The sequence below is a fragment of the Pecten maximus genome, chromosome 5 (genome assembly GCF_902652985.1).
Source record: "Pecten maximus chromosome 5, xPecMax1.1, whole genome shotgun sequence".
NCBI classification, from domain to species: domain Eukaryota; kingdom Metazoa; phylum Mollusca; class Bivalvia; order Pectinida; family Pectinidae; genus Pecten; species Pecten maximus.
The window spans coordinates 18,546,397-18,618,485 of record NC_047019.1 but is presented as its reverse complement, the minus strand read 5'-3'; the positions used below and the strand labels follow the sequence as shown (position 1 = coordinate 18,618,485).

At 36.0% G+C, this 72,089-nt stretch overlaps 3 protein-coding genes across 3 annotated transcripts in view; all 3 read left to right on the top strand.

Annotated features, from left to right (window-relative positions):
* Nucleotides 1-12,414, top strand: part of LOC117327405 (ras-related and estrogen-regulated growth inhibitor-like) — a 16,365-nt gene extending 3,951 nt beyond the window's left edge. Inside the window, exons 2-5 of the mRNA XM_033884361.1 lie at nt 5,116-5,172; nt 7,077-7,150; nt 7,613-7,820; nt 11,892-12,414. Coding sequence (XP_033740252.1) covers nt 5,116-5,172; nt 7,077-7,150; nt 7,613-7,820; nt 11,892-12,073 — 521 coding nt within the window. The 3' untranslated portion in view covers nt 12,074-12,414. The remainder of the gene's footprint in view (nt 1-5,115; nt 5,173-7,076; nt 7,151-7,612; nt 7,821-11,891) is intronic.
* Nucleotides 12,415-30,570: 18,156 nt separating this feature from the next.
* LOC117327403 (ras-related and estrogen-regulated growth inhibitor-like) lies at nt 30,571-50,290 on the top strand. The gene is made up of 6 exons (XM_033884360.1): nt 30,571-30,676; nt 31,177-31,235; nt 33,519-33,643; nt 45,726-45,782; nt 46,953-47,026; nt 48,833-50,290. The coding sequence occupies exons 2-6, from the start codon at nt 31,207-31,209 to the stop codon at nt 49,331-49,333; spliced, it is 786 nt and encodes a 261-aa protein (XP_033740251.1). The 5' UTR covers nt 30,571-30,676; nt 31,177-31,206; the 3' UTR covers nt 49,334-50,290.
* Nucleotides 50,291-57,545: 7,255 nt separating this feature from the next.
* LOC117327402 (isobutyryl-CoA dehydrogenase, mitochondrial-like) lies at nt 57,546-68,699 on the top strand. Its single transcript, XM_033884359.1, has 11 exons — nt 57,546-57,674; nt 58,866-58,966; nt 61,963-62,132; nt 63,434-63,543; nt 64,067-64,143; nt 64,606-64,743; nt 65,287-65,422; nt 65,632-65,729; nt 66,444-66,596; nt 67,027-67,129; nt 67,512-68,699. Exons 1-11 carry the CDS (start codon nt 57,554-57,556, stop codon nt 67,580-67,582), a joined length of 1,278 nt encoding a protein of 425 aa, XP_033740250.1. The 5' UTR covers nt 57,546-57,553; the 3' UTR covers nt 67,583-68,699.
* Nucleotides 68,700-72,089: the final 3,390 nt, after the last annotated feature.

The window sequence follows — 72,089 nt, the reverse complement described above, 5'->3', positions numbered from 1 at the left end:
TGGCCTTTCTGTGTGGCATTCACCTCGTGATGATTGCTTTGGGTTCTGTCATCTACTCGATACAAACCAGTCTTTAACATTGGTAGTACATATACCTACCCTCTGTTTATTGGTCAGCCCTTCGTGAAACACCCATTGTCAGTTTATAATGTAACCGGTTTCGGTGTCCTGTAATTGAAGTGAGGTGTTACTGTATAGTCGGCATCAGGAAGGAACCTCAAACGAACCGAACATATCGCAGCCTACCAAGAACACACATTCGCGGAAAGGCCGTCCTAAATTGAACCTAGTTGTCGACAGGTCGCTAAGTAAAATAAAAGCAGTTGTATAAGCTATCAGTAAAATAAAAGCAGTTGTATTAGCTAACTTTTAAATGCCACTCAGATTACATGACTTTCCAATGCAATAATAATGAGCCACGGCAGAAATGAAAATGCCCGTAAAAGCATGGAGCTAAATACCTAAGTTAACATAAACTTCCATTAACGGAAAAGAAGAAAGTATTATTGATAGTATTTTAGCTAAACCGACATATTATGAATTACATTACAGAATGTTCCAAACGTACAGTTTGAACAACTCGACCACGTAAGAATGCTCGAGTAAAAATCATCCAGTATCAAGGTCCAGCGTAAGAAAGTGGTGTAGTTTACTGTGGATATTTTCATATAAATCTTCGATTCTTTAATTTTGTTTTCCTGAGAAACATCTCTAAAATACATCGTATTTTCGTTTGCAGTGCACCCAATACTTAAAACGGTTAAAGGAAGTGACGTAACTATGTAAACGTTTCATACAAATAGCTAATGACATATTCTGACCCTGCCCTTCATATCATTAATTTCGATATATCATACTCGTACATGGAAAATTAAAATACTTTAACTAACCTGACATGAAACGATTCTTCCGTACCCCGTTTTATGTTTTAAAAATGATTCACTGAATATGTCAGATGATGTATTTATGTCAGTGTTTAGCAAAGCGTCTAAAAAGGGATTCGCCATTCAAAACAAACATATTTTGTCTTATGCAAACTACCATGGAATGTACCTATGCTTGTATGGTGTCTAGTAGTGGTATTATAAAACCGGAAGTGGGAAGCTATAAAAAATTCCTTACGAAGAAAAACTGTTTGAAGTCTACACCATAACTTATTTAATAGAATATATATATATATATATTGTTGTTTTGAGCATGGTCTGATATACTTGATCGTTACATGCATTTATTACGGTATAAACTAAAACATATCATATGTAATCGATCACGCAACAAGTGGCTCTCTTTAAGAATACTGGTACCTGCTCTAATTTTCTCAGACAAAGCTTACGGCTGGAGTGGTATTCATTATGACGAAAAACAGATTATTGGTTGTACTTCAGTTTATTTGTATTATTAGGGTTTAAAGAGCTATTTTAGTATTGTCTGAGTGTATATTGAGTTCAACTTCTGCCAGGATCATCCACAGAGTTCACTGAAGTCCGGGCTATCAAAGGTTCTACCACAATAGCATTACAGGCAGGAATTCATTCTGTATTATGTAACGATCTCTGTATCATTTACCATAGGCCGGGTCTGGTGTCTATCAATTTGGACAGACCATTCTTCATCTAGATATTTAACTGGCAGACATAGACTATGGAATCGCGGTTTGCCTATAAAATGGTTGATGTATATATATATATGTTGATACCATAAACTATTCAGGTGGTATATTTCACAGATACGTAGTTCAATCATGAAACGCCACCATACAATATGAGAAAAATAATAAAAACAAATCAATTCTCAAACTTCTGAAGCAGCAATAAAAATTGAAGAGTCCTAGAAGAGCAAAATAGCTGCATGGTGCAGATTTATTTCATTTGATATAATTATATAACTTAATATTCAAACGTGATATCCACTCAAGTATCTGACCTTTAAATTACATGTATAAACTTTTATAACCGTACCTATTTTTTTTTTTTACTAAATTTTGACATAAGTGTTATAATTATTTTAAATCAATAATAAAGAAAATGGAGGAATACTTTATGAAAAGTGCGAGAAGAGGAAATTTTTCAATGAATTTGTGTGTACATTGTATATTCAAATGTTCACAGATAAGCATTTAATGCGAGGTTTGACAGAAACAGATGACGACTATCATACTAGCACAACTTAATCGAGCATTTTTAGGGGTAGAAAAAAAGGACTAAAATAACTTAAAATCCTTTAAGCTCTCAAATTGTTTGAACAAATCTTAATAATATTTCGTAATGTTAATAACAAACACATATCAGGATAAAAAATAAAGTAGAAAAACAAAACAAAACAAAAAAACAATTAAGACCGCAAATACCGAAATGGTATCTGATAGTCATTTAGACCGATCTATCTACATCCCCCAGTCTCAGTATTATCGACACGATAGAATTCGGCTCAGCCAAATGAACCATATACTTAAAACATTGATCAGTGTAGCGAATCATGTATCGTCCTTGACGAAAACCACTCCATCCCTCCGCAGGATGTTTACATTCCGGGATGTTTATAGTACATAAACAGCATCTTGGATATTTACACCACCACTTTCTGAGGTCATGACCTCTCCATGTTTGAAAGGTCACGCCGTTCTGACGCTACTAGCTGTTCCTTGACCGTTCTGGCATACTTTCTGAATATGTGTGGATGGAATGTGTTTATCTAAACAATAACTATTTTTGTGATTAGTTTTCTCTATAGCTTGGGACACATTTAACTGACTGTATACAGTTTTTGATGTATGCTATTTCAGTTCCTATAAAATCATTTTGAAGATTAGTTCAAATGTTTTTTGTAACAGTTTTTCGCCATGACGCAACAGTCGTTTCATTACAAATAAACTTGATTTCATTTACAACATTAAAACAGGTCGTAAATATTCCTAGCAAAAACAATGTAATTATTTCCAGGTCAGCATTCTTGTTATTGAAAAGCATGCATTTCTATAAACATAAAGAAAAATTGTTGAAAGTGGCCGAAAGATTATCGCTGCATTTCGGTTTATTATAAGTATATATAAAATGAGGTTTCGTTGCTACAAACTATTCTGTAAATGAACATCGCATTTTTAATGAGGAAACTATGTATCGCACTTACACGGAATATTATATAAAACCATGCAAACAAAGGGATTCTTTTGTTGGGCGTTAATTCCAATAACTGTACTTTAGATATTCAATCTATTCTTATTTTGTGTATAATGATCGAATTCGTTACGTACGTTGTATTTGAGCTTCTTTGTCTATCTATTTTATATGGGTTTCTAAGTGCATAGCATCTTTATTGGATTTGTTGCATCATGTAAGCTGTACTTTTGAGATTTTATTATTATTCAACTTACCGGGTTCTGGTATAGATCTATAGATGCATTTTGGGTTGTACAATTTAAGTACATGAGGCAAATGTCCTAAATTTAAAAAAGAAAAGAAAAAAGAGAATTGATTGAAGGAGAAAAATAGTAATTATACCTTGCTGAAACACGTTGACGAAAACATGACCACGGATATGATCATACTAACTATATTAGCTGACTGAGGTCAAAGCCATTGTCTGTGTGTTCCTGCGACAAACATCAGCATACGGTACCGAACCCCCTGGAATTCTACTGACGTCGCCATCTTGTCTGCCTATGTATTCTGTTAATATTTTGCGTATTTTGTCTGAACACCTCCGCTCAATCACAGTCGTATAGACAATTCATTCATACACACCGCACGTGTATTTCGTGCTGTTTGATCATACATTCGCGGTGGTTTGGTTGTTAGTAGTTGACTTTAGGTACATTGTAGGTATCGTGGTACTTGATGACGCATGATTGTTTGTATACACATGCTAAAGAAAATAGATTATGTGTGTTTATGTAATGTAAAACAAGTAAACAGAACTTATTTCCATGAACAAATACAAAACACTAGGAATGATATGACCAATTAATGACAATTACATGTATATGGTATTTCGCTCCTTTGGAGTGCTCTGAAGATTCCTAAGAGGCTACTGAATTAAGGATATTTCTCTCTTCTCTTTTCTCTCTTAACTTATATTTTGTTTCTTCCGTCTAATGTCTCCCTCTACACGGTCACACCTTGGTATTGAACGTTTGCCTGTATGAATAACTCTATTCCCAAGCCGTTACGTATACCAAAGACAACCTAGAGGTTGTTTTTATATTTCCTGCTTTACACCCATTTAATGAAATAGATTAATTGATAAACACAATCATGGTATGACGTCGATGTGTCCGCTACATGATATTTCAGTGAAATCGCACTATAACCTGACCACATATTTGACAGGCAACGTCCTTAACTGACACTTATATCTAAACATGACTTTAAACAGTAGTACCTAACCAACGTTTCATCTTGACCAAAAGAAGTATTACCTGTGATCTCGGGGAAAACTATGTCATTTCCCTCAAGATTGTCTTCCGTCTCCCGATAACGTTCTATGATAATGATAATATGGAGGTTCTCATTGAATCATGACCAGCTATTTGATTTTTGGTTATATGAGTATGCCCTCCATTAAGCATTGGGGTGTAGGCTTAAATTTACCATTCCGTCCTATCATAGGTTATTTTTCCAACTCTTATAACGTCATTTTCCTTTGCGATTTGACCAAAAAGCACACAATGGTCTTGTCCTAAATAAGGTCACCTTTTGGGATACAAAACCATGGCCACCTTACAATTGATAGGTAAGCGTGCTTGTTAAACATCTATACTAATTTGCATAGGAACATGGCCTTCCGTGTCTTCAAACAAACTCAAGTTCATGTATTCAGCTAAACCGATGAAATACCGATATTCTTATATGTAGGTTTGCTGAAGATCAATATTTATGTCTTCTATATGAATGGCCTTTGATACCCGTATCTTAAAAGCCCCAGTTAGCTTGACATTATGTTTTAATAACCATCCCTTCATAAACAATGTTTATATAACATTTAGAGTCAGATTATAATAATGCTGAATAGCTACTTACACTAATGCGGTAACTATAACGACAAACTAATAATTTAAAGTCATTATGACGTAAATATATCTTTTGAGATTTATTTAAGATTTTTTGTTTTGTTTTGCAGCGTTGTCTGTGCGGTTTCTGACAAAGCGTTTTATTGGAGAATATGACCAGACAATAGGTATGTAATGTATATAACGCCCGAACTTTTGGGTACAACCTTAATTTCTAGTATGCATGGCTTAACTGTATGAGTAAATATTACGTACTGACGGGACTTGATAGAGAACTCCCACAGCTTCATCAGGGTGTAAAATGTTGTTAGGCACCGGGTAACGTATCCAAATCAAAGACGGTTCTTACGGCTCCATAGTAATTGATCCAGTCTGCAACATACACGATATAAAATGTACTCATTGCCAAGGACGTAAGTACAATTAAAATAATTCCTTGTCTGTAAAACACAGTCTCAAGGTAAATCACTGCCATTTATCTGTAAATGATAAGCGTATGAATATCATATGTACACATTAATTTTAAACATTATTCGAGAGGGGAGTGGGTCTAATGAACACAGAATACTTAGCGATGGAATTTTAGAAATATGAAGAGACGTTTAAAGTTAATGAATTCATTTTTATTGCTCATTATCAATGTACAACAAATAGTAGCAGGTTGTTTAAATAGAAATTCTAAAATGGTTCATTTTGGAATTTTGACTTTGATAACATTCTATGATGAGCTTCGTACATCAAAATGTTTTATTTGAGAAATGCTTGTTTAATTAATATGTAATTTCTTGAAAAATGAATATCGACAATTAAATTTGAAGGTTTACTTCTTACCATGTAGACATTTCACGAGTTGATAAGTGTGGCATGCGTACAGGAGAGTGAAGCGAGGTGTGATGAGGGGCTACAATATGCCGTACTTGACTTCACGTGCGTTTCATGTTTACCATCTGTCAGTAAGTGTAGGCGGTATGTACATGCTCGCGCACCTCAATCTGGGGCATCGTTATTCATGTAACACTGTTACAAGTCTGAACACCTCTCTCTTTGATCACGTAACATGCACAATTTGTACATGTATTATAGACCTTAAACAGGACAAATGGTTCCTATCAATCATTACATTTTTGCTACTTTTAAATATGTGTCAAAACCGAGGTCGTTCAAATCTTCAGCAAATCATATCACACGTATATAGGTATATGTACATGTATTAGTCAATGTCAGAAACGTCAAGAAAGGATCATCGCAGTGTTTGAAAATACCCTTTGATGTTATAATGCTAGCAAATCGTTAAAACCTATTCAGAATACGCCAACAATGTATTGTACATGCTGCCAAAGTCGTTTACACTATGCGAACGCGAAACAAATGTACATATTAGAATCGGCAGCCTTAGAACGAACATGAAGTATTGTACAATAGACACACGGGTGATTTTTTTTTAATATGAACTTAATAATCAATATAATATATGTCAAATAAGGAATATATTTCAGGTCCCGTCAGTGATGCTTGGGGACAAAAATGCGGACATCCTGAATTGAATAGATGTCAGGAAAATCAATATGGCCCTAAACAAACTTAAAATTAGGAACAGTGCAATAACTCCTAAACATAATCAATTTCCTAAAAGATATTTGATAATTATTGAAAGCCCAAGAAGATGATGAGGATAATCTGGACCTATCCCAACATTCATCACAAACGTATTTTACCTTCAACTATTTTTTTTCGCGTTTGTGTTGGTTAGTACCAGTGGTTTTGAACACATTTAATATTAGGTTAGATTCGTTCCATGCATGTTGATATGCCTGATGGTTCCATTGTCCGCATTCTAGCTATCACATCTAGAATATGGCTTAGCTCGGCGTTTACCTAGATTTGTAAGACGCTTTCTCCTTCGGAGCGCCTGGCCATATTGTCCTGGCACATTTTTCAAGCTCTGTGCAAAAATATGTTTTTGTTAATATTTTGCCATCCGCTTATCGAATTTGAATTTTAATGATTGATTCTTTATGATGTCGGTATTTTTTGTTGTTTAATACTTTACTGCATTCCTATTATCTTGCAGAATCCAAATATAAATATACAACAGTGGTCGACACAGAATCCATCACATTCGAAATCCTCGACACCATTTCAAACGTGAGTGACTCTGTTATAATCCTATATGTCTATTGATTGTCAGCACAACAACTAGTTTAATATAATCCGTGCCATTATCGATATTGATATTTGTTTGTTTCCCGCTCAACGGTCCAGCAACAATAATCACATAATGGGGCGAAAATCTCTTACATAACTATGCATATACATAGCTAAAACAATGTGGTTAACTACATGTTGTGTCATGCCAGAAGAATAGTATATTTCTTCGCTAGAATGATCATACTTATAACAACGACAACAGGCATTTAAGTTGTCAATTTTAATTTCTAAATCTTTTTTTCAATGTTTGATGAAATTGAAAAAAAAAATAATTCGACTCTTAAGTTTCCCGAGATTCTTATTCGGTAAAGCGTGCATCATTTTCAAAACAAATGTTGTCTCTTCACTACCATTACATTATATGACATCACGCATTTAACACCGTCGTCATGGTTACAGAGAGAGGATTGCGGTGCTCGTGATGACGTATTACGATGGGGTGATGGATTCATGTTGGTGTATTCTGTCGTCAGCCGGAAGTCGTTTGACGCCTTACAAGAGGTGAAACGGAAAATAGAGGACGCCAAAAAAGGCTCCCCTGCTCCAATCCTTATGGTTGGCAATAAATGTGATCTGGCACATATGCGTCAAGTTACTAAAGATGAAGGTATGGGACATATTTGTTTTCAAAATAAATATGAAAAATGCGTTTTTGGCCATTTTAATGTTGCAACAAAAAGCTAAATGTCACAACTTCGTTGTAGGCCTGATTATGATACGATATTCTAACAACAGGCTAATACATTTTGTAAGCTATTTGAGGACACTTATAAATGCAAATTAGTACACTTATAACTTGTTCATCACAGCCTGAAACACAATTACATTCAAACATACTTCGCATCAATTATAGTGCAGTACCGCATTCTATACTATTTTAATGTTTTAATCCTTTAAAATACAATATATATTTCACGTTCTAATTAATTTATTTTTCCACCTCCATATAAATCAGTAGACTGAAGGAAGCACATCTCTGTGATATTCGTCTGTGTCGATGACCGACAGTTGTATATGCGTGTTTCCCCGTTTACCATGTAGTGCATGTGAAGGACTGGCACGTTCAGACGTGCCCAGCAGGTGACCATCGTAAAACCATCAGGAATGATGAACTGTAACAAACGTTTCTTTAACTGTCAGCACCAACATAACCCAACACCCGTAACTTGTAACTGATTATTTGCTTTGTAATCAGTACAAATCGCCCCACTGTTCTTCGGTGGTTTAAATCACATCATTGTGTTTTTCTATAGCCGTGATGTAAATTATCATGAAGTAATATATGAATACATGGCGATATTGCTCTATGCTATACATGGCAGAGGAGGTCATAATTTAGAACGTATTTCAATAATGTGTTCAATAAACAAAATACAGCTAAGAACCATGATGTTATATCGCAACAACAGAGCATCCCAACATCAAGAGCAAGATATCATCCAATGATAGCATACAACAACATAACACTATCACGTCAAATACACCACACCATAACACCATTACATCAAACACACCTCAACATAACACCATTACGTCAAACACAACATAACACTATCACGTCAAATACACCACACCATAACACCATTACATCAAACACACCTCAACATAACACCATTACGTCAAACACAACATAACACCATTACGTCAAACACACCACACCATAACACCATTACGTCAAACACACCACAACATAACACCATTACGTCAAATACACCACACCATAACACCATTACGTCAAACACACCACAACATAACACCATTACGTCAAACACACCACAACATAACACCATTACGTCAAATACACCACAACATAACACCATTACGTCAAACACACCACAACATAACACCATTACGTCAAACACACCACAACATAATACTATAAAGTCAAACACACCACAACATAACACCATTACATCAAACACACCACAACATCACATCATAACATCAAACACACCTCAACATAACACCATAACGTCAAACACACCACAACATAATACCATAACATCAAACACACCTCAACATAACATCATTACGTCAAACACACCTCAACATAACATCATAACATCAGACACACAACAACATAATACCATAACATCAAACACACCTCAACATAACATCGTAACGTCAAACACACCACAACATAATACCATAACGTCAAACACACCACAGCATAACACCATTACGTCAAACACACCTCAACATAACACCATTACGTAAAACACCACAACACAACACCATTACATCAAACACACCTCAACATAACACCGTTACGTCAAACACACCTCAACATAACACCATTACGTAAAACACCACAACATAACACCATTACGTCAAACACACCTCAACATAACACCATTACGTAAAACACCACAACACAACACCATTACGTAAAACACCACAACATAACACCATAACGTCAAACACACCACAACATAATACCATAACATCAAACACACCTAAACATAACATCATAACGTCAAACACACCACAGCATAACACCATTACGTCAAACACACCTCAACATAACACCATTACGTAAAACACCACAACATAACACCATTACATCAAACACACCATAACATCACATCATGACATCAAACACACCACAACATAACACCATTACGTCAAACACACCACAACATAACACTATAACGTCAAACACAACATAACATAACACCATTACATCAAACACACCACAGCATAACACCATTACATCAAACACACCACAAGATAATACCATTACGTCAAACACACCACAACATAACACCATTACATCAAACACACCACAACATAACACCATTACATCAAACACACCACAGCATAACACCATTACGTCAAACACACCACAACATAATACCATAACGTCAAACACACCACAACATAACACCATTATATCAAACACACCACAACATCACATCATAACATCAAACACACCACAACATTACACCATTACGTCAAACACATCACAACATAACATCATAACACCATTACGTCAAACACACCACAACATTTCACCATCACGTCATCAATTCAAACACATCGCAATAGAGCGTCATAAAGTCAAACACATTGCAATGAAGAGTCATAAGTTTAAATTTTTGTCACTGTCGAACTAAATGTCTTTGTAGATTACTTTGATATGCCCGGGTAGGGTATGTTTTCTTCATCTTCATAATATTTTCTAGCTTTGCTATCATTGTGACAAGAGAGGAAACGAAGTTTTCCCATAGTCTTGAACCGTAACTTTGATCTTAACTTCTCGTCTACATTTGCATCGATGTCTTCCCCTGTTTTTCTTTCTCTACTTGAAACTGAACTGACTATGTACCTGTATGACCAAACATGTATTTGGCGAATGCTTTCGGAAAGACCGACGAGAGGTTTCTTCTCACAGACAGTTTCTCCACATGCAGTTTCCGTCGAAATAAAATAATTGCAATGGAAATATGAGCAGTTTGGACAGTATACACATCTATAGAGACAACTATCTATGACTAGATCTTCTCCCAGTGATTGCTGACAGATGATGTATAACTGCACACATCTACATTTCCAGTGTTTGTCTCGCTGGAGTTTGAAACTGTTCAGCAAACACGTGCTTGTTGTTGATATTCCATTTTATTCCACAATTTTATTAATAGGTACCTGTATATAATGCTACCTCTCTTGAAAACATCTTTCTGTAATTATTTCACATAGTGTCTTGATTGGAAAAACTAAGTAACAATTTCGTCGCGATTTAATCTACAGCTTCTTACGTTTCTATTGTTTAACCGTTCTGAGCTTTTGCCAATTTAAATGTTTTCAAACTATAGCCTTAAAGTGGAATGCATGTATTCATATCGGACTATGGAAGTTGCTTCTTAATTATTGGTACTGTTTAGCGTTTGTCGTTTTCGTTACATTTATTAATTAAGGGTTGGTGTCTGTTTTTTCTAACAATATTGATACATTTCAACAGGACATCACTTTAATTATACGTGACCGTGGGGTCTCTAGCTAGAGTCTCGGCACAAGATACTGTACTCTGCTGTGATTCAGTTGTCCAGTTGTAAAGGAATACGTACTAGGGTAGTGTAAGAAATGTCGTTTGTAAGCTGTTAGCGTTGAAATGACAGCTCCGGCTGTATGATCCTCAGTGAGTTGAGAAAGCTGGTCGCTAAAGATCCAATAACCTCGGATAATGATTCGTGAAAAGCTTTGAGATTGATATGTTGCTGTGATAAAGTGGTATATAAAACTCCAAATTAATTATCATTGTTATACAGGTTAGTCTATGACATCAATATTTGGACAATCTACAAACATAAATCTGTCCTTTTTTCCCTCACTGATCTGTTTATCTGTGTTGTGGTTTCTTAATTTAGGCGTCTCCTTGACACCTGTTCAGATAATAATGACCCTGACTGTTGGTTTCTCTTTGACACCTGTCCACATATGACCCTGGCTGTTGGTGTCTCCTTGACACCTGTCCTCACATGACCCAGACTGTTGGCGTCTCCTTGACACCTGTTCATATATGACCCTGGCTGTTGCGAGAACGTTAAAACCCCTAATGATTTAAAAATAAAACAACATACTGTACAAATATATTTAGTATACATAGTAATCCCAGATAAGAAATTACAGGGTATTTACGTTGTCCCACTCATTATAACCTCTCTTGTCTATCACACAGGTGAGAAGCTGGCTCTGGAGTTTGGATGTACGTTTGTGGAGGTTTCTGCTTCGGAGGATGTCAGTCAAGTAACAGAGGCATTCCATGCCCTCTGTCGGGAAGTTATAGAATTCAAGCGAAGATCAAGGACATTTTTAGATCGTGTATTTGGTGCCTTCGGGAGAGAAAAAGCGTCTTCCTGACACAAATAAATCATGTTTAAAAGTTAAATAGGACAAAATATATTATATCGCTCTTCTGTACACGTTTAAAGATTACGTTCTGAGGAGTAAAATGTTTATGGGATGATAGCAACAGTGCTTGATACAAACAATGCTTCGACTCCCGTGGAGTTCGTCATTGCGTCTGCATCTCGAGTTATGAGGAGCGGCGTGTGCTTTACAAACACATTCGTGATTAAGACAAAGCGGCGTCTACTACAGCATTAGTCGGGATATCACACATTACAGGTTACAGTTTACTATTGTTTTGTTGAGAGAATACGTATGTATTTAAATGTATCATTAAATGTATTTCATTATGTTCTGGTGGTTTATTTTGTATACGAAATATATGTCATTATTAACCATGTTTATTGTGACTATCTGACTGATCACGTGATATGACCTGAGATCATACTGCACGATAGGCCTACCGTATATATATACAGACGAAATAATACTTCCGTAAGACAATCGTTGTAGTTGTAGGAGTTACGATCACAAACGTTCAGCATGAAACATCCCCAGTACTCATGGGGTTACGACCACTTATGTTTAGCATAAAACACCTCCGTTACTCCAGGGGTTACGATCACAACCGCTCAACATAAAATATCCCCGGTACTCCAGGGGTTTCGATCACAAACGCTCAACATAAAATATCCCCGGTAATCCAGGGGTTACGATCACAAACGCTAAACATTAAATATCCCAGGTACGGAAGGGGTTACGATCACAAACGCTCAACATTAAATATCCCCGGTACTCCAGGAATTACGATCACAAACGCTCCACATTAAACATCCCCGGTACTGAAGGGGTTACGATCATAGACGCTCAACATTAAATAGCCCCGGTAATCCAGGGGTTACGATCACAAACGCTAAACATTAAACATCCCCGGTACTCCAGGGGTTACGATCACAAACGCTAAACATTAAACATCCCCGGTACTCCAGGGGTTACGATCACAAACGCTCAACATTAAACATCCCCTGTAATCCAGGGGTTACGATCACAAACTCTCAACATTAACATCCCCGGTACTCCAGGGGTTACGATCACAAACTCTCAATATAAAATATCCCCGGTACTCCAGGAATTACGATCACAAACACTCAATATAAATATCCCCGGTACTCCAGGGGTTACGATCACAAACTCTCAATATAAATATCCCCGGTACTCCAGGGGTTACGATCACAAACTCTCAACATTAACATCCCCGGTACTCCAGGGGTTACGATCACAAACTCTCAACATTAAATATCCCCGGTACTCCAGGGGTTACGATCACAAACCCTCAACATAAAATATCCCCTGTACTCCAGGAATTACGATCACATACACACTCTTCACACCAGGAAGAGAGGGGACGAAGAGAGTCACCTCGTGAAGAGAGGGTGTGTGATCGTTACCCCTAGAGTATCGAATATGAGTATACATTTTTTTAACTGATACACGATCCTTTTGACTTATTTACGACAAAATTCAAACATCAATTATAAACAGTATTTAAAACTAACCAAACATTTATATCCCAGCAAGGCGCGCAGAAAAGGTATAAATATTGTTTTAATGTGAATTGTTTTAGAATTCCCCTTCACTGATTGTTATTGTAGATTTGCAAAAATCATGGCGATAAACATTAAATGATTAAAAAATAATGAAATATTTCATTTATAATCTACCAAATAATGCTTAGAAAAAGTGGTTTAACATTATTAATCGCAGGAGCTGTAGACCTTTTGAAAAGTAAGTGGTATAAGAATGTGGTCTGTACGAACATGCATTTGATATATATTGGAGGAAAAGCACGAAATAACCTGTATATATGTAACAATATAGCCTGGATATATATAACAATAGAGTTCTTATTCATACGAGGTCGTATCATCAATTGAGTACATTTCTCTGATTCGCCTACACACATTAAATACACAAGGTTCCCCACCTAGACCGAACTTCCGCCTTAAGGTCGAGATAATTGGAGCACTAATAATGGATAGATTAATTCGGACGGAGAGAAATATCCTTCCCTTGCCGTCATATACGTAATTAACTCCGTCTTGTACCTCTGTTAGGTATCTACAATCCCTGGAGCATGCACACATTTCCTAGGTTCATTAGCATTCAAACGATATGCTGCATTTCTATTTTGAAAGCCTTGCAGATGTTAAAACATGGAGGACACCCTTAGGTCTCATACTTGATAAACACCCAACCTGAAAACGATTAGACTTGTTTTGGAGAATTCAAACGGCTCCTTTCTGTTGGATAATCCCTGGAATTTTCTTTGATATGGAATCAAAACATTTGAGTGTGAGTTTCTAGAACAACATGGATCTAACACACGATAGTGCTTATACTTTTGCGTATCACATCAGAACACGAGTAATACTTCTCTATTGATAAACATCTCTACATATAAATAACTACAATCGTATGTCTTAAAACAACAAGAGGAGCAAGAGCATGCAAATAAAACCGTAATTCTAACTCAAAACCGACGGGAAGCATGAACATGACACAGATTTGTATGTAAACCCTTGAAAATGTACCAGGAGAGTAAGACCACGTGTTCCAAATGAATAAACGTCTTCAGACTCATCGAAGATCCCTCATTGAAAATCTAGGTCATATCCGGTTTAAGTAAAATCCTCAAAATAAGAATTATATAGTATGAAGCATTGAATACTCCTAACGTTATATCGCAAAAGGAAATAAAATACTTACCACTGAAACTAATTCGTTATTGACAAGTAATTCTAAATTCGAAAAAAAAAAAAAAAAAAAAATCAATACTGAATTCTGATTTTCTCATCACCTTCAATTCTTCAACATTTAACAACGAATGCATTTCTTTGCTTTTAGAAACAATTTGCAAGCTAAACGATGAATCTCAATCCGTTTTTGGTTACAATGTAACTACACAGTGCGGCAGACTGGCGTACATCCAACTGTCTCTATAATGATGATAAGAAAACCAAAATTTAGCAAAGTTTGCATTTACATCTAATTGTTCTACAATAAAACATGGAACATTAAATAATTGTTCTCTGAAGCAATCTGTTTCAATTGAGCCGCTATAATTGCTAGCCGTTTGCAGTATGGCGTGTTACCTGTGAGTGATGTTTCCTCTTCGAGAATGTATACACTTAGCTGCCATGATGCCAAGCTACTTTAACCTAGTAAATGCTTTTCAAAATAAAAACAGCTTATTGCATTCTCATGTAGAGATATAACAAATTCGCCACACTAAGAAGATAGGTAGAGTTATTCTTCTTTTTCCGATGCTTTCTCGGTAAAGGTATTTTCAACTCATTGTATTATATAGTATTTGCTCTTTATGAGGTTTTAATAATAAAAACAAAAAGACATGTGCTTGCGATTCATTTCCGAAATGTGAGAGAATAAGTGTTTCTCTAGGAAAAGATAACGTGAATGATTGATATACATGTATATTTTAATTAATGCATTGCCAATAATATTAAATATAGAACAAAGCAGGTAGTCGTGTGTTTAAGAATATAATACCTGAGAGGTCTTATCGTCCACTCCAGATCTTCATTCGGTCTATATTTGTTTGATTGTTTTTCTTTATTCCTCTTAATTATCTGTTAAATTCGTAATCAAGTCAATAAAAACTAAATCATGTGACCAAATGTCCATCCTGCTCCATGTACCTATGTGTACCGTTGTTTTTATTAATGAAGTAGTTCCTCCACATTTTGTGAAGTGGGCGTGTGGCATTTCTTATTTCTGATATTCAGCCTTTTTGTTCAGTCTCAAATTGAAACATATTAACCAATTGAACATGAAGAGACGACGACTTGCGACTTGCGAAGAATCCAGGATGGGATCCTGACACATATTGTGTTCGTGTGACCGTTCACTCGCAATAGTTAACATGTTCACTGTGGGACAAACAGGAACTTCACTTATGAAGTGACTATCATACACAACTAAGAATCAATAGAATCTTTGATTGGTAAAAAAAAAAAAAAACTGCATTTCTCCAAAATGTCGACAAACGGCTATACATATTAGATCCTAAGACGTCGATTTGGTTATCATTTTGTAAGTATGATAAGTTCCAAATGTAATATGGCCAGCTAAAGTTTATGTGTAAACCCATATATAACATTTCGAAAACAGCCAAGTTACCTGCTTCTTGCAAATAACATGGCTACTTTCAGGACAGGCCATGAATCACGAACAAAATACAGCTTGTGCTTTAACAACACATCCTCCGGCCTCCGAGAGGTTTGAGGTTTGAGCTATTTGCGATATATTTCTAGATTAATTTTTTTTAAATAACGCTATAAATTGGATATCTAACGCATGACTAAACGTCTGTTATACGAAATGTACTGTCCCGTGCAAACGAAACGTCTCCGATACAACGTAGTGTGTTGGAGTTACGTCCCTTACATTAACATGAAAACGGGGATCATCTTCACAGCCATTCAGGTCTACAAGATTTTTGTTTACCAGATATCACTTTACCAACATTTCAACTCCTCAAACTACATCGCATAGTGGCGTCGCAAAATCGCTATCTATATCATATCATATACTTACAAGTAAACACACGTGCCGGGGAAAAAATAAGGCTTTTACCTTTAGTCAAAATAAATCAATACTGCTGAGTTTGGCAGTTATAAGTTGTGTATTTTGCTCACTTCAGATGCGATATTTAAATTGGATGTCTAGTGTTCGATACATCCTATCATCCAGCATTTGTTGAGGGGTTTAAAGTAAGTCTATCCGGCTTTGAATATCGTAATGTGTACATTTCTCGTGAGTCCTGTTCGCTAAGTTACCTGATATAGCCACATGCTCCACAATATGTCTAAATCCAGAGTTCAATCATTACTCACTACCGGGGCAGCATATCTATTGTGGTTACATTGTGAAGAGAACATGGGAATGGAATGTTCATTATTTGTGACTCTGGGTTAAAATGCATCAGAAACACCCACTATATTATGTCAAATTTGTAGTGACAGCTATAGATAATGATTACTCATGTTGTAAGATATAGACTGACTAACGTGATAACAGTCCCATAGTCTACGGTGGCCGAGTGTATAAGGGTTAGGGTCACTCAGCGTTAATTCCAACGTGGTATACCCGTCCTTTTGGAGAAGGGGCATTTGTCTCCTTTTGTTTGATTTTGTTTTGTTTGATTATCATGTACTTATATGATCTCCCCGTTAAAGACCTGATTTTGTATCAATGTGGTATTAGTTGTTTCATGGTTATTTTTGTCGATACTGCTGCGTAATTCATATCCAAATTTAATCATAAATGATTTTCTCGTACTAATATTTCTTTGTATCGTATACTAAGTTGTTATTATGGTAAACTGCTATAATATGCTAATCTAACTATGCGTTTCAAAATGTATAATTTATAGACAATACATAAACACTTTGGATCTTAAAGTTTGTTCTCCACACACGTTGGAAGGGAAACAACTCGAACAGTCATGAACAATTCTCGGCCAAATGTACTTTTCATGGCAGTACTTCTTAAACTTTTAAAATTTCACTTACATTGTAATTGAACAAAAAGAATTGCTCTCAAAATAACACAAGAAAGTGTATTCAAGAGTTCGCTGTGAAAACAAAAAAAAAACAAAAAAAAACGACAACAACAAAAACAAACAACTACATAGAAAGTCCATTATGTGTTTTAATGTCGCGTCATATAATGTAACCAGGCCATTAGCCTCACTTCCCCTGATGTTTTTTTTTATTTAATACCTTTCACCAGACGATGACGTCATATCGATACCAGGGATGATACACTATACCCATGGCCTCCAGTTACCTACTCAGGTGGTGCACTTGAAAAACCCAGGTGTTGTAATTATAAGGACTCGTGAGAGGTAATTAACAATTAAAATCGCATTTGGCATTGATCTGATTCCTTCAACTGTACGATCATTATAGGGTACCTTCCTGTTGTTGGGACGTATCAGGTCTGACACCATCTTGTACCTCCTTGCCTAGGTCGTGACCCCAGTATTTGGAAGTTTACAGAATGATCTACTGACAGTTCAGAATGACAGTGTCGTTGAAATATGCCCGGCTGTTAAGACAATTTGCACTCTGCTGACTTACTTTAGACTCGGCTTCCCCTGAAAATGCATTTCTTTTATCTTACGGCAGCTATTGTTGTCAAAATCAATTTATTGTTATGCATGTTTATTTGATATAACTACAATATGAAACTGATCTTAAATAAAGTATTGACATTCACAAGTATTATTCTGATTTTCTAATGAAAAAAAAATGATAAAAATAAAATTAAAACAAACGACGACGTACAATATACATTTTAGTAAGTAGTGCATTTTATGTAACGTAGTACACTGTAGCCATTCTTGCATTTCACAAAATAGTACAATTTGTTGCTTAAACGCAATTAAAACATATAGGCTAACGTATGACGAATATGTCTAGATTTGTATTAATGAATTAACATTCGTATATCATCTGTTACATAGATTATATATCTACTTATTGATGGTTTCTAACGAAGATCAAGCATTTTGAAACTCCGAAGAATATTGCCTTGTTATGTACGTGATTCGCACAAATTATTTATAAGGAGATAGTTTGTACTCATCCACAACGGATTGATCTCACCGGAAACCGGAAGTAGTTTTAGAAAAAATACTGGAGAGAAAATACCAACACCTAGTAAGTATTTATAGACACCCTCACAATGATATCTTTTTTTAGCTACTTATTAACATAATCCTTTATTTCGGTTGATAAAAACTAATTCTTGCTTCATTATTTCTCCTTTTTTTATTTGTTCTTTGTAGGATAAATCATTATTGTTACAATGTACATTTCTAAATACTGGTAAGTCTCACATACAGTAATATATATTAACATAATCCTGTCGTAATTGTTTTATTGTTGAACGCTCGTTTCAGTTAGATAATATGCTTAATGTTTTAATATACACATGCCATTACACGTAGAACCATGACAAACACTTTTCCCAAACTTTCAGAATTACAGATACTTAATGATTTAACTAATTGATTTGTACCCAGAGTGGTACAATACCATCACAGTACAGAGTTATACAATGTTGATAATATTTACAAACATACCATTGATACCAGCCGGCATTGCCTTACTTTTATAGAACGTTAATAAGATTACGGTATTTAGTACAATAATAAATGTTAACTAAGGTGCGTTATTACGTATGTCAAAACGAACGCCAGTACATAAACACTAAAAAGGTTATCTTAGCTATAAAAAAACCCCTGAAAGTCCGACGTTAGCACTGAAATAAAAAACAAAAAACAAAAAACAAAAAACAAAAAAAAAAACGAATTAGTTAAGAGAGAAACATTTATGCAAGTCTGCTTATGCAGTAAAACAGATGTGAATTTATTGAAATTAGAAAAATCACAAGAAAATCGACCTCGTTTTCAAATTGACCACAAACTACTGCCCAGTCGCGTTAAGGCGCTCCTGTAAAGGTCCGGAACCAAATTCTTTTTTTATTAATTAAGTTCGATAAATTCGTAATTTATTGTCGTTCTTTTCTTCAGTATATTTATTTAATCAAAGTTTTGTAAAGCACAGGGACTCGTCGTATCTATACAGGGACGATTCGACATATTTCCAACTTATCAGCAATACTGTCTGTAATGATAAGTTTTACTGGCAGACGTTTTTTTTATTCCAGCTTCTCAAGAGTTCCCTGTCTGGACGACCAATGATGAATCTTACACAGAAGCCATCCTGTGTCAACGGTCTATAACCGAATACTGAGAAAAACTTCCATCCTCTGTTTCGTTATCACCGAAATCCGTCCTATACTACTAATACTACACTGTACTTTACTCAGACGTACGTCTTCAACGAGTACCGACACCCACAAAAACTTCATGACACGCTTTTAAATATTGTTCTTTTTGCGCTGTTCAATTTGTCCCCAGATTTTAGTTCTCGGGCCAATGCAGACGTGAATTAAATCGCTCCACTAAGCCGTATGACTCCAGACATATTTTCTAATCACCATTTAGTCATTCACTCCAAGAACTACGGTCACCTTATTTAAAAAAAAAACAATGTATGATTTGGAGTCACTTCTATATGTACATACATTTGTATATCGTTCGATCGTGATATAATTGCCGTACATGTACATAATGTGTCGGACGGGTTCAGAAGTCAATCATTCAAAATGTCTAACGTGCGGTGGTGGGGTCAGCGGACACTTGGATTATAGTAATACAGTATAAATAGTGTTTAATATGTAAACATAAAGAACTCAAACTGTCAATTGTAGGTGATTATCGGTAATGTTTTCAAGCCATGTATCGGCTATCGTCAGAAGATTACTTTAACGTCTGAGTGTTAAATAATCAGGAGCAACATTGCGCCTTTAAACATACAATGTATTAAATGATATAACTATTTAATACTCTCGACCATAACTTTTACTGGCAATTAAACACTCGGTCATTACATGTACCATTATATGTTCATTTGATATGTCATTCTGAGTAGTTTGTTTTTAAGATCTTTGGCCAATTAAATGGTTGCACGTGGAACTGTTGACACGGACTTGCGGGGTGTTACACAGATGTGTTGGTATACTTTTTTACCAGACTAACCCATTGAAACCAAGCAGGACTACGGGACACCTTAAGTGAGATTCAGGCGGGTTGTATCCGGTTTGAGGCGAGATTTGTTCAGGATTTGTGATAATGTTGAAGTATACTGTATAAATCAATGCGCATACTTTTGGCATTCTATGTCCAGTTTCGGACAGGGCGACCAGTACTATACGTCAGAACAGAGGAATGTCCAGTCCACAAGGATGTAGAGTTTGTTTGTTGTTATTTCTAAAAATACCACCAGTATCAGAGTACTTCTAAATAACAAATCTCCTGGCTGGCACACGGGCTAATTACTCGGTGGGTACGGCAGCCCGATGAGGCAAAAACGTCCTCACATCTGCCTGAAACAGTGTACTATATGTATATGCACTATAGACTGCACTGCACGATCACGGTGTTTCTTAATAAAGCAATTTTCAACAAATCTTTTAGCAAGATTTATGTAGCTTGTTTATCAGTATTATATGATAAACAATAAAAATAGATAAATAGATAAATAAAAAACGGCATTAAATTTTGAAAAAAAGGGTTGATTATGTGTTTACAGATGCTGAGTTCTGACGTCAGAAGAGGTTTCGATAGATAATCTGTTAAAATGGTTATCAATCCAAACTGTCAGATGCATAAGTGTCTATTCAAACTGGAATTAAACACCGCGCCATTAAATCATTAGATGATGTACAAAACGAACCAACATTAATGTTAAATGTAAGACCTTTGAAACTAAAGTCATTAAAATGTAAAAGCATACATTAAGAAATCCAAAAAGCAGAACATTTAGGATCTTTTGAAACTAAAAAAAATAGAATGTGAATGCATACATAAATAAACAATGAACAAAACATTCAAACATGTCAATATGTCACAAAAACAGTTGTTCCGGATGTGTAAGCGTCTTTCGTTAATCGGCGACACCACCATGTGGATCTAGGGAATGCCTCGTTCTCAAAGTGATAAACGAATCACTAACGAAACTCAAATGTTTGTCATGATTTTCGACAACCGGTATCTCTCGTATAACAATCTAAGATCAAGTTTCAATTATAATTGTCGTATAACAAGGTTTTCCTTTTTAATATAGATCTTCAGAGCAGCTCTCTTTAGATCTGGCAATGGAGGTTTCGGGTTCGATTCCAGGTCAATTCAAATCAATAAATTATCATTATCTAGAGTCGGTATAGTTGTAACAGATCAGACCATGCCGACAGTAGAACTGGATGAATAGAGGATATCTAACAGTGTCTTCAGTAATACCAAATATATTTCACGAGTGGGGCTAATATTTTGATATTTTTCACGAGTGCGCAGCACGAGTGAAAAATATCAAAATATTAGCCACACGAGTGAAATATATTTGGTATTACTGAAGACACTGTTAGATATTCTGTTTATTACATTTTTTATCAACGAAAATCCAACCCCGTATGCTAACTAAGACTACAGCGATAATTTGTAAACAAAAACAGTAGTTTCCCCTGTCCAGGTGCTGACATATATGTCAGGCTTTCTGATTGGTCAATTATTTTGGTATTTTCTAATCTTGAATTTGATTGGTCAAATCAGCAAAAGTGATATTTCACTAGTGAAAAATATGATATTCTTCACCAGTGAAAAATATCACTTTTATAGAATGAATAATTTTGATATTTCACTAGTAAAAATGTAATAAAGAACATTATTCACTTTTCTGGTACGTTATAAATACCCGGATGAACTTATGAAATGCTTGGTAAGGTATTTTAGCGGTTCATGCTATATGATATATATGATAAGTGAGTCAAGCCAACAAGATACTTCACAGGTGCTCCAGGCAACAGATGATCTCGGGTCCACTTGTATATCAGTGACAGGTCAGTTGGGCCGTAAGTACTTCCTCGTAAACAGTTCATACTCTACCCGGTGACCTATCATTTGACAAAGGAAATACAGCTGTACATTGAATCGTAAACTTCCACTTAGCGTTCTGTTACTAAAGTATCATTTAAAATAGTAAAAAAGGAAAAGGTGTAAACTATCCAATGAAAGATTTCTGTAGTGACAACCCATGCATATAACTACAATATAAGTTTCCATTTATTATGAAATCGTTTTCGACGAAAATGAAATTTACAAATCTGTATGTTTCACGCTGTGTACATTTTGAAATAGAGCATTAATCTCGGGAGATTATCATAATCTGAAAGTAAAAACCATAACAATAATTTGAATCCCTAAACTGACGACATGACGTGGTATGACCACAGTGAGGTCCCCGACCTGATTCCATTGTTAACAACTTCCTCTGCGTGACGTAGACATTTACATTGTAGAGAGCTACCAATACAAATGAGTTATGGATATATGACGATTTATATATAGAAAAAAAAAAAAAAAATAGAAAAAAAAAAAAAAAAAAATGAAAAATAAAAAAATTCCCCAAAAACTGGAAGTATTCTGTCTAATAGATGTTTAAGAATGCTGGCAATGTTCGCTATATACCACCAGACAATAGATTTCTATATCTAATTTAAAATTGAAATGCAATACAAATATTGGTCAATATTCCCCAGCCGAGACAAATTGATCCCCCCCCCCCCCCCCCCAACCTTTTGTAATGTATGGCAATTATATCGACGAGAAACATATTAACTAACGATCGAATTAATCAACTGTGTATTTTGTATTCCAATATTTTAGGTTAAGCCTGCTACGTATGGAAGATCGCACATATGCGACCTTGTGCTCATTCGACCTCTAACGGGTTCTTCTAACGGGTTCCAAATGTTACAGTCGTTGGATCGGAATGCTAACAGTTTGCCGAACAGCAGCCATGGGAGATATGTACATAATCAGCAATCAGTATCGGTTGGACTTCAGTCCACACCATTTGATTCAGTGTTGACGAAAACGAGAAACCTATTGGGTATTTTAATCAAAGTGCTTGGTAATGTAAGAAGTTATATGCTTACAGGAAACTTATCAAGTAATGTTTACGTTTAATGCAGTGTATCTGAAGAATTTGGGTATTTTATGCAACAACGATACACTGAATCTTAAATGAAAGTAACCAACAATTAAGTTCAACACAAAGTGTTATTCTTTCTTTAAAAGGGGATGTTTTTTTTTATAATAGGTCATGTGTCTGCAACGATCCTCCTATCTTCTTTGAAAAAACCCAAACTCCAAATATCGCCAGAAAGACTGACTAGAGATACCCAGGTATTTGGTTCTAGGTATAGAAAAACTGTTTAGAGAGACCCAGGAATAGAGCTCTAGGTTCATAATATGGTTCTAGGTACCGAGAGACTGATTAGAAGACCCCGTCATGTGGCTCTAAGTACAGAACGACTGACTAGAGCGACCCAGATATAGATCAAACTCTGAAGCAGTTCAACTTGTCTGTAGGTACAGGGATGCTCCTATATAAACCCAGTCTCAGTTCAGTACAAGGTGCTTCTTGCTTACCTGTAGAGGAAGTGACATTACGGACATATTCCACTCTTCAACGAATTAGTTCTCGTTAAAGATACCAATCGACAAGGCCCCCTATCTCGCGCTGTAACCCAGAGAACAAACACGTGTGTATGTTGGTGAAGGCTCGGCGACACGCTCTGAGATCGGAGAGATCGATGGTATGTCGACCATGCTGGATTCCGACAGGTGGTACCCACCTTTCGGCTGGAACATCTTTCTGGAATGTAGAATATCCATGGACTATCAATATATTGGTTTATGATTTAACACATCAGGTAACACAAACCGGCTACTGGTCATACCGAAAGTTGGTCTTACTGAACGGGGTGTTGAGATACTAGTTAGACCGTGTAGATATGCAACAGTTCAACCACCAGTTGATGTTTTCAAACTTAAATTGGTTTTCAAATTTGAATCACATGATAGATTATTAGATAGTTTTCAACGATATTCAGCAAGTTTTAATCTGGATAGGATATTCGAGACTGCGTTGAACTTTTCGCGTGTCATTACAAATCGGTCCCAGCCATGAAAAGCTAAAATATACGGGATTACATTAGAATGGGAATCATGATTGCACTATAGATTTGTTTCTACGAAGGGCTCGAGCACACAACAAAAAATATGAGCAGATGCCAAATTGTTCGTACATGAAAAGCACATGTTACGATCGCATGAGGTTTTATTGCATACACCATTTACAGTGTTTTGAATTGATGAGGATGTTTAAGCTACCACAGCTTGCAAAGATATCAATATAAATTTGCGAAAAAGATTTTACTGCAGGAAAGTCGAGCTTCATCTGTGATAATTACCGCACAGGCGCGATGTATCGCTACATATAACATGCTATCTAGTGTCAGATGTGCGCGCATGTCCGCGCGTTCAGACAGAGTGACAGACACACCACACATGCCCATTCATGCATGCAACATCAACATGCACCTGACATATCATGTTTTACACGTGCCTTTATCAGACACGACATTCAAGATCTCGTGCATGTCCATCTCAACAGGCTCGTTTTACAGACAATACAGCTTATCTACGTCAAATACAACACATGCGTTATTCCTTAAAATCTGACGCCGACCACTATAACCTTCCAGATGTCCAGCTTTTATTTTTCTGATTTTTTGTTTTGTTTCGCTCTGTTTAAAAAAAATATATGAATATATCAAAAACATTGAGGTTTTGATTAACGTTGTTCAAGGAACTCTAATGGCGGTTTTTGCAAGATTACGCAAAATGTTTCGTAGCATCGCTTGGTAGTTTTAAAACTTACAGCATTAACATGATCAAAAACATAGAAAATAAAATAGGAAGTAAACATATCACGAATGTAACGGAAGAAAGTTTAGTATAGTAAAATAAATCCATTTTCAGATCACATTTGATATTTTCACACGCCATAACATTCTTATGTAAATAGTTTACGTCAGATCTGATCAGATGCACTAAGACGTATCTGTGTTGTACGGACTATGACACGTCTGACTGATGTGGTGTGATGCCGTGGATGTTGACTCCCGAGTATACCTACTGACACTCGGGTACTTTACGTACCATGACACAGCGTATGAATACACTGGGCGGACAGTATACTCAGCTCGGGTACAATACATCTATCTTGAAGACAAATATTTGATTGTAATACCAATTCAGATATCGGTTATCCTTATAATTTAGTGGTTTTGATCCTAGATCACACCTTCAATATATTATTTAATTATATATATTACAGTTTTAGCAAGTACATAAATGGTTCAATGTTTGCCCCAGTGTTCATTAAAAGTTTGTTGCCTTCGTGTAATACAACAATGCCCAGCAATGCGTGACAGTTATGTTGTTATGACGGATTTAGAGAATGAATTTGTAAGGACAACCCTACATGTCAGCAGAGGACACAATGACTGACCCTCGGACGATACACAATTAGTAGACGGTCGCTCTCGCCCAACCCCTCCTGATGTGTAGGTGACACGGAGTGCTGACATACTGATACTATCAATCAGTACCGAACTCAATAGTGAGCCAGTCAAGGAGAAAACAGCCACCCGAGGTACTGCGGTGTTGGGTGTCTTTAGCTCTCTTCTCTATAATGCCTTTGTTTTCCTTCCTACAAAATGCACTTTAATTTCATACACGTGATTGGTAACGAAAATTCCACGGAGTTTTACGATTCTTTCGATCCCCATGCATATAGTCTCAGGACTAATGATCGGCAGGATGTAATAAACTATCCAGAAATCTTGCATGTTCCCTTGTATATGAGGGGTGCTATTTGATACCGGGGTACTCTTTAGGTCTTATCTTGTTTACAGTCCGCGTGAAACTTCGCTAAAAAAAACTCGATGACTTGACTTAATATAACACACTCAAAATAAAATTCAATGTAACGAATCATTTGTTTCAATATAGCTCTATAAATATGTGTACAGATCATTCACAAAAAGAGTATACCCCAAAAATTCTATGATATTTTGTTAGAGCTGGGAAATGGGGAAACACATTGGACACAATAGTTAACACAGTATTTATTACACATCCAGATACCACACATTTCACACATAAATTCCTGATGTATTCAAATACCACAACGGAACACTCTGAAACAACATATGCATAAACATCAGTCGCTCACTATGGGCTTCCCTAACATACCATCTCAAGCTTGACTCTCAACAAATTAAAGCACATGTATACAACATTTGAGTTGGACACAACAACTTCAAATTCTAGTCTTAAATATGGAATGTACACAAACGGCAACCAAATCTATAAGTAAATGTACGGAACTGATCTACATGATAAACCAATACACCATCCTAGTTCCGGTCATCACTAGAAGGAATGCATAAAGAAACATTATAGCGAGCCTGTTCCGTTGTAAATATACGTATAATGGTCAAAAAGGGATGTCATACCAATGTCTGTGACAAGCCATTATAGTGAAATGGCACCGCGAAGTGACCCTGAAGTTGGCAAACACCACGTGAGCATCGCCCTTACAAAAATACTGATATACTGATATGTCGTTAAACATTAACAACCTACACTTTTTAGTTACAGGTATTACACTAGTCTAGTGTTTCCCATTAAAACACCTCACACAACAAGACCAATACTATTACGTATCACAGACCGGGCCCTTGTCTCTAGAATATTAAAATTACAAATGCTACTGAGCTTTAAAAATTTGGTCTCTGGACAAAGTTAGGTAGTCTAGTATGATAAGTTAGTTGCCCAGTTCTTTACATACAGATTTGGAGGTGGTGACCAGTCTAGGTATCATATTCCAACACCAGGACGCACTAAATGTACCTACATTTTCTTCTTCCTAGCTGCGAAGGGATGATAACCTTGAACGACAAAACACCAGTTATAATAAACACTGCCAAACTCTCCTAATATTAAAAAAACGCGTACACTGCCAATATACAGTTTTTCATTCTTCTTCGGCTCTAGATATAAATGTGTAGTTTTTGTGAAAATGCAGTAACGAAATGCAACTTCCTCCCTAGAGAATTCTAGATAACTGTTTTAAGCATCATACTTGCACACTTAAATAAGACAACAGTCATTGTCATCGTCTTCATATCGTGCGTCAATGTGCAAGTTCAGGTCGCCAAACGATCGCAATTCAAATCTAATGTTCCCTCGCCCTAACAATCAGAATGGATATCGCAGCACTTTGCAACTGCAATTGTTAATATGGGCAAGAAATAATGAACAACGAAAGTATCTTATATACTATATATATATGCATGTCCTTCTTCTCAAATAATTTAAAGTTATTATTGTTTAACGAATACCATAATCATGTTTCCTCACTCATGATTATGATACTTCAGAACCCAAGCCTGTGCTAATCCAACGTATTAAAATATTGACATATCTCTCGGTATTTGATTTAAAAGGGCCCCTGGTTATACAATACAACTTATTGCCTGTTGACATCTTTTATATCGACTGGAATAAAAAACAATATTGTCAATGCCAACGCATTGTTGTTGATCTATACTAACCAACTTTCTCTATCTATGGTTCAAAAAATACTAACAACCCGCCATTGTTTGCCTTTGTTTTGTTGATATTAAAATTACACATTTTGTTTGTGTTTCATTTTTAAAATGTAAAATTTGATTGACAACAGGCAGACATGTGCTATTGTATTACATCAACAATGAAAATAAACGTCATGTTATGATGTACAATATGCGATGTGCATTGTACATCTGCCATGTGATTATATGTACATATATATATATGAACAGGCGTGTTAGCAACATACTGGTCAAGCAGCATATCTATACCACCCACACACCTGACACGAAATGACCCATCTGTGCATGTTTTATTATCAGGGTGGACACACACATACATATCTATCATCACCCTATGTAACTCCAGGTAAACGCGGTATCAAGCACCTTTCGACTGTAAATCAAAACCTTCGAACGCGTCAATTATATGGCTCACATGTAGTAAAAGAATGTCCGCTATTCAATTAATTCGATTTGTCATGCAACATTGTATTTTATCCATTGTCAACATAGTCCATTCTATTCCAGAGTTATTTCCACTTTTCTGTAGAGATCACTAAATGCTCCGTGAATTGGGGTAAGTACTGAAGAATAATCCACGATATACTAACTGTATATGATACATAGATAGTGCTTTGTTGTTATCAATATAATGTGGGATCACATTGGAAAACAAAACTTATGGTGTACAACCCATGTACTTATGTATATGTACCATGTGTATGTAAAGGACGTTTGTGACCTAACCGTTCGCGAAAGCAGTACTGTTTTTAGCCAACATGAATGATTACCTGTTAGATAAGATAACCTTGATCGTGTCTGTTTGGCGAACTGAGGATGACGTTATACTGGAGTAGTCTCACTATCTCATTAACAGGCAACGTCACTCGTTTTAGGTAACTGTTACTAAATCGGTACAATTATACTTGGGCCTAGCGAATACGTACTCCGATACTACTAACCCGTCATACTAATCAAATGGGTAAAGGGCAACGTCAAAGAGGAGGGAGCGTATCGGACCTTATTGATATGTTCATCTTTATGGTTCTTTAATTCGACAACAGCAAACAGACCGACCTTGTTCTTAGTATGTGTCCGCAGGTATGTAGGCAACACTGGGGGACGTCTATACGCGGTTTTCAAGCATTGTCAGTCGAACGGTTCTATAATATCTCATTTTCCCCAATCTCGAAAACAATATAAACATTCTTTTGCTCAGAAAAGCAAAGAGTTTTTGATAGCAAAGGTATGTCTTACTAAAAAAAAAAAAAAAATTTAATATATGATGAAAATCGAAGAACACTTTTCTTATGTTAAACTGACCTTAGTTGAATATATGTATTTGATCAAACACAGCGCTTGAATAGATACAGTGGTTATTATTGACTTCAATCACGTTTTCAGAAAGAAAGTGCGTATTACGTGTTGAAATATTGAGTGTAAGTATATGGTATAATTTACACAGTAAACGGAAGGAACACTAAGGTTAATTAAAATCTTGGACAGGAAATTAGTTTTCTTATAAATAAACATACCGTTTGATTGGTATGTTTACCTACATTGTACCTTGTTAATGTACAGATACATGTAGGTATGAATGATAAGGCCCGGGGGCGTTTAAAGGACAAGGAGCGAGGCAGTTCCCTGTAATCTGTAGCAGGTCTTTTAGTTATACCGCATCTCTATGGAATCAACATGACCTGTCGTTGGACATCAAATATGGATATTGCGACCAGATTATAAGTTTCAAAAGCGATATTTTAGAATTAGCTACCGGTATCATTGATAATTAAAAAGTGAATGGTGGTCAGAAATGTCTAGAATGTTTTAGTTCTGTTTGTTTATAGGGTTGACAAGTAGTAATTCACCAATGTTGTTTACGCACGAAGCAGGTACAGCATCTTTCGAATCTTTAACCCCACAGCAGGGGTCAAATTTACTTGATTTTGCACGACGAAGCGCATGGCCGCCTAAATTAAATTAAGAATCTCTCAGAGTAATTAATACAAAAAGCAAAAGGGTCACTGCGAAGCCGAAGTCTAGATATCGAGATTTTATCAGAGGTAACATGTGAGCTACGTGTTTATCTTGCCATGTTTACGTGCCACCAAGGGCGAACACCTTACCTGTAGTTTTTACCTGAGAAACAGGTATACCTCCCAACCCTCCAGGATGTGTAATTTTACCTTAATTTCTTATCAAACCTCTTACATTCTTTTACAGTTGATAAACCACACAATAGCACTACTGTAAGAGTATTGGAGAGTATATAAGGGATTAACATTAGGTTGTGAGGTTAGTTGGCTGCCTATAGTCAGTAGGATATTAACATTTAACTTAAAGGATATCATATATATTCCAGGAACTGTGAAGACATTAAATATAAGAAAACTAAAAAATTATCATTGATTATAATATAGTGTAAGTATCAGATAATTTTAAACATTTGTACAACCGGTTTACATTATCATGTATTTTCAAAATGTGTAGCATGTTCCAAAAATATAAATATTTATGTACATGATATTTCATTATAAAGAGCACATATTAGCTTAGTTTTAACTTTGTAATTGCCATCCGTCTTCACAGAAAAATCAAACTGTTTATACTACATGTATGTGGGACGGACAGAAAGATAACCTGATTTATTTTGAGAAAAAGTTACACCCTTTTTCATTGGTGTGGTGTGAAAAATAACGTGTGAAAGACGGACATTGATAACAAATGCATTTTACAAATCGTGGCGTCCTTTCAAGACCTATTTATAAGAGATAAATTTTGTGTGAATCTTAAAAAAAGAAAGAAAGAAAAAAAACATAAAAAGACATGATTATTTGGAATGTTTGTTGCATGTTTTTTTTTTTATCTTGCTGCGAGGGAAAAGAGTGTAGATTTGATAAAGGTTTTTTTGTTGATTGCAGGTGTACACAGTGCTATGCGAATTCGCCATCATGAGGAACGACGGTTTGAGGTATCAACTGTAAGTATATTTAAGCAAACGTATAAAAGATAAGCATATTATATCATAGCAGGAAAAGGAAGAACACACGCAGTCTGACTAAACCTCAATGTATTAATGTCTGATAACTCTGGAATTATTTTTCATCACAGTTGGTTCATTTGTTAACACTTAAGATTTGAAGATAAGCCTTAAGATATAAATGAAGATATTGGATTCCTGTTTTTTTTTTGTCTTCATTTTTAATCAATATTACGGAAGCTTTAACGGGCACCTGGGAATATTTCACCGTCTCGTTAATATTTTATATACCATTGTGCAATTTATCGTTAATATGAAATATAGCATTGTACAAGTACTCGTTGATTTCTTGTTCTTAACACAATCTAACCGTCTATGAAAACTGAGTTTTGGGCTACCAGTGTATTATCTCTTAAGGATACCTGCAAATTAAAGTAAAATGGTGGATTACTTTGATTCTTACCATTGAAAAAACCTACATCATGTATATTGACAAACAGAGATGTAACTGTACAAATAATCCATAGCTATATTTAACGTACAAAAATAAACTTCTATGAACACACTTACTCTGATAAAATGTGCTAGATGTATTAAGATAGTAATGTTTTAGAAAAAAAGTTTGTGTATTGTAAAATAATTAGAGTATACGTATTAAAAATCAGTACGATCAGAGAAGATAAACTTCAGATTACTGCTAAGGCAACGAGCTTGGAATCTCTAACACAAAAACTGGAAGTACTGACAACCTAAACGCACCCTGTGACCTATTACTGTGGTTTTAAGTTTGTGTCAGTATCGTCAAACTTTGAATTGGCACTGCGGGAAGCCTTTTTCATTTTACTGCGAGTTAACGAACATATGTGTATCACAGGTACCGCATGTGGTGCCGTTAATTATATTAATACAGAAGGTGGTGAGGTGGCACTAGTTAATAATTAAGTGTAAAGTCGGAAGGCGTTTTCATGTCTAGCGTTTTTATTACCATTATAAATCAGGTTGTCCTAACTACTTTGTGGCTTTTTATTGACAATAAATATTGCTACTTCCGGTTATGATATACCTCTGCGACAATTTCCTGTTTGTTATGGTGGTTGGCTAATTTAAATGTTCATTCGTAATTACTTTAGCACTCGAAAGTCTTTACCACATTATATCAGTAAGTATATAAGTTATTATGACAGACTGTATTGATCGTCAACAGTTTCACTTAACATTATCAGTATTCCATGGAACAATGGACAGAAAACATTGTTTTCGCTATTCCCGTTATGAACACTTCACACGTCGCGCAATGTTTTTCGCACTCCCATGATAAGTTGGTGAGCACAATTCAATGTACAATACAATATATGAAATATAATAATCGGCTTGTGACAGGATTGACCTTACGCGGTTGGGCTACACGACCTGACTTTGTGACGCTAAGTATTTATGAATTAAGTTGTCGACAATGTAACCGCCCTTCCGAAGCCTGCACCTGTTCGGTAGCGCTGTCACTATTTCATGGTGAACAAGTGGACCACAGCAGTCCCTATCAAACTGCATTACAGCTACTTACTCCTGAGGCATATGCCCTGCTACCAATATAACTCAGTGTTGCAGTAAGGCTTGTGTCTTTTAGCTAATACAGACCACCTTTATTACAAGCTTATCATTGTAATACATGTACAAGCGGAGGGGAAAATGAGTATGTTCGGGATTTCTTCATAAAACGCTGTTTTCTTTATTGTGGATATTTCTGATAGAAAACACGGATTAAGTTTTGTTTACATTTCAAGAGAATTTCCCATCCAGGCAAGCGATTACTTCATTTGAATGACTGATAGACGGTTGAATTGATGGTCAAGCACTGGCCCCGTCAATTACATCTCTTGACGAGTACTGGAGTAATCCCCCTATCACTGTACTGTACGTCAGTATATGTATATATACGTACGCAGAGCTTACAGAGTGAGAGTGGAGTAGGGAGACCTTCAGTTGTGTGTCAGTTGCTATCTAAGTCACACTCGTCTGGAAACCCATATAACTGTGGGAACTCCGATACTCTTGGCATCATCCAGAACCGCAGAAACATGTTTGTGTAATGCAATGTGCCCTGATACATTGGGGATGGTTATTGTTGTGAAAAACATTCCACATTGAACAATTTATACAAAACAGAAAAATGTGCCATTGAGGCTTGAAAACAACTGTGTTGCCCGTAGTTGTATAAGTTGTGCAGCCAATCTGTATAACTTGTGTCACAGTTCGTATCATGACAGATATTGCCTCTATACACAGGGAAAAGCTCAAAGAGAACATGAGAAACATGTCATCCCCCAACCTTCTCCGCAAGATATCCATGTCGTCAAAGCAACGCCCATTCCGTGTGGTTATCCTTGGACAAAACGGAGTTGGAAAATCAGGTAAGGTTTTAATAATGCAATACATATTAATATACATGTATTAATGTTTTTGATAATGCAATACATATTAACATATTATTAATAATTTTGGGTGTTTCGAAAGAAATGATTTTCGCATGATATAATACTACTATAGCTGTGTATGTTAGTACTCGTAATCAGCTGTATATTGGAATAGTATTGTGTAATATCATTGCTAAGAATTTGAACAAGCTTAAGTAAACATATAGTTAATTAGTATGTCTTAGTTTGAATGTTTTATTTGAGATGATGTTTTGCTGATATTTTAGTACTTTTTCTTTCAATAGATCTTGTTTTATCACTCAAGTTTTAGTTCAAATTCATTGTTTTGCTTACACCCACTGGAATACCTAGTAATTTTCTCCCCACGTCTTCTAAAATCACCGTTAATGTGTCTTCTGTCACTATATCATATTGCATCAGGATTTTAAACACCGCTAACAACTATTATCTGCTCTCTTTTATCACTGTTATGTGATAAAATTGAAAAATGTCTTTTTTCTTTATAAAATACAACATAATTTGATATATACACACACCTACAAGTCAACACCCAATAATGTACGTCAATGTTGGATATATATTTATGTATATACTCTCACGAGTCTTCAATGTAACTTTCATTTGGCTTCGTTGTGAACTTTGTTAGCTGCTGCCGATTTGACATTTGTGACACCATACCACATATTCTATGGAGCCAGAAATGTTATGAGAATGCGACATCTAGTACAATGTGATACAGGAACCGTTAATAATTGAACAATATAAAGGAAAAGTCGAAACGTTTGATTAACTCCCCAGACAAACGTGTATATCACACGGATGGTGGAGCAAATATTGAATCTGTTTGTGGAAATAACAATACAAACATCACGTGCAATAAATCATTGGCCTTTGGCCTCTCTGACATTTCACGCTTAATTTCTATATAACTTAGTTTTAATGCGGTATGTGAGATAGAATCAACATAGTAAAACATTTTATTTATAACGCTTAGCACGATTAAACTACTTAATTCAGCTCATAAAATGTCCAAAAATGTTGTAACCATCTACGAAGTTTCTGATAACAACACTATAGATGTTCAGTAGGTGGCCGTTGTTCCACTATCGCCATCTTACTTCTCTAGTGACCTTTGCACATTGCCGTTATGAAATGTTACTGAAGAATATAGGGATGTATGCATGCGTCGGTAAATGTCAACATATGCCATCTGCTGGAAATATCGTGCTCGGCGAGTGCAAAATGCTCAATTCAAAGCAACACTGCTTCAGGCCCCCAGTTGAAGTATAATGTATTAAGATAGCTTCAGTATATTGTGTTCCCTTAAGTAAAATTTAAGAGAATGTATACTAGGTTTGTGGTACTGTTTCTTTCCATGTGTGCTTAGATTCTTGATACAGCTTAGTCTGACTATCTACCTTTGTTCATACAATACTCAGTTTAGCTGTAACACACACATGTACAGAAATATTCAAGCCGGAGAGGGTTTTGAGACATTATGAAAATAGTATTAAACAAGGTTTACAATGATTCTTAGCGATCAAAACGTGGTAGTTTCAAATTCTCATAACTTATATCATTTCTATTCAGATTAAGAAGACTGATAAAGCAAATGAATGATTATACAATGTTTAATGTTGACATGCCTTTTCGGCAACAAGATGAACCGATATGATTTATTCATGGACATTCTACTCGACATAGATAATTAATCTCGAATCATCGGATTTCAGGAAATGAAAGAACTTCACGTAATGCATAGAATTTACAGGAAATATATATATATATATATATATATTCACTATTTATGACATTAGGGTTGCTTCAGAGAGGTTGAGACAGGTTGAACACACTGTGGAATGTTGAAATGTACGTGTGTAGCTTGATAGCTATGTCCTGGGACATAGTAGCCAATGCCAGAACATGTGTTGTGTAATTAACACTTCCTTTATCGACTAAAACATCTCAAGCAACTTACCACCAACCTGTTGACTGAAGGTTCGTAAGCGTGAAGTTGTGATGTAATCTGAGGTGACGTTAAATTACACTTATCAAAAAAGATCTATTCAAATTTCACTGTCCAAGAAAATATGCTGTAATATAATCGACAGATTAAGAGCGAATGTTTTCCTTCCTAGAGACATCTAATGTAATCAACAATCATCATATGGTTGTTTATGAGGACGTTTTAGGCAATCGCTATGTAATAAGAAACTGGAACAATTTACATATCTTATTCTGTATCATATTACAATTCAATTCATGTATCAGGAGTAGAATAGTAAATTTGCCGACCAATAATATTAATGAATTACAAGTTGTCCGCGTGGGTATGTGACCGCTTCATCTCATCCGTCTATGAACTTCACCATAATAAACATTAATTTACCATAAAGGGACTAGACCGAATGAATATTTTATCTCGATGTTAAAGGGAAACACTTTAACAATATACAATCGCACGCCCCATGGACGTAATTTCACGCCACGTTTGTAAACTAGTTTCCTCGGACCATTTCGTTACAGTGCCTGTATCGTACACTACTTAATTTCAAAAGAACTGTCAACTTACCTTTTCATTCAATACCTTTCATTTCGATAAGGCATCAAAAGATGTTGAGAAAGAAATTTGACTATTTTTTTTAATCTTTTCGGAAAACAACATTGGATACTACTACATGTGTTTCATAGTACTTCTGATCATTTGATAATGACTGCTGACAACCTGGCAAACTGTTTGACGAATACCTGTATGCAAGACATTCTTTGAGCAAATAAGTACATATGTAAAGCTCCAGGTGAGAAGATCGTGTAATGGCCGGAAATTAATTTAAGCTTTTTGTGATATGGAGTTCAGTGACATGTGGATGTTGATTTGTGGTCAGTCATAGCAAAAACATGTCTTGTACATAGACATTAAGGTTTTCTACACTCCTATCAAACGACTGTTTAACCTAAGGAGGACGTATCCTTGGTCTTTGAGGGTTCAATTACATACGTTAAATCTTTCAAGGCTGCGATCCACCTTTTCTATGTGAAGTTCCCGTGTTTGATAGGTACATGGAAATGTAAATAGAACGACCTTCACCTGTGTTAATGGCTGACCTTTAGCGTACGAAGTCTGTCAGAGAGAAATTTGCTGATTGTGCTTAACATGTGTCCTGGCATCAAAGTACGTCACACCGTTTATGTCAGCGAGATATATTCAACCTGTGTGTATCAAAGGGAAAATGCTAACTACATAATACTTTCATGTAGCTTGATGTTTTCTTTGTTTGGTTGAATAATCTCATGTGAATGCATTGTGTCAGTTTGTCGATTTTTTTTCAAATAGATCTGTTCGATCATCTCACTTAAACAATCACGTGCATTAGAAACATGCATTGACCACTAAAACAGATATATATATATATACATATATGTTATCAGATTAGATTTGAGATGATACAATATCAAAGCGAAAAGTGGAATAGATCACTCTAATACCTAACATACTTACAAATGCGGTTAATACGGCTTATTCTAAAACGAAAGCAGGACACAGACATTCAAAATTGGCCACCGCACTATATACACAGAATCCCCTGCAGGTAGGGCGTTAGAATTGTACCTGCTGTCCCCATTGCATGATCGTAAGAGGCGACTAAATTTGGTATCTTATCTTTTCTCTTCTTTCTTAACAACTTTCTTCTTCCTAACGTCTCCCTTGACAATGCCTCACTTTTGGCCTATAGTTGAGCGTTCGCCCCTGTGAGGAAGGCTTTGGGTTCTGTCCCCTGGCCGAGACATACCAGAGTCTTTAAAAATGGTAGTTGCTACTCCTGCTTAGCGCTCAGCATACAAGGAGTGGGACGACTGGTTCGCCGTTGTCAGTATAATGTGACCGGGTGAGGTGTCCTGCTGGGTGTCTTCGGCAGTATGCTTCAGTGAGGTAGCACTTTAAATCGACAAAAGTTCCGGCCTATCACAAGGAGACTTAACACGAACATACCGCAGCCTCCCAAAACACACATACGCACTCACCACACGCATGCATGTCGCACGCACGGGAGGCCGTCCATAAATGACCTTAGCTGTTAATAGGACGTTAAACAAAATAAATCAAATCAAACCAAACCAATATACACAGAATATTATCGACGGTTGTTGTATTGGTAGAAATAAACATTTCACAATTTAAGAAACAACACGGTATCGGATGTTTGTGGTGATCACAATAACATAATATTCTCCAGTCCATTCTCATGTCTAGCTGGTAAGTCCTAATCTTCTTCGAATTTATTGGTCAACAAGTTGTCGTATTATCGACAATCTAGGTAATTCAATTCTAATCTGCTGAACCATTCTGACAACAACAGGTAATACTCTCTAATCTTGGTTAATAATCGCTCCCCGCTGTAATAGTTATTGACTGCCTATTGTGTGTTAGGAGGGAGCGGTCATTATCTATGATGTAATCTCTCTTTTTATCGGAGTATTACAGGTGAAATTCGTAGTCGATTGAACTTAATTAGTAATCCTTTCCAGATGGGAGTACGTGTACACATGCTATTTTTGACATATAATCCGTTTTCGATTCATGGTCTTCGGTCTTTCTTCAGGTACTTATAATTGTTGTTGTGTTGTTAATACTAGTGAACTAGGCCATGCTTTAAATGATTAGTATTTTAAAGAATGAAAATATTTTGATAAAGGCGACAAAAGAACTAGGGTTATGATTAACTCGAGGTATATGGATATAATTCCGCGCGCCGGTTACTGAAGGATTATACAAATATTTGAAGCAGCCATGCTTTAAATAGACATTATACTTCTGAAGGTACCTATGTTTTACAAGACACTACTATAATTATGATTTATCACACCTGTTTGTAGACATAGACCCTAAACTCTTGTCTGTTGAGAGCATAACAAATATCGTCATTCAGAAAAGGCATCGTAGCATACTGTAACATTGTATATACGATAGTATACTAAGTTTATGATGTTTACTATATCACGTCTATAAATCCTATCTAAAACCTAATGTATCCCAGCAAATATTTTCAAGAGCAGGAGAGATTTGAGATTTTTTGACAAGTTTATGTGATCACTGCCAATACTTGTCCATTACATGGATAGGCAGACATTATGCTATTATATCATGATGCTGTATGCATACGGGAAAAATAGTCAAAGAAGAACTAATGGAAATACATGCAAAATATGGCCAAAACTACCAAATGTAATATCGGCCACGGAGAAAAAGAATTAACGCATTCACTAATACATCCATTGTACTATACTCCAGTTTGATATTATTTAGATTTGGATATTGGTACTGCGATTTCATAACCACGTTAACTGTTATAGCAGTTGGGGCAATGTAGTATCCATTGTTGGAGTAGTAAGCGACCTACTTTCGTTTACTTATTCCTTCATGTGTAAATCGTTTAGGAGAAAAAGAATTATCGGAGACAGCGATACAAAAGTCTAGAAGCATACAGGGTTTGTTGCACAGTCATATTATATTAACGTGATTTAAATCATTATAAAAATAGTTTGTTAAGACCTTTGTGGGTGTAAATTGTTTGTCAATTATATTGTTAAGAATGGGAGGGAGGCAGCAGTGCATGATAATGGTCCAACACTGATCATCAGTAAGGAGAACAGTTACTTGGGCGGTCTAGTCAACATTTTACAGGATATCTATCTCGCTGACATGTTTCTGATTTTATCGATATTGAGCGTTATTATCACATAGCTGATTGACTGTCGACACTTGTAATCTTTGACACAGGCTTTCTTCAAGTCTTTAAATTGCTGTTGAAGACATAGAAATATCAGAAATATTTGACATGTTAAATATATAACGACAGGTCTTATATCGTGACTGATCATCAATGATATCTTATTTACCTTTATAATACAGGTGTCACTTCAACAGGTATAGTAAAATGCCAAAAGAAGCCATTCCATCAGAATTGATTATTTAATTGACTTTTGAAAAGTGCAAAATATGTATTCTTTATTCCAAGTTTTCTAAGGCAATAATCCTGTCGTTCTATATTTAAGAAATTAAATTGTTGTGTTGAATATGCTGAATTCACAAGGAATTGCCACAGATACCACTATCACAGAATAAATTGGCATCAGCAGACACGATACACCATAAAACCACAATAGCCGGCTCGAATGGCCCGTTAACCGGTAGTGTTTTGATTAGCTATAGTAACATTACTTGTAGGAATAGTAACGGAGGTGTGGGCCTAGTTAGTGAAGTCCGACGTTGATCCCACAAATAGCGTGTGCTAGGTTAGCATGTACTTTTGTTACTTCTCTCGGTATGCAACGATCATTTACTGATTATTTAGCTAATTGAACGTGATAGAGGGTAAATTGGTACAGTATTAGGAAGTCACAGGTGTATGTCAGTTAATTTTCATTCGGAATACCTTAAGGCTTTATATATCATTCGGGATACATCGGTGTTCTTCTATCAATTCAAAAATATCAATAAGATTTTCTTCCTTATTTACAGTCCCTCGGAAGTTTCATAAATTATTAATGATAGGCACATGTCGGTTGATTCCCTTACAAAAATATGAAGTGTGTCTTAAAAGTGTTCCGTATGCTGATAATGCACTAGATCCGTCGAGTTTGTTGATAATGTACTTCGTTACGTAACCTTACGACAAGGTCACGAGCTAAACAACAGGACATGACTAGACAAAACACGATCCGTGAAACAGGAAATTGTCATAAGCTCAAGACATATTGATCAAATTCCAAGAGGTGCTTTCGGGTTACTTCGATTATTACTGGTAGAAGCTGCATGCTACTCCTCCGGAAACAACCTCTCACGATATTTAATACAATGCTAGCACGAGATGTGCGTTGACACGTAGGAATCAGTGGGAAAATTCATAGCCAGGCATAATATATTGCGATGTTCTGAACTCATTACTTTTGTGGTCTAGGATTTTTTATAAGAGCAATTTCATCATCTATCAACGCTACTAGAGCCCTCATGTGACATTTCTTAAATGGCTAGTATCCGCTTCGAATGAAAAATGATTAACAATATAGGAAAATCTGGATTGTTCTGTAATGATTTAGAACTAGGAAATGTCATTTTAGACTGATATCGCATCTTCATTTTTTATGTCATTATAGACAAACGAAGAACTATTTGTAAACAGTATTAATAATATATTCACGAACGTGTATGTATATACGTAAGTTCAGCATCTAATTCTATTGAAATTCTTTTCCGTCCTTACCATCCACTGAGCGTAATCCGCTGATTAGATTGGACACCCTTGTTTCCTCTCGATACGCACCATTTCATTATGACATGGCCCCGGGATGAAGAGTAAACACCAAGTTCACGAACACTCGACATTTAGACTATTTCTCTTTCCGATTTAAATTCTGATTAACAACCTTTTACCTAAAGTGTTCACCTACCTGGCAACGCTAAAGTACGTGTTAACTACACAGTTTTACGTCACGAAAATGTGAGACTATCTTGTTACATTCTTTATCACTAGCCGAGACGATAACATCAAGGAAACGTCGCATAGAACACATTTACAGTAAACAAAATCTCATGTCAGTTGTATGAACCTTGATTCCGTGTTCATTTAAAAGCAAAAAATATAAATAAGAACTACAATGCCCTTTTACTCCGCTTAGTGTTAGTGGGAGATCTATATTAGAAATGGGGTAGACTGGCTACCGTCCATTTTGAGGGAAAATACAATTAAAAGCTTATACAAGGTTATCTCCCCCTAATTTAAAACACCAGAATTAGACACAGCCACGAGCTCAAATAATAATGCTCAATTTTATTTATAAGTTTTAATAACCTAGAAAACAATGCATTTAAATATGTTTCGTTGTTTAATATAAAGAAGCAATTTTATGTTTTGATTATAATATGGATGTCACTATTGCTAGTGCACAAACTATAAAGCCTTGAGTATGGATAGTGAGGTTACAGTGACGGGAGTATATCTGTTAACGTCTCGGAAATTATATTTCTGATAGACATATTACGTAACATAATATAGCAGTCTCGAAACGACCACAAGGGTGTCCGAAAAAAATGCCATGTGTGTTCTATTGTTTGAGTAAACGTCTGCTGTACGACTAATTACATCATAACAAACATCAGCAAGATTAACGAGAAAACCACATACGTACATGACATATTTGATACATATGTTTCTCCGTCACAGGAATAATGAACGCTACCGATATCGCACTCATTTACATATATACACGTGTAGAAACGTGTCATACGTTTCAGCATGCCAGCATGTCAATAAAAGAGCTAAGTATTATCTACGCATTGCAAAAAATGTACCCATCAACGACGCAGTGACTAACATTGACTTCTGCCTGTTGATTTATAGCTACTGCCGGTACATAATTCATTATTAGTCCTGGCCAATTTCCATGACTTCCATCAATTTGGCATTACTATCAATTAAAGACTCAGTACGTTGCCACTTTAAAGGGAAAGTATCCTTTTTTCATGCATGATATTGCATGCATGCGCTTCTGTTTTCCTAAATGAAAGGAAAAGTTTCCTTGGTGAAATAATACTGATACTGTTTAAAATGTCTAGATTATCTCGTTTCTGTGTAAACCTGACCTATCATCCTGACATCGCGTCACGACCTTTTTGAACTCGGACAGTTTCGTTTGATTCCTAACCTCTGTTGATGCATTAATTAGAATAATAGGATGATTCATTATTTTCAATTCACTCCCAAATGATAGAGACTGAGGTGATCCGAATGCAATACATAATCCATGGAACCAACTTGTGTGCTCCTAATGACAGCGTTGCATAAAAGGACCTCTGCAGTTGATCATATCTGATCTGGCATGATAGCTCTAAACAAATATTTTAGTCATTTGCTAACTCTGAAAAAACAACAATTTGTCGTTTACTATTCAAAGGAGATGACATTTAATACATACGAATTTCAGCTTCTTTGAGAAAGCAGGTTTGGAATGTGATCAAGTTTCTGCTGAAGGCTACAAGTAAACATGACAGAATCAATTATAAACAGTACATCATCTACTTTCAATACTCACCGTGTTTATAATCTCTAACCAAATAACGTCCGGTCACTTGTCAGAGTGTAGATTATAATGTAGCACATGTCAATTAGTTGTCATCCAGGAGAGAGGACATTTCCCCTATAGTGAGGTCGTTGTCACAAGTAATTCATCGGAATATCTATCACGAAATAATGTAATTTTCTATAGGAATCCCAGTCATGTCGGTCAATGGAGGGGTCACCATTATCTTCTGGAAGTCAAGTGGACGTCGCTACTAAGAGTCTGGTAGTTACTGATATACACGAACAAGTTCATATTGGAATTAACGGATCGTCGCCCAGTCGTCTGTAGATTGACATGTGGACAAGTTATCAAAGTATTTACTGACATTTGACAATTTATATTCGCAGGTCAATATTAGCTATTTTAAACTATCAATATAAATTATCATCATGAACTTACATTGGAATGCATAATTCCGTTGGAATGCCACCAATATCAGCGGCAAAAGATGAAGAATTTATACAAAATACAAATCAGAAACATTAAACTGTTACAAATAACTGGTAACCGTCATTAAGATGTCGCCATATGGTCCAAAGGTCATTGTTCTGTTATATCGCGGAAAGTAAAGCTCGCCACTATATACGGATGGAAAAATAAAGTAATAGAAGAGTGACGACCGTGGTTAGGTGAACACATATAGGAGATATAATAACACATACGCAATATTCAGATATCAACTTCCTCTCACATGTATACTGATCCTTTGATGTAGCAATACCACTGGAATGACATAAACACTTTATTTTCAAATAAAAAAATCACAATTAGGTACATTCAGTAATTACAACAATCATTCATTTTAGACATAAAGTAATACTTTATTTGGGGAGAATATCCCGCAAAACACTACTTATAACGAATAAGGCACAATGACTAGTTGTGGGAGAATATCGAGGTGAAACTAATATCTCAACATTTTATAACACGCTAGATGCGAGGAATATTATAGTGACAGGGTTGTCTTTAACCTATGTACAACCACGTCTAAATTCTTGGAAGACGTCTTGTTTTTGTGGCTTACACAGGAAACACGTGTGTTGTGAACCAGATATCCCAATCAAGTCACAGTTCATTAGACTTTATAGTTGATCTCCGCACCTTTACGTTAACAACGCCACACTACGGCATATCAACCGGTACATGCATGACAGAGCATCACAACACGGCGTTATATCAAAGAACTTAAATAAGCCTCAATGACGCACACACAAATTTGTCTTGAAAGAAGAACTTTAAAGAGATAGTGTTACGAAGTTGATTATAATTGTCGCTATCATCATACATGAGATGTTTTGTTTTTTTACTTTTGACTTCATTGTTTCCTAGAGATAGCATATATCGCAAGCCAAGTTGTCATTTATTCGTGGAGCAATGTTGATCCAGTATTTTACCGATTTATATAAGATGTCTTATATATATAAGATATCTTATACATGTATGTTTATTGGATATCTAATAAGTTTATAAGATAGCTTACATGTCTATAAGATATCTTGTTTAAAATTTATGAGCTAATTTATGTAATATATAAGATGTTTCATAAAAAGATATGATATCTTATAAACTTGTCTTTATAAGATATCTTCTATAATATATAAGATATCATATGCATTAGATAAGATATATACTGTAATATAACATATAAGATATCTTACATATTTTTAAGATGTCTTATAAACTTTTATTTATGAGATATCTTCTAAGATATCTCATTAAAGATATACTATATCTTATTTGATATATAAGATATAGCATAAAGAAAAGTTTATAGGATATCTTATAAAGAACGATAATCTCGCGAGAAAGACAAACAAATAAAAGTCCAAGAATGACCGCTTCCTTCCTCTGTAGGGTCACTTCCAATTTTTGTTTATCTTAAAAAATATATAATATACCTCATTTACTGTTCTTTATACGATATATTATACGTTATGAGATATCTTATATAATATATAGGATATCTTATAATCAAAATTATATATCACATTGATGATATAGATATCTTATAAAGTATATAGGATATCTTACTTATTATAAAAGATATCTTATAAAATATCTTATATGATTATATAAGATATTTCGATTGTTTAGAGGAACAAAGACGTATCTCCAACATGGAGTGCTTAGAAGTAAAGGGCCGTATCTCAAATTTATCTATTTTTTTGATTTTTAAACATTCGATTTCATATAATTTGGAGAATTCATGGATCAACGTTGCTCCGTTAATAAATGTCGACTTGGCTTGCCATAAACATATCTCGCGGTACCCTTTATAGAAACGAACCTGTTAGGAATTGAATATTTGTTTGGAGTTATATAAAACAAGAAATTGAAAATAAAAAGTAGCATAGTAACTGAATGGATCAAACTAGATCAACTGTCGGTTACTTCATCATCATTTCTGCACTAGATTATTGTGCAATTCAGCTTGATAAATACCTTGATAGGGGCAGTATCTTGTAGTCAGATATCTTTTTGGTTGCTTTATAAGGAATCAATACATACCGAAACTGTCAAAATGAAGACTTTGTTACTAACGTCAAGAGGTGTTTTTCTTCTAGATCCTAACTTTTGTAGTGACATCCATTACTTGCATTGAATATATATCGCTTGATCTGAATGCAAAATCAATTTCCGAATGTAATAATGAAAACAAAGCAAACAAACCTATATATGTTGTATGAAATACATCTTTCAACACATTATTTCTATGTCAAGACAAACTGCATATACAATTCATGTGAGAGACATCATAGCAGGTTTCAAAAGGAGCTTTTTTTCTGAACAAAAATTGTAACTCCCAAGGTTTATTTTTATCAAAACTCTACCAGAAATTCAGCCGTTTTATCTAGGCGGGCATTTCCAGACCTATCACATAGTATTACACGTGTACCATAGCATTACCGTACTAATAAATTGCCTTTGTACTTTTCAGCTCTAACCGTGCGATTCCTGACGAGAAGATTCATTGGAGAATACGACCCTAACTTAGGTAGGTGCCACATTCCACATTCTCATCAACATCCCAGCACCCTATGACCCCTCTCAGCCTGTGTATCTGTTGCGGTTCCAGCTGCCGGCTCCAGAGTTGTCCCAGGTCATACCACCAGATCTTTTATTCTCGCCACTGCCAATCTGAACGGCATCAAAGAGAGAGATTGTAGGACGTTACGTGGAGAAACCACGGGTTATGTTAACAGTAGCTGATAAAACACATAGCGAAAGAAGACGTAATTCCTGGCCACTATGTTCAAGAAAATAAGTTAATGAACTATAAAATAGCATCTCAATAGCGTGATGTCTCTCTTTGTACCATGTATTGTACAGAAATAGCTGTGGGCAACTTCATGTCGATCCGGATGTCTTTTAACAACAGGATGGTATCATTTTTGGTCTTATATAAAAAAAAAACACCCTCCGTATTTTTTTCTTTGAAAGGAAGCAGAAAGGAGTCACCTGAAAATTTCTCGGTGTATTTCGTTTTCTTTTTATAAATAACTGAAAATACACATAACTGCTGCAAAAAAAAAAAGGAAGAAAAGTGTTGAACGTAACTAAACCGTCGATATCATCTTAGTTGAATTCCTAATACAATTTCACACGAGTAAATCTGTCACTTCAATCTCTCTCTTACACGTAAGAAATATCTGGTGTCGTTCTGACACATAGTAAAGTCCGATCTTGAGGACTTTTTAGGTTGCTGTGGATATAATACTCGACAGTCAATAAAACACATGCTGCCTGTTTCCATACATCAAGGTTAGACATGCGATAGCATGATAATGAATTGGACACCATCTTTTTCGTTTTAATGCAAAGGGTTTTCTTACAACCACATTGCGAATTGTGATTAAGTTAATAAATTTCCATTTGGTGAAAAGTGTTTCGTAAATAATTACGACATATGAATAATTCAGCGATGATATTTAATCAGGTTTAGCAATGATATGTTCATTTCAAAATTAAATGTCTGTTAGCGACAGTATGGTCGAATTTGAAAAGAGAAAAGCGTTGAATATAATAAGCAGGTGTACTATTAACCGAAAAGTCCTAATTTGATCTTTTTTATTGTTATTGTGAAAGTGAAAGATCCCGTTTGGCTTCATGTTAAATGTAACTTTAGACGCGGTCTGTTGTTATCTGGGTGACCTTTATATTGCAGAGAAGACGTACAGCTGTAACAAATGTATAGATGGAGACAACGTCACTATCGAGGTCCTAGACACAGCAATACAGGTGAGTCACGTCAAGAAATTAAAAACGACTTGAAGAACTGTCGGATACATACAATAAACAAATTATCAAACCTAAGTAGGGCACTTTGACATACATTCAAAATCCACAGGGACAATGACGTAAGAGACGTATTTTTTTCGAAGAACATCACGTCAAAGAGCCTTTCAATTGATCAATTGACAAAACGTTGGGATCTGCAATAGCTTTCTCATTAGCCCATTAATTAAATAGATATGGTTCGATTTTCTCATTGGCTCAAACATGGTCACGTGGAAGTCAATATTTTAAGAAATTGGCCAGATGTATTTTTTACTTTTAGAAACACCGAGTTGTGATCATTGTGACGTCATAATTCTCAAATGCAAATTCCCTGCTATGAAGTTAAATATAATACATTTCCACGCTGTTGGAAACAAGTTTCATATCAATAGAAACTAACGGCATTTGCTTCGGTCAATATGGTCATATACCGACCTATTAGAGTCTAAAGTAGTTGATTGACCAAGTATAACACTATACTGACCTCACAAAAGGTCCATAATTAATAAATATAATTGTTCTAAACCAGTTAATCAGTTATCAGATTCCACGCTATTCTCACCGATGTATCGAGATATACTTATGTTCTACACACCTGTATGATGGCAAGTTTGGGAGTTCTAAGAGAAATAACGATCACCGCCATTGTTTAGGAACCAGTTGGACATATAACGTCAATGAGAACAAGACACCAACAGCATGTCAATGACTTTTACTGGATTAATATAGGATCTCAACTTATCTTAAAATCAATTTCACATAAATGGTGAATAATAGATAACATATTATTTTTATGAAACTTACTAGAAATGTATCATTAAATAAGATGTTGGCATGGAAGCCATACCCTTATTCTCACTACGTCACAATATTATTATCAGAAAGGTGTAAAATAAGAAACGTCTTGCTGTATGTTATACATATATTAAAAGGTATAGCGAGTATTTATACCTATATAACAGTGGGAATCTAGACTCAATAGTGGTATTATAGACTGACCTCAGATACACTTAAACGCAAGGTGATATACCTACAGTGAATAAATCTTCATTGTAATGCACATTGCTAGAAATTCAATTAAGTGGGATTACAGATCGTATCTTAATGTAAATGTTTATTTTGAATTGCAATTTTCTGATATAATCATGATCTATGGGCGTTTTGGTTTAATGTTTATTTTTCCCTACCAACTCTTTCGTTAAACCGTATCAAATACTTTAAAGTGTCTTCTTCTGTTAATGCCTTTATCGTCTCCCTGATCACAGGAATGTACGTAATTCAATAAATGTTTGCCAAACCCATCAACTGAGAAAAAGGAATAGTACCAATGACACAGACATATATAACAGCTATGGCGTAAATATTGCTTCTAGCGAACCACTTAAATACCTGTATCTATAATTGTATTCCTATTTATACTATTCACACCTAATTGTAAATAGCTATTCATGTATTGCATGTGTAATGTCTGCAGCATAATTTATTAGTGCATTTGTGATAAAAAAACAGGATGTGTGTAACTCGAAGACAGAGCAACAGGATGCGTGCTATTATTTTATATTTTGATATATCTAACAAGGGTGATGATTAAAAGAAATCTAAAGAACAATAACTATTACTTAATATATACTGAAAATTATTCTGACCAATGAATATTGTAGATTTTGCTACAATTAACATAAGTGATGATTGAATACAATTCAAGAACAACATTTGTTACTATATGCATTCTGAAAATTAATTTGGCTGATACTCTTTTTGTTGTAGGGTGAAAAAAATAAAACGGAAGAGAACATCAAGTGGGCAGATGCTTATGTGTTAATGTACTCGGTCACTGACAGCTGTAGTTTCAATGAGTGTAGCCGAATCAAGTTCCTTATAAACTCTTACTGCAAACGAGTGCGTAAGATGAGCATGGCGATGGACAGTGGCCCACAGGGGGCGCCATGTGTACTGGTTGGAAACCAGAATGACAGACTACACGACCGAATGGTCACGGAGGAAGAGGGTAAATCACGCGCCGTGGAACTTGGCTGTTCTGCCTTTTATGAAATATCGGTGCGGGAATCAGTAGACAGTGTTTTTAAAATATTCGAAGACATGTATATTTATCACCGGAAGACGAAGAAGTCAAAACCGTTCTTATACAAACAACAATCGATGCCAAGTATTGTGTTGGAACAAACAGATTCTGGAGACAGTTCGGAGGGCGAGTCGAGGGTAAGGGGACTGTCTCGAAGGCGGCAAGCTCTTTATACTATCAGCTAACGCAACCTTCACTAGATATTATTAGTCATTATGAGGGTTCTGACTCCAACAACGGATACACATAATGTCTGTTTGAATTGTGCATCAAAGGCTGAAAGGATATTGTCTTCACAAAGAGTTCTGCCACAACAGATGGGCGAGAATGATCTTTTGGATATATTTCAGAAAGAGTTGGGACTTTATGAGGCATGCTGACAGTTCAGTGGGTAAACAATAATGGTTGAAGGTGCTGGAGGTTTCTTGTAGTACATGTTATCAAGCACTGAACATTGTCACTCCTATTATTATGAGTCAATGGTGCCAGAGCCATTGGTATACACCAGACAGTGAGTGATCCTTTTCATGGTTCCAGCTCAAAGAATGAGACATCATATCATTCAAATCAATCAGAGTTACCTCCCTTACTTATCGTGGGAGATGTCCGGTGCTCAGAATGCAAATGTGAAAAGGTCGACGGAACGAATTTAGTTATTTGGTTATTTTTTTCTGCTTCTTGTAATTGTAAAGTAAAACACGATTATACGATATAATATCACTGATATATATTTTGTATGTTCATGTTAGTCACGACTACAGTAGACCATGAACTTTTCCACAACTACAGACCTTTATAATCTTCTGAGAACCGATACAGAACTACTTATAAGCTGTACACACAAAACTTTCTAAACATCTACACATTCACTTTTTATAAATAATTCATGAACCTCTATATCAACATGAGTAAAATCTCGCTTGTCTGATTTGGTTTTCAACTGTCAAATTTGTCAACACACTGTACATGTTTTTCATGATTACATAAACCAAACATTCTTAAAATGTTGAAATAAATTGTCCCCAGTGCAATGGAAAGCAGTATATAATTTTTTAAATCGTATTATCAATTGCACATAATATTTAGCATTGAAAGAGTATATATGTATATATATATGAGAGAGAGAGAGAGAGAGAGAGAGAGAGAGAGAGAGAGAGAGAGAGGGGGGGGGGGGGGATTTTTAGAGATTGTAAAGGGAAGATTTAAGATTGGTATGAATGTTATTGAGTTGTTATAACATGTTAAAATATTAAATTGTTATATAACTGAATTTGTGTTGTCTGTCTTTACTTGGAGTTTCATAATATTGATAATTGATAGCTGAAGAAGTAGATGCATTGCTCCTACATCCAACACCATCTTGTTTGTATAAGATAAACATAGATATTTCAGAAACGCCATATTTTTTCTGTTGCAAGAAGCACCTAACAGCAAACCTTGATCGACTTACTTACATATAGGCCCCAGTGTTATGCTGTTGATCTCTCTGTTTACTATACCATGAACCTCGAGCTCGTTGTACCACATTAGGCACGTCATCTATCTTTAAGTGTTGATATTACAGCTATTTTCGTGGTGCTAGTGCCAAGAATATTTCGTAAATGAACAATATCGGACATACAGACGGCGAATTTCCCTGTGCCCGATCGAGTTTGCTGACAAAATCACGTAAAAAGTTCTTATGGCCTAAAAGTAAATAATTTGATAGAAAACATATTTTGATATATAAAACCATTACGTCTATACAAACACGTTTTTGGTAATGGATCGATGTAATTATAGCTTCAACAGTTGTAAAAACTACAGCTCCTAGAGCGTGTGCATCAGTTTGTGAAATAATAGACAGACGCAAAATCGGTATACCCAGGGATATGTTTAAAATCACCAAATTAGCAAAAATATTTTATAGAGTACGTTGAAGTGATACTACTGTGTCATATTGTCTTCGTGGAGTGCTTTATGAACCCAGACACCTGGTTCATATATACATGTAAGTACAAGGTGTACCTATCTAAAGACCTTGGCCTGCCATCGATAATTCCACAGATAACCTTGCGCCATGTTTTGATACATGTACTACATTATAAATTATTAGATGTGTGTCATTTTTATTTGGCTTAAAGGTGAGATACAGGTGAGAGCACCTGTTCTCGTTTATGGCATCACTTGTCTAAACAAAGATCTAACATCACAGCATATCTACCGGTTTGCCATCCATTAGTCCTACACATAAACGTCCGATATCTGTCAAAATGATATCCAAACAATTCTTATATAGTTTATCATAATAAAACAGTTTACGGTGTCACAAATGCCGACAATAATCATTCATAGAAGTCATTATTTTACAAATCTACTCACCTCCAATTGACAATAGCCTAATGCTTCACTGGCCCAAATCCGGGCTTTACCCTATTAACATCACTAACGAAAACCCAAGGTGTAGTTTATCTCGGAACCAATATATCATATCCTGTCTCCTTTGTTCCGACCAAATTGTTTGTAAGAAATCTTATATATAGCTTTACTCTTGTCATAGATACAGCATTGTTGCTAATTATATGCATACTGCTCTGCGGAATATAAATATAAATCGCTTTGTTAGTTCTCGTTGTATGTGGGTGTCCGTACAATGTGTGTTCCCGTTATATATAGTGATAGGTTTCAATATACCTCACGAAACCTCAACCTATTCAGTTTATACTTACACTATAACATAGTCGCATCTCTTTCTACACTTGAATCGATTTAAATCATCTGTTAGCAGTTTAACATCACACTTAACCTCTTTTAAAGTAAAAACCTTGCATGAACATGTACATTGCACATATCTGATATTATTTACATTTTCGGCTATTACTGTTTACATCGAGCTCTACACATGATTAGAAATACATCGGTGGCAATCGATCGGGGTTAAAAGAATCATGTCATATAGAGAACTTTCAAACTAAATAAAAATAAAAAAAAAATAAAATGTTTCATTATTTTTTTACACATATATCTTAAACATTATTTATGGAAAATATCCAAATGAACGAACTTTCCTGTTTTTCTACGGAACATTTTAAGTTAAGGAATATTAATAAAAACGGAGTCGGGCAAGTTGATTTGGTGCACATCATTCAATGTTACAGGTTTATCCTCACATGTAACAGTTTGATGTATTCAAAGGCCCGTACTGTTCTAAACGTGATCTCAGAAAAATGGTACAAGATAAAGCCTGGCATCTTAACGATTAGTTGTCGGATGTGGGGAAGGAATTATGGTTACGGTATAATTTATATTTCCGTCATATAATAGACTGGTGCAACGATGATTATTTAAAAGATGCATGTTCGTGTGCAAATAATAAAATAGCCGACTTTTGTTAATGTGGAAATACATAAAAAAAAAAAATGGAGAGACAGATAAGACAGCAGACCTCAACGGGACGATAAATTATAACTTAATGTCACCTGCCACTTTATCAGCGTAAAAATCAGACAAAAAACTTCACTGGCATTATTTTTAGACCAATCAACTTACTCCGTCTTTGTTCTAAATTGACCTCAATCTTCATCGGTAGACAGTTACTAGTTTTTTTTTTCTTTCTCTCCCCCCCCCCCCCCCCCCCCCCCCTCTCTCTCTCTCTCTCTCTCTCTCTCTCTCTCTCTCTCTCTCTCTCTCTCTCTCTAAACTAATTTTAGCATAAATAAGTAGTATACTGTTTAGTTGGGGATTACTTGGTGCGGAATTCCTGTACCAGCGAGCGGTCCCTGTTGCTAAATTCTGTATTAATGGAAAGTATTCCAGGAGGAAGGTATATGACTATTATTTATAATATAAGAGACTTCCCACTGACAAACCCGCCAGTTAAACATCACTCATATCACACCTCTCAAAAATTTATCATTCGTTATGATCCCCCAAATAGGAACTGCATACCAGAGTGAAGAATAGTTATGATTATTGCACCATGTGCATCTTAACACACGACGATAAAGTATGGAAAGAGGTATCGGCGATAAAACAGTCGGTTATCTTATTTAACGTCATTTGTACTGGTGTTCTTTGGTATTGAGATAGGTACATTTCGGGTAAATACGTACAGTAATACGACTGTGTTTATCGGTAAATTACCGTTGGAAATTCGAGCAATGAAATGACGTTTGTTATGCACATAAAACACATGATAAATCATGTTTATAATCTGTTAAAGTTCTGTCACGAATCTGTATTATTAAATACCTTTAGATACTGATAAATTAAAATGCTGGTAATTTTAAAAGTAAATAAATAAAAAAAATCAGGGTGTGCCTGGTGTACAGTTGAGTGTAAGCTAACCTTTACACCTAGTGCACTAAGTTTAAACTACAGTTAAACTAGTAGTCAAGATTTCAAGATTTTTAATTTAACTCTGACACACTTAAGTGTGTAACAAGATGTCAAACAATATATTTCAATTGTATAACAGGAAAATACAGAATTTCCCTGCACGTACACGCTCTGATATCGCGGAGAGTATGCTTGGTCTCTTTCGTGTTTGCGCAGAAATCGACAGACGAAAACTTCAGTTTCTCTATCGACTTATAAAGCTACCAAATGAATTTCTGGCCAAAAGTCTTCCTGATGCGTGTATATACCAACCTAAATAATGACATTCATGAACAGAAAGGTTTTATTCCCGACATGTTTGATATCCTTAAGAAATACAACCTCATGGACTTATTTGAACACTATATTACTACCAAGATTGAATTTCCATCAAAATTATCATGGAAATTGTTTGTAAATTTCTCCATTAGAAATCGCGAAACAAAATTGTGGACGGACAGAATGAACCGAGACAACGATTTCGACAGGTTTAAATGTGTTCATCGGCATATCCATCCCCGTGGGCTATGGGTCAACCCGAAATCTACATCCGACCTTAATTGCTCGAGATTTGTGTCGAAGCTACTTACTTACCCGCCTCAGAATAACGATCAAATATGCCTCAAATGTGGGAAAAGACGAACAGATCTTATCCGACATTATGTCACACAATGTGGGGCCACTTATTCTGTGAGGGACAGGTTTCTGACAGACGTGCTGGACTTGTGTGGGATTGAAATGTTTTTAATTCTAGACGATACATCAGATGAAGGATTTGTCCAAATCATTTTTGGACAAGAACAGGAAAGCAATGAGGACTCCAAAACCTTCCAGATAATGGCCACTCGCTTTCTGAGAGCTGCATCACATGCATTTCTCGCAGCCAACGACCAAAGCTAAATCAACAGACACGCGCTCCGCGATGCGAACGCGACAAATTATTTTTTCTCTCCAATCTTGAAAACCATAGACTGTAAAAGAAAATGATTGAAATGTATTTATTAATTTGAATTTCCATGTATCTCTTTATGAGGAATTAAAGAATGAATGAATGGCAACGAGAGTAGATGGACATATTGACATATTAAACAGGCTGTAATAAAATGGTGACATTTTCATATACACAAGTAATACATTTTTTTGAAGTTAGTTGTTCTTTAGAATTGTTTGTAATTTTGCAAGAAATATGCTTATTCTTTGTATTAACCGTACGTTACATATTGCAAACATGCACTACACCCTAAGAGGTGATGAACAGCAAACCCCCCATACAGGTAATGGGCAGTACCCAAGGCTACCTGTGATTTTTTACCTGTACTGTATATATAAGGCTATCTAGCAGTTGTATTCAAAGAGTTATTAAAAAGGTTTTGGAAGTTTAGTTTGATGTTATATTTCAACCTTTCTATTCTTGTTAATTATACACTGTAACTAAGTTAAGACAGATTTACTCTATAAATCCCTTAATTAAGTTAAATTGTTCAAGCCAAGTTTCATTTGTCTTTTGGTACTTTATATTTTGTATTGATTAATCAGTTAGATATTTCATATGTTTAATTCCAGTAATTTTGTTTTCATCACATGAAAGTATATAATAAAACATTTGAAAACAATTATCGTTACTTGAACATTTTCAATTTGATACATTTAATTTATATTGTAGTTTGATTTCATATTAAATTAAGCAGCATATTCATAATTTCATTTTTGATGTGATATTATGCTTATTAAAACCTAATTCAGCCCATAATATATGTGTATACATTCAATGCTTAAAGTAAGAAATCTGAACACATAAAGAAATTAATTAAACATTGATTCAACATGTAAAGAAAGAGATTCTTTGAATGTACTGGTAATTAAATGATTATAACAGTTCTACAATTCAAAATTTTAAGTTCATAAAAGATATATGTTACTTGTAATACACCTTCCATCTTCCTTTACTGAAATAGTTGACATTTCTGTACATGTACATGTACCCGTGTGCACGTTCATGTATCTAATACTTTGAAGATCTGCCATATTGGATCTGGTTCCAGGTACATATATGTATCAGTTACAGGTAACACAGAGTGAGATAATGGCCTGAGGGAACAATTAATGTCATTTTTGTTACGAAATACATATACTGGCAAACTTGGGGAGTGGGGGTAGTTTTAAGCTTATATAACACACATACATGTTCATGTAGCTGGAGCGTTGTCATACAACACTTGTATTTGTAATTTCATAATTTTCTTCTATAAAGTTACCTGCTAACAAATATATTATATACACACGTGGATCATGTCGATCTTAAGCCAAATTTGTTTTTGACAGTTTATGCTAACATGTTTTTTGCAATATTGTTTAAAAACAAAATTTTGGGATACATTTTTATCAGCATTTAAGTGTTTCCCTATTGCATTAAAAATAATGATTAATTGTTCTTTACCTTAAAATGTATAACTGATGTGATTTTACCTCTTCTTTTAATTAAAGAAAATCAACACATAAACTATATTTATTGAATATCTTTATTGTGAAGAAAAATGTATACAAAGATTAATATTTTTTTAATGATTCGCAAAAACCTATAATTTTTTGAAAAACATCCACAGGTAGATATTATATATGGGTAGTGTTAGTTGCTAATTACAGGTAGGTAAGGCAGATGAGCCTGGCCCATCATAAATGGAGGGGGAGGGTAATTGGGGACTTGACAAAACTATAGCCAGGTGTTAAAAGACTGATCCTCATCTGATACATATATATAGGTAAGGTGTTATGGAGGTCCATAAGGTGGTGGTAAGGTGGCCATGGGGTATGGGTCCTGGGGCCTACGTAGGTGGCCATGACAACAAGCATGTCCTGATAATATACCAATTATACATAAGGGTACATATACCTAACTTGTTGTGTAGATACCATATGTCTCTTACAGAACATAAATGAGAATATACGAAACTTCTGATTCTTGATTATGTACTATGAAATGATTCCATGGTTGAATTAACAGATATCAGTGAAGTAACAATACATTGAATTTAAAAATATTTTTGTTCTGATAAAATAATAAATATTCAAATATATGTACATATACAGTGTACTTGAGAAAAAAATCTACAAACAGTCATCAAGGGCTAAGGTAGAATAAATCATTAATATAAAATGTATATTAAATAACTTAAAAAAAAATGAAAAGCATCACAATTTTGAAATCAGGAAGATAACCCTTAATTTTACACTATAATGAAATCTTTTAAAAAAAATAATGATAAAGAAACCCACTACAAATCCAATTGATAGAGTTTTAATTCCCTTTGTGCAATATATCATATAAGAACCGCAGCCAATTTTATTTTGAGTTAATATTAGATAAATTTTATTAACATTTAAATATACCTGGTAAAGTCAGGATGACAGATATAAGGCAGTAAATTTACACAGGTCTGTATATGTAACAACTACAGGTATCTAACACAGGTGTCCAGTGGCACTGTCCATTACCTGTATAGGGGGAATTATGGTCACACTTGACTGGACGTAGTGCACTACTAGTTTACCTGTAGCTTAACATTTAATGTAGTGCACTACTCAAGTCAGTGCACTACTCAGGAGTGTGTAAAGGTTATATAAATTAGCACACACTCAACTGTAAGGTGGTCGGGTGGCACAGTGGTAACGCGTTTCAGCTATAATTGGGCTCATCTGCTTTGAAATTTATATTCTGAATAAAACATTTTATACAGAAATCGGAAGAACATTGTAACAATATAAATACTGAAGAACTTCAAAATTGGTTTGCAAAGTTTCTTTTACCCAATGTTCTGTATAAAAACAAATGCAAAGATCTAAAGAAAAGAGGAAGTTTTACGAAAGGAGAAAAAGTTATGGAAATGAAAGTAGCTGAAACGGGTTTTAAGTCTTATAATGGTTATTCAACTTTACAGGAATAAAGCAAATCATATTTTGGTACTCAGATAACTTACCTGCCTTGCTAGGGGGAAACGTGCCAACAAAGGCTGGTCTAAGGGAAGTAACTCCCACTTGCTATAACAATAAACATGGCGGCACTTGGTAGGACGACACGATGTTTACATTCTCTGTTTTCAAAAGTACAGCGAGTGGTGACATCACAAACCCGGAGTATCGGTGAGACTTGGGTGGATAGGAGCTGCATTGATCGTAAGTTGTCACTGAACCTGTCGAGACAAATGTACTTTCCAGGAAGCACTATATGAGCACGTGCCCTTCAAAACACTCACCTGTCAGATTCGCTATTTTCATTTTCGTGACCTGTTACAGAAATGCCCGTGTGGGGCACGATCTTTTTAGCGATTGGTGATGGGGTGTGGGTGGAATAGATGTTGTATTAAACGACAGTGTAAGATTGTATAGGACCAAGTGAATGGATGTCGGAATACAATTTATGTTCCAAAGGCAAATGTGAGGTAACTTTGGGTTTGATGGATACCCCAACAATGTTAGAGGATTACACGTCGAGAACGTTTTGATAGGCGCCTTCACAAAAACAACAACAACAAAAAACCATAGACCTTTAGCTAGCTGAAGTAGTATGAATTTCCTTGTTGGATGTACATGTTCATAAACACTGCAGAATGTGTTTGCTATACATGTAGCTATCACATTTACTTGTACATTTGTACATAATTATGTACATGTGTGAGAGGAGTGAAAAATTGGACGTTCAGACAGGGTTTCGAACCCAGGACCTCCGAACGCTTAGCCGCATGCGCCACTAATTGAGCCACCACCGGGTCACCGATAATTGACCTGGTCCAGTTCCGCTAGTCTACACATAGATTAGAAGTCATTTGCCTGTAACTGATAACTGTTTTATGTAAATTATATGTTTTAGTAACTATTGAACAATAAATCTTTAACAGTGAAGAGTATAGGCCCCCCTAACCAGATCAGACTAGTGGGAATTTCCCTTTAGCCTAGTGGTAAGATGTTTGCCTTAAGAGTGAAAGGTTGCCAGTTCAAGCCCAAGTGCAGGCAGGTTATAGAGTTGGAGCTGTTGACCACTCCAAGTTAAAGCTATAGGAAATCTATGGAAAGGCTTCCCTGGAGCTTAAAAACCTGGGTTATGGATGTCTTGGAGGAGGGGGAGACTTTGTGAAGGAGGGAGTAGTGTAAAAGTGGAAGTATAAGGTCACCCTACTAGCTCAAACTAGAAGAAATTTAATTTCCCTTTTGCCCAGTGGTAGGATGCTTGCCTTGAGAGTGAAAGGTCATGCACTAATTTGAGCCCCAACATGGGGTATTTTTCATTTCTCCTTCCTTTTACAAATCTATACTGTTTTAAATGGTTACGTATACATAATGAATGTTATTTCTTGGTCAACATTTTAGCATGTACGGGACTGACTGAAGACCAAAGGGAGATGCATAGGGTTGCCCTAGACTTTGCAAAGAAGGAATTATTCCCTAATATGGCAAAATGGGATCAAGAGGTATGTGTTTTTTTAGGTCATCTGACCCGAAGGGTCACAATGACCTATAGCCTAGGTCATCTGACCCAAAGGGTCACGATGACCTATAGCCATCGTGCTTCGTCCGTCGTCGTCCGCCGTGCGCCGTCCGTAAACTTTTCACATTTCAATCTTCTTCTCAAGTCCCACCAGTGGGATTAAGCTGAAACTTGCCATAAATGATCCTGAGATGGTGCTGACCAAGTGTTGTTATTTTTCGGGTCGGTCCGAAATCCAAGATGGTCGCCATAGCCGCCATTTTGAAAAACACATTTTAAACTTCTTCTCAAGTTCCACCAGTGCTGTTGGGCTGAAACTTGCCAGAAATGATCCTGAGATGATCCCGACCAAGTGTTGTTATTTTTCTGGTCGGTCCGAAATCCAAGATGGCCGCCATAGCCGCCATCTTGAAAAACACATTTTAAACTTCTTCTCAAGTTCCACCAGTGCTATTGAGCTGAAACTTGCCTGAAATGATCCTGATATGATCCCGACCAAGTGTTGTTATTTTTCTGGTCGGTCCGAAATCCAAGATGGCCGTCATAGCCGCCATCTTGAAAAACACATTTTAAACTTCTTCTCAAGTTCCACCAGTGCTATTGAGCTGAACTTTCCTGAAATGATCCTGATATGATCCCGACCAAGTGTTGTTATTTTTCGGGTCGGTCCGAAATCCAAGATGGCCGCCATAGCCGCCATCTTGAAAAACACATTTTAAACTTCTTCTCAAGTTCTACCAGTGCTGTTGGGCTGAAACTTACCAGAAATGATCCTGAGATGATCCCCACCAAGTGTTGTTATTTTTCGGGTCGATCCGAAATCCAAGATGGCCGCCATAACCGCCATCTTGAAAAACACATTTTAAACTTCTTCTCAAGTTACACCAGTGCTGTTGGGCTGAAACTGGCCAAATATGATCCTGAGATGATCCCGACCAAGTGTTGTTATTTTTCGGGTCGGTCCGAAATCCAAGATGGCCGCCATAGCTGCCATCTTGAAAAACACATTTTAAACTTCTTCTCAAGTTCCACCAGTGCTATTGAGCTGAAACTTGCCTGAAATGATCCTGATATGATCCCGACCAAGTGTTGTTATTTTTCGGGTCGGTCGAAATCCAAGATGGCCGCCATCTTGAAAAACACATTTTAAACTTCTTCTCAAGTTCCACCTGTGCTATTGAGTTGAACTTTCCTGAAATGATCCTGATATGATCCCGACCAAGTGTTGTTATTTTTCGGGTCGGTCCGAAATCCAAGATGGCCGCCATCTTGAAAAACACATTTTAAACTTCTTCTCAAGTTCTACCAGTGCTGTTGGGCTGAAACTTATCAGAAATGATCCTGAGATGATCCCCACCAAGTGTTGTTATTTTTCGGGTCGATCCGAAATCCAAGATGGCCGCCATAACCGCCATCTTGAAAAACACATTTTAAACTTCTTCTCAAGTTCCACCAGTGCTGTTGGGCTGAAACTGGCCAAATATGATCCTGAGATGATCCCGACCAAGTGTTGTTATTTTTCGGGTCGGTCCGAAATCCAAGATGGCCGCCATAGCCGCCATCTTGAAAAACACATTTTAAACTTCTTGTCAAGTTCCACCAGTGCTATTGAGCTGAAACTTGCCTGAAATGATCCTGATATGATCCCGACCAAGTGTTGTTATTTTTCCGGTCGGTCCGATATCCAAGATGGCCGCCATAGCCGCCATCTTGAAAAACACATTTTAAACTTCTTCTCCAGTTCCACCTGTGCTGTTGGGCTGAAACTTGCCTGAAATTATCCTGATATGATCCCGACCAAGTGTTGTTATTTTTCGGGTCGGTCCGAAATCCAAGATGGCCGCCATAACCACCATCTTGAAAAACACATTTTAAACTTCTTCTCAAGTTCCACCAGTAATGTTTGGCTGAAACTTGCCTGAAATGTTCCTGAGATGAGTCTTACCAAGTGTTGTTATTTTTTGGATTGGTCTGAAATCCAAGATGGCCGCCATGTCCGCCATCTTGAAAAACACATTTTAAACTTCTTCTCCAGTTCCATTGGTGCCGTTGAGCTGGAAATGGGTGAGGATGTCGAGGAAGGCGAGCCAACATAGTAAAAACTTTGACATGGCAGCAATGGCGGCCATTTTGTAACATGATTGCACAATCATGGTTTTCCTGAACAACACCTATTTCAAACTTCTTCTCAAATTCCACCGGTGGGATTCAGCTCTAACTTACCAGAAATGATCCTGAGATGGTCCTTACCAAGTGTTGTTATTTATCAGGTCGGTCAGAAATCCAAGATGGCCACCATGGCAGCCATCTTGAAAAACACATTTTAAACTTCTTCTCCAGTTCCACTGGTGCCATTGAGCTGGAAATTGGTGAGGATGTTAAGGAAGGAGGGCCAACAAAGTGTTGTTATTTTTTCGGCCTCATAAAAACTTTGACATGGCAGCAATGGCGGCCATTTTGTAACATGATTGCGCAATCATGGTTTTCCTGAACAACATCTATTTCAACCTTCTTCTCAAATTCCACCGGTGGGATTCAGCTCTAACTTACCAGATATTATCCTTACCAGACCAAGTGTTGTTATTTATTGGGTCGGTCAGAAATCCAAGATGGCCACCATGGCCAACAGTGCCACTATATACTTGCTAGAGAGAATACATACTACAATGATATAAGGGTTTTAATTTAGAGTCAGATGACCGTTAAGGCCCCTGGGCCTCTTGTCTTTATAAGTAACATTAAACTGAAATCAATGATATAAACTCAAGTTTAAAAAAAGGGTGACTGAGTCTTCAATATTGTTTAAAAATTTATTTTTCTATAATCTTACTGCATATTATATATATATATAATTATTTTTTAATGGGTATACATAAATGTATATATTACTGCAGTTTTTTTACATTTATCGAATGGTAGAAATCTCACTGATATATTGTAAAAGTTTTTCTTCATTGAGTATTGTCAATTATTCCTCAGGAGATATTCCCTGTTGATGTACTGAAGCGCTGTGCAGCCCTGGGGTTTGGCGCTGTGTACTGTAAGGAAGACTATGGAGGCACTGGACTGACCAGACAGGATGCCTCTATGATATTTGAGGCCCTGTCCCAAGGGTGTGTCAGCACCACTGCCTACCTTAGTATCCATAAGTAAGTCTAGTTCCCTTTAAGTTTGTATGAAAGGTCGGGAAAGGGAGAGATTCTACTGTATTCTAATGGTTGTTATATGAACATGAACACAGCACCATTAGCTATGATGGGTATTAACTGCGAAAATCGTGAAAAAAGTAAAAACATTTAAAATTTCATAGCCTTTGATGGGATTCTTTTCTGTTGGACCACCGTTAGGACATCCTACTGATGTCTCATTTACAATTAAATGCATTTTAGATTATATTTATTGTCAAAATCAAATCAAATGCAATCTGGGTGAAAGACAACTAGAATAGCACCCCAAGGGGTACCATGTATATTGTCACCCAGATTGCATATATAGAGATAATAAATACAATCCAACAAGCGTTTGTTATATCTACATTTACATATATGTTAAACACTGTCTTTCTTATATAAATACATCCCTAATTTTTACCCATTTCCCTGTATGTTCAATTGGAAGAATAGCATCTTTAAATCAAATTCCCTTCTTTTTTTGATTTTTTTGATTAGCAATGAATCTGACACAGTACAAAGCCTTGCCAAGACAATGATCAACATAGCCCCAAAATGATGTCATAGTAATGCAATTGTTCTTAAATGAAAATCCTATCTGTGTTTGATTCATTCAAAAAAGATAGTAAAGCATTTCCATGACGATCAAAATGACGAAACAAACAGGTCAGGGGTTGACACTAACTTTACCACTGAGCTGCCAGGTTTTGAAATAAGGCAGTCCGGGCGGTCTTATGCATCCAGCCGAAAGTGAAGCCCTTCTTGGGGGCATGTCACTCCAGCACCTAACCCCAACCATGGGGAAAATTGAATTTTATAGACAATTCCCTGCCTTCTAGTTCATTCTAAGCAAAAACTATTAGATCTTATAATACACCAAAGGGTTTTATAAAAAAAAGAAGTTTTCAAAAATAAAATTATTGAAGTACCTGGTAAATGAAGAAAACTTCAGCTGGACATTATACATTTGGCTAAAATAATGTTAGCAGACCATAGGGCTGCTGGTCTTGATACTCTGGAAGCCTGACCAGATTGTAGGCAGCTCAGGGCTGCTGGGCTACTGTTAGTGTCAATCCCTGGACGTGATGTGGTCTTGACTGCATCTATATATCTGCTGATTAACATTGAGGCAATGGGAGAATGCAGGGCCAAATGTAAATATATTCATATTAAATATTCATATTAAAAGAAAATCTGAGCAGATTTGATTATGAACACATTGAGAAAAATAGGAATAAATTATACCATAGTTTTCTCACTGCATTTATATATAATTACAGCATGTGCACTTGGATGATAGATGAGTTTGGCTGTGATGAACTGCGACAGAGGTTTATACCATATTTAGCTTCACTGGACAAATTTGCTTCCTACTGTCTCACAGAGCCAGGTAAGTCTTTATCACGAAGACGGTGAAATGAATGTTAATCAGCAATTTACTAAATTGCACTCAAAAAAGGATTAAATGCATATGTTCCAACTTACAAGAATAATTGCTTAGGAGTGTTGATGAGTAATAGTTTAATTTGAAAGAAGTTTCCTTTGACTAATTTATTGAGATTCAATATACAGGTACCAGGTAACTTAGAATAAAGGTTTAAAATAGGGAGATAATCATTGTCTTCTTATAATGAGAAGTAATTGATTAAAAGAGGCCATTTTCGAAAGAAGTAATAAACAAGACTTTAAATAAATTGTTAGATTATTTAATTTTTGATACCTTGTCGCTACAGATATTTATTTGAACTTTTTAAAGATAGGTGTATTTTGATATTTTGCTAAACATTGAGTGATGTGTTTTTCTTCTCTGCAAAGTTCAAATCTACTAGATAACAATTTATTTTGGATTATATGGATCAACACTTAATATGTTACTTAGGTTGATGTTCTGTTTACATCATTTTCCCTGACAGATTATGGGAGTGATGCAGCTAACATTAGAACGACAGCCGTTGCAAAGGGGGACCACTATGTTTTGAATGGGTCCAAGGTAGGATAGTCTTTTTGTTTTCATAAAATAAATCTTAAATATACCAATGTTGATTCTTTTTTGAAAAATAGCTTTTAAAAATCACTCTTTCAACTTGTAATTGTGATTAGATTTAGTTTGATATTTACGGTTTGAAATAAGATGAGTGTGTTATTAAATAACTGCACATGTTTAAAAAATCAATACATACAAATATAATTACTTTTTTGAAGTATTTATTTTGGAAATACTATGAGGTAATTTAAGGGTTGATGTTTGCTTTATCTAAACATCCTGTATCAGGCGTGGATCAAGGAATTTGAAAAAAAATTCCTTGTCCGAAAAAGGGGGTGGGGGGGTTCCTGACCTCCAGGACCCCAACCCCCCCTGGATCCGCTTTTGTGTATATATGTATGGATTAGTTAATGTATTTTATTGTTTTTCAATAAATCTTTAATCTTTAATGTCATAATTCTTTTTCAGTCTTTTATAAGTGGAGGAGGAGAGAGTGATGTGTATGTGGTGATGTGTCGGACAGGAGAATCCGGAGCTAAAGGTATATCTTGTCTGATAGTTGAGAAGGACTCTCCTGGGCTGTCATTTGGACAAAAAGAAAAGAAGGTAAACCAAATGTAATGAGTTGTCTCCCTTCACATAGCTACATGTAAGCTTTTAACCTGGTGCTACTGATTAGCCAAGTGTAAACTAATAAAGTATAGTGAAGAGTGGGGGAAAAAATCAAATTTAGGGAATGTAATTTTCAGAAAGTTGTGATTTGACTGAAAATGAGTACTACTGTACACTAATCTCATAACTATATTTGAAAATTGATTTACTTCATGAAAAAAAATCCTACAACATTATCTAAAACGTATCACACTTTACCATTGATTATGTACCTATTGTTGGTGTTTTACTTCAAAATTCATAGATACTCATTATTGTCAAATGATCATCTCCATACCTAAATGTAATTACCAGTAATATCCAACATTTTATTAACTCTGACACGGGAGTATATTGCAACATAATAAATTGGTCAGAGGATAAAAAAATGTACTTAATTTGTATCTGAATTTGATTTAAAATGGATAACACTTTTGAAAATTCTATGTAGACAAGAACATGAAATAGTTAACATGATTAAGCGGTTATCTCCCTTAGATGGGATGGAATTCCCAGCCAACACGTCAGGTGATATTTGAGGACTGTGTGGTTCCCATGGAGAATGTGGTTGGACAGTTAGGGGATGGCTTCAAGATCGCCATGAGGGGCCTGAACGGGGGCAGAATTAATGTTGGTGAGAATTTAAAGTAATTATTTTAGATTTAAAATATTTGAAACAGGCATACATATTTAATTTCTATTAATACAGTAACTTCACCTTCTGTTATGAGAAAGTTTCATATACAGAGATTAATGTTTACATCATAATTTATGTGTTCTCCATGGATGTAGAATCTTATCTGGATGATTGATTTCTGTTTATTTTGCTGTGTTGTGTTTCAGCCTCTTGTTCACTTGGAGCTGCCCAGTCGAGTATAGAACTTTGTAGAGATTATTTAAAAGTGAGGAAGCAGTTTGGAAAAACATTAGATAATTTTCAGGTAATTATAATATCAACTAAAATTTTGAAAAGTTTTATTTCTTCTCTTTTGACAGGGTTAGCACGGGCCTTGAGAAAGCCTTGAATTTCACCTTGGGCCTTGAAAAGCCTTGAATTTCATTCCGGGCCTTGAAAAGCCTTGAAAACTGGTCTACAGCTTTGAAAAGTCCTTAAATATTAAAGTTTCATTAGGATAAATGAAACCCTGGCCACTGATCATTTGGATTCAACTTTATCTTTGCCGCTTCGCCTACAAACATTAATAATAACCATGTCAAGTTGTATTTTGATTAAGTGGAAAGCTATATGTTGCTTTTTTGTTCTCTTGTTCCCTCTCAAGATGACTTAGATGATGGGTAAAATCGGCCTTGGATATTTAATTAAGACATTGAAAAAGCCTTCAAATGGCCTTGAATTTGGTTTTTGACATAATCCGTATGAACCCTGTTTGAGGTAAATTGAATTTCTGGAAAATTTGTTAAGAGTTCAATTTTTTGGAACATTTCCAAATTAACCTATTTCATATTCTGTAATTTCATAAAGCTCATGATTATTATCTAAGTTTTTAAATGTTTGGATCTGTTTCTGTTAAATTTCACCTACATACTGTATACACCACCTCTATATCCTAAATTTGTCGAAGAATTTGCCAAAAAAGGAAAGAATTCAGAATTATTTAGCAAATTTTGTGATTTTGTTTTGCTTTTGTTTTAAGTATTTACAGTTTCGGTTAGCTGAGATGGCCACTAATCTGGTTGTGTCCAGGAATATGGTAAGGACAGCGGCCCGATCACTGGACGAGAACTGGCCAGAGAGGGTCATCTTATGTTCTATGGCCAAACTTTTTGCCACAGAAGAGTGTTCAAAGGTAAGAGTGTATGAAATAAAATTGATGTACAAGTAATTTTGTACAATTATATCTGTCTGATTTCCATTGTGTGATTGATCTAGCATGTGTTTTTTACCATTCATATATGGATGAGGAGAATTTTATTTTTTCATTGACAGACTAACAATTTTTACTTTTCTTCCAACACTTCTGGGAAAATGATTCTGCAAATGCTTCTGAAGTTAATTTAACAATAATTTATTTGTATTATGTAAAAAGAAAATAATTTAATCCCTATAAATGAAAAATATAAAGGACACAAAAGTATTCATGTTGATACAGTTAAGGATATGACAGGCTGGTTTTAGCATGAGTCTTGCCTCTTGTACAGTAATTGAGAACTGTCAGTATTTATTCATATTTCAGAAAATTTTAGTTAGATTTTAATCAGAGTTATCCTTCCTTACAGATATGTAATGATGCAATACAGCTCCACGGTGGGTATGGGTATCTGAAGGACTACCCAGTACAACAGTACACCCGCGACACCAGAGTACATCAGATTTTAGAAGGTAAGTAATGTCAATAGTTATTGACAAACTTCAATATTTATATTACCACCATACATATTTAAAGATTACATCAACCATCAAAAAACCCTATAAGCAAACATATATTATGCATATCTACAATTGCCATCTACAACCAGACAGAGATCAGGACCCGGCAAAAATTCTAACAGATATAGATGAAGGAAGTTTTGTAAAGAAAAGCAGAGCAACTTTAAGACCATTTTAAAAGCAAGTTTGTTTTAAAATTGGAGTGTACAGATTGTGCAGAAACAAAAAAAATACAGTTGGGTCAGCAATATTTATATTAGGTAAAAACTTATGTTTTTATTTTTATAATTGTAGGTTGAATACCGTGTTTATATGTCTCCTCTCTGTTTACCAGGTACCAATGAAGTTATGAGGTTATTGATATCAAGAGATTTGCTGACAGATGATGAGAGGAAATATGTCTGAGGAAGTGCCAATAGGACCTGAATAACACTGTTATAATACATGATTCTGTGATATTTAAGGATGACTTTTGATAGCAGTACAACATAAAAGCATGTGAACATTGTGTTTAAGTGATCTGTCAGCCATTCCAGTAGCTTTCGTCATTAGTAACGTGAAAATGTAAATGTAATCCTGTGACAATTAATCTCTGAGGGAACATTTTGTTTAGTAAACAATGCTGTGACAAGTCTCGGAATGAATGTTTTGTTTAGTAAACATTTTTGTGACATGTCTGCGATTGAACATTTTGTTTAGCAAACAATGCTGTGACAAGTCTCCGAGTGAACATTTTATTTATGCATGTCTCATGTCTCATGATGAATGACAGTGAGTGACAGTTGTATCTATGACAGTTCAGCTCAGTATACATTCATATTTTGGTGTTTACACATCTGTCGGTACAAGGAACATGTATACTTTTATGTATTATAATTATAGAGAACATTCCTAATTAATCTGCTGTAATTACAGGCTCCTGATGTCTATACTCTCATATTGGCAAAGGAAATCCTACTTTAGGGTGAGCTGCTGCATCACAAGGAAGATGCTAGCTTATTTTAATGACTATTTTTGATATGGATATATATGGGGACGGGCTAGTAGAGCCCCATCAGTGCCATCAACCAAACCTTTTTTAAGTCTTTTAGCAGTCGGGGCAAGGATTAAAAATGTGTCTCTTTCCATCCGTTAGTTCTGGAATAACCATATGGCCTATAATGCAAATACCCCGACATCCAAATGAGTTCCTGGTGAACCATCAAGGTGTCCTTTGCCTGTTGAGATTGACCCCTACTCATCTGCTTAGTTAAGGAGTGGATGTGTGTTTAATTCATGTCAAACAAAATATATATTTTTAACTTAAACATCATCCTGATTTATGTACATTGTACGTTATATAAGATTTGGACAGAAGAAGCTATTAAATGCATTTGATTCTGAATAATCTATTATATTTTTTTTCACCTTCACATAGGTAATGTCCAACCCACTCAAGAAATATTGTTGAAAAACAGCATAAACAATAAACTGACATTTCTGGCATTTCTTTGTTTCTAATAATAAATTGTGTTGTGAATCATATTGAATTCAAATGATGGTTTATCATGTTGTATTAAAATATAAAGTGAAATCTCTGCTGTGTATATAACAATTTACTATGTTTATGATTGAAAAAATCCACAAAAGTTTGTAATCCTAAACTAACTTCATGAATTAATGCATAAAAAAAACCTTTTAGATCTTGGTTTGCCAAATTTTCTAAATTTTCACACTTTAGTACCCAACATTTACGAAGATATTAGATGTACGACATTAATTTACATGTACATGTATGTATGTTAGTTTTATATAATATTAATCATATACAAATACATTGTACATGTATGTAAAGGTACTGTATTATTTATTTATATCTTCAGCTGTATCATGTTTGTGTAATTATACTGTCCCTTACAACTTGTGTTATTTACTTGTAATGGTTACATATATACTTGGCCCCAGATTTCAGTAATATTTCTTAACTAATGATAATTCCTTATCTTTTAAATTCGTACACAGGGAAGTATAAACAAACAGTTTTCCTTTGATAGTTAGTTATTACATTCTTAACAACCCATCAACTCTGGAAAGGTGAAACGACAAAATAAATGATGATAATAATGGATATGAAATGAAACAACATCAAACAAGTGAAATATGTAAAACATGTTGATAATGGATATGAAATGAAACAACATCAAACAAGTGAAATATGTAAAACATGTAAAAAGAAATTCTTAGAACAATAATAACTTCTTTTATTGCATTTTTAGCTCACCTGGACCGAAGGTCCGGTGAGCTTATGTCATGGCGCAGCGTCCGTCGTCCGTCCGTCGTCCGTCCCTCCGTCCGTCCGTCGTCCGTCAACATTTACTTCAAATTGCTACTAGTCAAGAAGTTCTAATTGGATTATGACCAAATTTGGCCAGAAACATCCTTGGCAGAAGGGGAACAGATTTTGCATAAATGGTGACTCTGACCCCCGAGGGGCCAAAGGGGCGGGGCCCAATAGGGGAAATAGAGGTAATTCCTTTAAATCGCTACTAGTCAAGAAGTTCTTATTGGATTTTGACCAAATTTGGCCATAAACCTCCTTGGCAGAAGGGGAACAGATTTTGCATAAATGGTGACTCTGACCCCCGAGGGGCCAAAGGGGCGGGGCCCAATAGGGGAAATAGAGGTAATTCCTTTAAATCGCTACTAGTCAAGAAGTTCTTATTGGATTTTGACCAAATTTGGCCAGAAACATCCTTGGCAGAAGGGGAACAGATTTTGCATAAATGGTGACTCTGACCCCCGAGGGGCCAAAGGGGCGGGGCCCAATAGGGGAAATAGAGGTAATTCCTTTAAATCGCTACTAGTCAAGAAGTTCTTATTGGATTTTGACCAAATTTGGCCATAAACCTCCTTGGCAGAAGGGGAACAGATTTTGCATAAATGGTGACTCTGACCCCCGAGGGGCCAAAGGGGCGGGGCCCAATAGGGGAAATAGAGGTAATTCCTTTAAATCGCTACTAGTCAAGAAGTTCTAATTGGATTATGACCAAATTTGGCCAGAAACATCCTTGGCAGAAGGGGAACAGATTTTGCATAAATGGTGACTCTGACCCCCGAGGGGCCAAAGGGGCGGGACCCAATAGGGGAAATAGAGGTAATTCCTTTAAATCGCTACTAGTCAAGAAGTTCTTATTGGATTTTGACCAAATTTGGCCATAAACCTCCTTGGCAGAAGGGGAACAGATTTTGCATAAATGGTGACTCTGACCCCCGAGGGGCCAAAGGGGCGGGGCCCAATAGGGGAAATAGAGGTAATTCCTTTAAATCGCTACTAGTCAAGAAGTTCTTATTGGATTTTGACCAAATTTGGCCAGAAACATCCTTGGCAGAAGGGGAACAGATTTTGCATAAATGGTGACTCTGACCCCCGAGGGGCCAAAGGGGCGGGGCCCAATAGGGGAAATAGAGGTAATTCCTTTAAATCGCTACTAGTCAAGAAGTTCTTATTGGATTTTGACCAAATTTGGCCATAAACCTCCTTGGCAGAAGGGGAACAGATTTTGCATAAATGGTGACTCTGACCCGCGAGGGGCCAAAGGGGCGGGGCCCAATAGGGGAAATAGAGGTAATTCCTTTAAATCGCTACTAGTCAAGAAGTTCTAATTGGATTATGACCAAATTTGGCCAGAAACATCCTTGGCAGAAGGGGAACAGATTTTGCATAAATGGTGACTCTGACCCCCGAGGGGCCAAAGGGGCGGGACCCAATAGGGGAAATAGAGGTAATTCCTTTAAATCGCTACTAGTCAAGAAGTTCTTATTGGATTTTGACCAAATTTGGCCATAAACCTCCTTGGCAGAAGGGGAACAGATTTTGCATAAATGGTGACTCTGACCCCCGAGGGGCCAAAGGGGCGGGGCCCAATAGGGGAAATAGAGGTAATTCCTTTAAATCGCTACTAGTCAAGAAGTTCTTATTGGATTTTGACAAAATTTGGCCAGAAACCTCCTTGGCAGAAGGGGAACAGATTTTGCATAAATGATGACTCTGACCCCCGAGGGGCCAAAGGGGCGGGGCCCAATAGGGGAAATAGAGGTAATTCCTTTAAATCGCTACTAGTCAAGAAGTTCTTATTGGATTTTGACCAAATTTGGCCATAAACCTCCTTGGCAGAAGGGGAACAGATTTTGCATTAATGGTGACTCTGACCCCCGAGGGGCCAAAGGGGTGGGGCCAAATAGGGGAAATAGAGGTAATTCCTTTAAATCGCTACTAGTCAAGAAGTTCTTATTGGATTTTGACCAAATTTGGCCATAAACCTCCTTGGCAGAAGGGGAACAGATTTTGCATAAATGATGACTCTGACCCCCGAGGGGCCAAAGGGGCGGGGCCCAATAGGGGAAATAGAGGTAATTCCTTTAAATCGCTACTAGTCAAGAAGTTCTTATTGGATTTTGACCAAATTTGGCCAGAAACATCCTTGTCAGAAGGGGAACAGATTTTGCATAAATGGTGACTTTGACCCCCGAGGGGCCAAAGGGGCGGGGCCCAATAGGGGAAATAGAGGTAATTCCTTTAAATCGCTACTTGTCAAGAAGTTCTTATTGGATTTTGACCAAATTTGGCCAGAAACATCCTTGGCAGAAGGGGAACAGATTTTGCATAAATGGTGACTCTGACCCCCGAGGGGCCAAAGGTGCGGGGCCCAATAGGGGAAATAGAGGTAATTCCTTTAAATCGCTACTAGTCAAGAACTTCTTATTGGATTTTGACCAAATTTGGCCAGAAACATCCTTGGCAGAAGGGGAACAGATTTTGCATAAATGATGACTGACCCACGAGGGGCCAAAGGGGCGGGGCCCAATAGGGGAAATAGAGGTAATTCCTTTAAATCGCTACTAGTCATAAAGTTATGAATGGATTTGAACCCAA

Excerpts from the sequence above, each read along its gene's own strand:
- LOC117327402 (XM_033884359.1), top strand. The coding sequence starts at position 57,554 with ATGGCGGCACTTGGTAGGACGACACGATGTTTACATTCTCTGTTTTCA. Across the intron at positions 62,133-63,433 it reads GCCTACCTTAGTATCCATAA|CATGTGCACTTGGATGATAG; the intron begins GTAAGTCTAGTT and ends ATATAATTACAG. Across the intron at positions 65,730-66,443 it reads AAACATTAGATAATTTTCAG|TATTTACAGTTTCGGTTAGC; the intron begins GTAATTATAATA and ends TTTTGTTTTAAG.
- LOC117327403 (XM_033884360.1), top strand. The coding sequence starts at position 31,207 with ATGAGGAACGACGGTTTGAGGTATCAACT. Across the intron at positions 31,236-33,518 it reads GACGGTTTGAGGTATCAACT|GGAAAAGCTCAAAGAGAACA; the intron begins GTAAGTATATTT and ends CTCTATACACAG. Across the intron at positions 33,644-45,725 it reads AAACGGAGTTGGAAAATCAG|CTCTAACCGTGCGATTCCTG; the intron begins GTAAGGTTTTAA and ends TGTACTTTTCAG.